This window comes from Seriola aureovittata, chromosome 6 (genome assembly GCF_021018895.1).
Source record: "Seriola aureovittata isolate HTS-2021-v1 ecotype China chromosome 6, ASM2101889v1, whole genome shotgun sequence".
In the NCBI taxonomy this organism is placed as follows: Eukaryota; Metazoa; Chordata; class Actinopteri; order Carangiformes; family Carangidae; genus Seriola; species Seriola aureovittata.
In genome coordinates this window covers 8,913,674-8,975,865 of record NC_079369.1, presented here as the reverse complement: position 1 = coordinate 8,975,865, position 62,192 = coordinate 8,913,674, and the positions used below count along the sequence as shown (strand labels likewise).

The 62,192-nt window shown below is 42.0% G+C and overlaps 3 protein-coding genes across 3 annotated transcripts; 2 read left to right on the top strand and 1 right to left on the bottom strand.

Moving 5' to 3' along the window:
• The first annotated feature begins 4,498 nt into the window (after positions 1-4,498).
• LOC130170896 (phospholipid-transporting ATPase IK-like) lies at positions 4,499-5,393 on the top strand. Its single transcript, XM_056378592.1, has 3 exons — positions 4,499-4,560; positions 4,996-5,087; positions 5,271-5,393. The coding sequence occupies exons 1-3, from the start codon at positions 4,536-4,538 to the stop codon at positions 5,391-5,393; spliced, it is 240 nt and encodes a 79-aa protein (XP_056234567.1). The 5' UTR covers positions 4,499-4,535.
• A 2,481-nt stretch (positions 5,394-7,874) lies between these two features.
• Positions 7,875-24,908, top strand: LOC130170894 (phospholipid-transporting ATPase IC-like). The gene is made up of 23 exons (XM_056378591.1): positions 7,875-7,879; positions 8,134-8,206; positions 8,462-8,532; positions 8,737-8,828; positions 8,915-9,073; positions 10,138-10,226; positions 10,301-10,509; positions 10,622-10,830; positions 12,034-12,065; positions 12,195-12,351; positions 12,765-12,953; positions 13,093-13,205; positions 14,400-14,567; positions 14,915-15,026; positions 15,165-15,240; positions 15,340-15,463; positions 16,219-16,405; positions 16,544-16,767; positions 16,883-16,966; positions 17,048-17,272; positions 18,237-18,375; positions 18,616-18,746; positions 19,296-24,908. Exons 1-23 carry the CDS (start codon positions 7,875-7,877, stop codon positions 19,536-19,538), a joined length of 3,111 nt encoding a protein of 1,036 aa, XP_056234566.1. The 3' UTR covers positions 19,539-24,908.
• On the bottom strand, positions 23,470-43,898 carry onecut3a (one cut homeobox 3a). The gene is made up of 2 exons (XM_056379629.1): positions 42,570-43,898; positions 23,470-27,208 (listed from the first exon to the last, which is right to left on the bottom strand). Exons 1-2 carry the CDS (start codon positions 43,606-43,608, stop codon positions 26,916-26,918), a joined length of 1,332 nt encoding a protein of 443 aa, XP_056235604.1. The 5' UTR covers positions 43,609-43,898; the 3' UTR covers positions 23,470-26,915.
• Positions 43,899-62,192: the final 18,294 nt, after the last annotated feature.

The window sequence follows — 62,192 nt, the reverse complement described above, 5'->3', positions numbered from 1 at the left end:
TTCATACTGTATCTAGTGTTGTATGACTGTTATGTTTTGACTTGAATAAGATCACGATCCCACACCCACTTGGGAGACAGGAAGTATACCGTTTCTTACCATTGGCATTGCTTGTAATGCGTCATCTTTTGTTATAGAGTATCTTTGGTTAAGCCGATGGGATGGTCAGGGTTTGGTAAGGTTTAGGCACAAAGGCACAGGCTTGGGTTAAAATAAGAACTTCACAGAGTGGGGCAGGGGTGATGTATGTATGTATTTTTGGAGGCCAACCCAGAAGTTGGCATCACCTAGGTTCCCTCCATAAAAAGCCAATGGTATTTTTCCATTGCTCACTGTTCAGTTTTTCTCCAGAAATTGGGATCATATTCTTCACATTAAGTACAATCACATTGTATTAATGATGCGTTTGAGGTAAAGATATTGATAGGCTTTGCCACTAAGAGCACCAGTTAGGAAAAGAAAGTGTTTTCCAGAGATGTTCTCCACAGGGTGACACAGTCTTGCTTATACATTGTAAACCATAGGTCTAACATTTCTGACAGGTTTGAGTGTGCACCTACTCATTTCACTAAACAAAGTGATACAACCAGGTGACTCATCATCGGGGGTTAGTCTAATCACTTAGTCTGGGAACTTTGATGTTGTTATGTCACCCCCCACTCATCACACACAAACACACACTCCCACCTGAACCTCACCACCATGTTCTACTTTTACAAGCTATACTCCTCTCTGTGCACTCAATGCCCATTTAATTGGAAATACCACTGCTTTGCTTTGGCTTAACCTATTTAACATCTGTTTGTATGTCATGTCAAACCTTATTTCTTTCACTGCCCTTTCCACAAGGCCTTTTGTGTGATTGTTGGTGTTGACGTCTGCTGGCCTGATTCCTGCTCCTTAACTCGGCTGAGCTGTTAACCACTATTTACAGGAAGTTGAGCCTCAGCAAGCATGGGGGGTATCACCTCCTCATTGCTGCACTTTTGTACAGTCGCACATGAAAACCTTACAGTAGTAATGAAGGCCCCTGAGAGAGCACAAGCAGAGACCACTGAGAAGCTTCCCACAGCCCTTGGCTTTCTCACACTAGACTGAAAACAGGGTTGGTCTGAGGGTCATGCACTGCAGAGATCCTGTGAGATACAGAATAGGATGAGAACAAACGTGCTCACATTAAATATGAAGTGGAAACTTGGCCTATATTTTTGACAGTGTGATAATGAGCATGTTTCTTCTGGGGTGGTTCTTGACAATTGCGGTTTTCATCATCAGTGTAAGGCTATTATAAAGTGATAACTGCGATACAGTTAAAATAGATGTTGCCTTAAAATTACATCTTGCTGCGCTCATTAATGCTTTGTCCTGTAGCACTAAATGATCATTTAAGTGAAAGAAAGTTTATCTAGAAATTATTTACATCACAGTCACTTCCTTAAAATAACAACCAAACAAATTACTGTTATTGTACGTATCTGACATGTAGCATCTGGGTTACTGCAGAAGGCATTGTGCCTTTTTTAAGCTGCCTCAGGGTAACAGTTTTTTTCATATTTCCAGTTTGTATTAAACAAAACATGAGGAAGTTAAACTTGTCATCTTCACTTCTTGTGTTCTTGTCACTAGCTACTGACACTGCGGTAAGAATGAGAATCGTAGCTAGATAAGACCTGGACAGCTTCTTTAAATTTCTTTTACATATAATAAATGACGTCTTTGTCAATTGGTCAGTTCTGAGAACTTGTAGGTGTAGCAATAAATAAGAAGTGTTACTCATATTTGTAGGGTTTGGTTTCTTCTGGTAGCTTGCCCATAAACTTGCATGAGTAATGTAAGATTGTGTGAAGCCACTCACTTGCCATTTGTTTATTTTACTACCTCTGGCAAGAGACAAATAAGTTGTTTCTTTCTTTGTTTCTTTGCATAAGCCCATCAAAGTTGTTCCTTTGATCTAATTTATATGTAACTAATTGCATTTTTAATTCTGAGAATCTCAGATATGATAACATACACACTTAAGTGTGTAAGTTTTACCCTTCCAGCTGGCATGTGTGTGCCTACAAATTCCAGATGTAATTGAACTTTTCTCTGTTTTGAGAAGAATTTGATATTTTGCTTGAATTGGTCATCACTTAAATTTAGATTTTTGATATTTTATTTTGAAATAGCTTTATCCCGTATGTGCAGAGTGAAAATTTTACAAGAACTCTGTATTTTTGAGAGACAACTGGTTGTGAGGTTTGGCAGCCATGATGGGTAACGGTTAAACTGTGGTGGAAAAGCCTGGCCTATTGACTATCATTGTTGGTGGAGGCCTGAGAGCACCTATGCCACACCACCAGCACATCACCTTAACCACTCACATGCAGAGCCCAGCTGTAAAAATAGATAGGAAAGATTGCCCTAGATATGCTCACACATCCACATACACACATGTAAGACGTAAGATTCACACACGTTCAGGTGTTGATGCGTGGCCTTTGTGGGGACAACCTCACTTACACAGGGAAGAGATATGAGCCGAAGAGATATGAAACCACAAATAGTACATTTAACTGACATTGAGCGAACATCCAGTGAAATGCCTTTTGTTCAGAGGTGCCATTGTTTACAATTTCACCTTTCTTTTACCTTCATCTGGTGGTTAAACTGCAGTGGGTGCTTGTCTCCACCAGGTGGCATTAGATTCATGAAGAAGGGAGAATGGTGGAAGTCTTTTAAATAAATAATGCATAACACTAATCCTACTCCCAACCCCAATGTTAAAGCTTATTTGGAATAAAATCCGGCATATGAAAAATACTTATACATACATTAGTGTTTACTTCACTAATTTACTGCACATACTGTAAGTTCCTCGGAATATAAGCATTTGTCTTTTTGTTCTTTTTGAGACCATATGAATAAAAAACTGCTGTCATTTTTTAAATTTTGGTTCAGTATATGATTTTAAAATGAAAGTACATAAATGATTAATTTTGTACTACATGCTATTGTTATATTCAAATAAAATTGCAGAAATGACTTATAGTCACGTATGTATAAGATATTTCATGTCTGTGGACGCATACTGTTAATGTTAGTGCATGGGCAGGGTTTATTTAAGGTCTATTTAATTTATATTGCGTACATTTTTACATATTTTAATCGGATTTAATTTCCATATAGGATAATAATAATCATTTAGATAATTTAGATTACTGTAAACATACAGAGATTGTATGAGAAACAAAATGGTGTTGGCCATGCACGCCCAGTCTGATCGTGTTACTGCTTTCACATTCCTGTAAACTAATACTCCCACAGTTGCTATGGTGCAAAAACACCATTATTATACTGCCACAGAGACTTTCTAGGACACTAAAGTTATTTAGGTTAGATAAAAAATTCATCCAGTTTGTAAGTGTAGAGTCTTTCTGGATGTGGTTTTTGGTAGTTTACTCCCAAATACTAAAAACGTTTCTGTTTTTACAGTTTAATAACTGCAAAGAATTAGATAAACTAAGCAGTGATTTGATATGCTTATACTCTACTGGCTTAGGTGCTCTTCCTCCACTCCTCTTTCTCTCCTCAGGTAAGGTGCATGGGGAGTACAGTCTCTGACACCAGAACCTTCACCTGGGAGAAAGAGAAAGGCGGGGCCGAGAACATGTTAAGGAAAAAGAGAAACAAGGGGGATGGTCGAAACAGGTGTGCATTATGAAAAGCAGCCGAGAATGGTTATGAAAACAACCGTGTTAATCTCTAGCTGTGGTCGGTGAAGCTTCGTGATTGATGGCTCAGCTATGTCACCTGGTTGCAAGATCTATACAGTGCTCCAGAACAGTACTGGCAAGCAGTGCAGGTAAATGCATGACTCTTTCTGAATTGTGTCGGTTATTTCTACGCTGCTACTTATGATTAGTTTCAGCAACAAAGTTATTATTAACAGCTTTACAAACATAAATCATCAATAATCAAAACAGACTAGTGTCCTCTCTGACTTTCCTCTGTGTTTATTCATTTGTTGACAGATGTGGTCTGGACACTAATTAAGTAACAGGTAAAATATATTGTGACTGTCACTAATAACTTTTCTCATGCAGATTTATTTGCTATGACTTTGTTTTTGAATTCTCACAGCTTTGATGCAGATGGTTGGAGCCGAGCAGTCTCAGTTCTCTCTCATCAGGATTGCTCGCACAGCTTCCAGCAGAGATTCATCCAGAGGAGTTGGTCCATTTCTCAGTATTTCATCATATAGAAAACAAGCCCAGAGTTGCCTTAAATTCACCTTTGTATTTTGTTTGTGTTATGAAGTGGTTAATAGACGCTGGGTAAGGTTTGTGCAGCTACGACTGGCAGCTGAGTCTGTGTAGATCAGCAATGATTTATAGCCTTTTGCCTGCTATGATATACGTTATCATGGTAACACGGCTTAATGAGTTACAAGACAGATAAATGTATATTAGAAGTAGAAAAGCAGTTCTTTCACTGAGTCTTCTCTCTCATGTAGCATAACAGAAGTCTACAAACGTCCTAACCCACCCAACATCATGGCCAAGGAAAATGTGGAAACTGGTATGTCACCTTTGATCTCCATCCTGTATTTTCCTTTTACTTCACCTGCTGACCATTCTATCTTTATTTCACTGTACTCACTGAGATTTATCCAGACGGGAGTGAATAGTGTTTTTGATTTGAAATGAAATATAATTTACATCCATTAACACAAAATTTCAGTGTTGTATCTTGCAGACTGAAATTTTCTCCTGTCGGAGATCATGTGTCTTGATGCTATTAGAAAGGGGCAGATATAAGAATCCCTCTGAGATATGGTTAACAGCAGTACACTACATACACTTGCATATTAATAATACACTCACAGAAACACACACACACACACGCACGCGCACACACACACACATCCATCTGTTGCCTGCAGATGAAAATGATACGTTAAATCACTGTGCAAATGCAGCTGGACTAACAGCCTGACTAACGTGTGTCTGACAGGCCTTTCATGGGAGGTGAGGGCAAACAGCCGCCACTACCACAAACACAAACAGAAGAAATCCTTTTTGTGCTTCCGCTGGGGCCGATACGCTGTGAGTCCGTCCTACATCAGCTTCCTTCCTTCAACATGGTACCTTAACACCTGTTGGCATGCTGATGCCTTGAGAAACAGGTTGATGTGTTGATACGTATGCTTACTTTATGCCTCTCTCTCTCTCTCTCTCTCTCTCTCTCTCTCTCTCTCACTCTGTGTTGCTCTTCTTGTTGGTTGTCAGGACAATAAGGTGCGCAGCTTCAAGTACTCCCCCCTGACTTTTCTGCCCCTGACGCTGTTTGAACAGTTCCAGCGAGTGGCCAATCTCTACTTCCTTCTCATGATGGTGTTGCAGGTCAGATGAAGGCTCTGTTGTTCTTCCTCACTCTGTCTATTCATGTTTTGTTATCTCAAGTTAGCTATTTTCAAATAAGCGGTAGAATAATCAAATAACTCAAATTACCGGAAGAGCAAAACAAAGTAGTGCGCAATCGGGATTGTAAGAGAAAATATGATTTTCTCTGACTTTACAGACAGTCTGAAATCGTAGGAATAATGCCTTCCATGTTCCTTTCACATATCTTGTTCTTTTAGATTGACCTTATATCATGATGTGATACAGGTTATAATAATGATTCTGCTCTCCAGTGCAAGGAGACATCATAAAAAATACAATGAGACCAGATCAGCACAACCAGAACATAAAAAGCACACTTACATAGGTAACAACAACCAACAAGAAAAAATAGAATAAAATATGCTGGTAACACGACAGAGCAGTATAATGTGAACAAATAAGTGTAGTGGTCAGTCAAGAACAGTCTATAAAAATGTTTTTTAGGGCCTGATTTAAAAGACACTGAGACAGTGTCAGCAGACCAAAAACTAACTGGCAGGCTGTTCCTGAGCAGAGGTGCCAGTACAGCAAGAGCTCGATCACGTTGACGACATTAACCTAGAGTCTAACTCAGCAATGAGTGGAAAAAAATGGATTATAAAATAAACTAATATCATGCAAGCTACTTGTGCTGTAATCTGCTAGGATAACAATAATGCAGTAAATATTTTTGTCTGCATGCAAAGACAAGTAAAGGTTGCTTATCCACCTCTTGAACTTTTTTATGGTACCAGAGTTGCCACCCCAGGGCGTCTTCTTAAAGTAAAAATGTTCTTAACCAATGAAATTTGTTCCACTGGATGGATTTGACACTTTGCTGTTTAACCCTGACATCATGAATCCCTCTGCTAAGAGATCATATTAGCATACATTACATTTGTTTTGTGAAGTCTGTAAAAATAATCTTACATCTTTCATAAATTGAATTAATTTTATAATCTTTTTCTATAGCTTTAAGCTGTTTAGTTTGTTTATTATAGTTATTATTACTTGTAGAGACACTGTGTGGGTATGGTGTACACAATGTGTGTGATTACATTTCCCTTTCCTTCTGTGTGTATCCATGCTTACATGTTGTTTCCAGTGTGTCCCTGCCATCTCAGCCATACCCTGGTACATCACTATAATCCCGCTGCTCATGGTGCTCTCTGTGAGAGGGGTGAAAGACCTCGTCAACGACATGGTGAGACCGCCACTAACTCCCTCGTGCCCCCTTTGTCAGGCAGGGGGAGTCTGGGAGGGGGAATATCCCTCAGCGATGAATGCACATGCTTCCACATAAATGCATGATCTAAAACACAAATATACGACCGGCCTCACGCATGCATTTATGCACCTGGCACTTAAGCATGTATGCACTCTTTCTCTCCTTCGTTGTCCTCATTGACTCCTTGTCCTCTCTTCATTGACAGAACCAGTCATCCCAGTAGCATTAATTTTCTCTCCTATCATTAAAGCTTTTCCTTTTAAATGCAGGCGTGATGTTTTGCATGGAGAATTCTCTGGTTAAGTGCATCACTGAGTTACGGTCGTTAACAGCTCTGGGTGAAACGCTTGCTTGACCCCTCTCTATTGACTAATCATTTAGTGGAGGGTGTAAATCTCCCAGCTGGTGTCACTGTAGAGCCCCGGTAATGGCGTTTCTCCTTTCTCCTCTCTCCTGTTCAACCTTTCATGGCCACCCTCACTCCCTCTCACACGCTCCCTGTCCATCACTCTTTTCCTCCATCCTTGTCACGCTTCTCAATCTGTCTCTTTCTCTCTCTTCTCTCATTCTCTTTTACGGTGTGTCTTTCTCACTCTCTCTCTCTCTCTCTCAATCTCGGGTTCAGGCAAGGAGACGCAGTGACTCTGAGATTAACTCCCGACCCTGTGACGTACTCATCTCCCAGAGGTGAGGACAAAGACAGTGGGTTATTCTCTCAGGACTCAGTGCAGGTCCTGTTTGAAACAGCCCTCTAATGAAGCTCTAATGAAGTGTGAATGAGTGAATCCTGAGATGGTCCCTTCGTGCATTAGAGCAGGGCAAAGGCAGAGTATTCTTCGCACCTTTTGGAGGAACTACCACTCTTGATGACATCGTCTCATATCTTCAGATGTAGTCCTACTTCAGCTTGTTTCTGAGAATCTTCATTTCCGATGTCATGTTTTCTCCTGTGGACTAATAGACAACCACAAAGAAGAATTTGTACACTTACAGGCAATATGTTGTAATTGCATGAGAAATGGAGTCAAGAAAAATTAATAGTGCATTGTTTTTTTTGTTTTTTTAGCATTAACAGATATAATTTTAATTGAGGGCCCCACCAGACATGTCTTTAAAATATACACTACAGGTATATTCACATAGATAATCAAAGAGTTTACTCCTGTATTTACAGACATTCCTGATGAAATCAACCTTTTCACTGCCTCACATTTAGAACTTTCTTGAGATGTAGTATAGGCATGAAGTGTGTGTAGTGTTTGTTCATTACTGATTAAATAATAATTTGGGGAAATTTTAGTCCCACGTTTTGAATTTTGGTTGTGCGGCTATTTTTTTCAATCTCTGTGTCATGTTTATATATGAAATTTAGTAAGTTGTTACATTTGATCAACTACAAATCATATGAGGTGCTTGTAGGCTAGTAATCCATATTTGCGAGAAGAAAATTTAACTTTTACTTATTAAATGTGTTTACTGCTCATGTGCTCTGTGTCTCAGTTTCAACGGGGCACAGTGGAAGGACCTGTGTGTGGGAGACGTACTACGGATCCACAAAGACCAAGTCATCCCTGTGAGATACACCATTTATACACATAAAAAAACAACACAGCAAAGTTGTTTTGAAGAAAACAAAGTGTCTGATTAATCATTGATGTGCAAGTAGAATACGATTGCATTAACTACTTGCTAGACTACACTATAAGGTAGAATGTGTATAAAGAAGAACATTTCAACATGCAGGAGTTGAAAGATAAATGCTCTGTAGCTCTATTTGTATTCCCAGTAACTTTCCACTCAACCTTCTCTCTCTGTTATTTTCTCACAGGCTGATCTTCTCCTCCTGTGCAGTTCAGAGCCTCACAGTTTGTGTTATGTGGAGACAGCGGACATCGATGGGTGAGAATCACAGTTAACGTAATCACTATGTTTTTATATATAATTACATAATTATAATCACTCATTCTGATACCTTATTCTTCATTCATCATCTGATTCATTGTATAATCATAAACAGCATATATGATTGGATGTATTAGCTTCGTGAGGATTATACGTATAGTAGTAGTAGTAGTGGATTTTTCCTGTCGTTTCTGCACACAGAGAGACCAACCTCAAGTATCGGCAGGCTCTCAGTGTTACACATGCTGAGCTGACCTCTCACCCCTCAGAGGAGACCCTCGCTGCCTTTGATGGTTGTGATTTCTATTCAGAAAACAGATTCCAAAATGTGTTCATTTTCAAATAGAGTAAAAAGTAAATGTAACCTCTCATTTTACAGGTGTTGTGCTCTGTGAGGAACCCAACAATCGCCTGTACACCTTCAGAGGCCAGCTGCACTGGAGAGGAGAGAGTCATCTGCTGGACAACGAGCACATCCTCCTGAGGGGAACAGTCCTACGCAACACAGAGTTTGCTTATGGCTTGACCTTATACACTGGTACATGTAGAACAATGTATTGAGTTTCAAAGAGGGGATATCATCACAGATTTCTCTGGAATTCCTGTGCTTGAGAAATTATGCTAGGATGCTACAGTTGTTGTTCATAAAATGGTTATGAGCCACCCTCAATCTGCCCTGTTGAGTTTAATACTTAGACACTGATGCAAAGAGGATGAAGAGAAGCAGGGATATATGGCACAACGTGTACGATAAAAGTGATAAGATTATTGCAAAATGTTTTGTTTCCAGGCCACCTATCCTCTTTCACCCTCTACTGTGGCCTCCACTAGCTTCAATGACAAATTTTATTATGTGGAATACATTATACTGCTAATTATGGACAGTACTTAACTCCTGCAGGAGTGGGTCTGTTAACGTCTGGCAGATTACAGGCTCCTCCTGTCTTTTAAGTGATCATTGATCGGATATTACTGAACCTGGCAGAGGTGTCATGGATCTCACTGTTATGACCCTTTCAGTTCTGGTGAAGCAGATCAATAGATCAAATTCTTCCAGAGATGGGTTTTATACCATCCATCAGAGAATGTCTATTGGTATGATCCCAGTTGAGCTTGATTATAACTCTTAACCCTCCTTACACACACTTGACATAGCCTGCTTTAAATTAAGTACTACCAAGGTTGACATATTATTGTCGTTGTAGGACTAAGTTGGAATCACTTTTCTGTGCTTGGACAGTTTGGAGATATGACACACATTCTCAGTTTTGTCATTTTTACACATTCAACTCAATGTCTTTCAGAAGTCGATCTGAGAGTGAGACAACACCACTGGAAAACATAGTGTGATACTTTATTGATCCCTGCAAGGGAAATTCTCTCCTCCCCCCCCCCCCCCCCCCCCCCCCCCCGACCTCTCAGCATCGGGGTCAGACACCCCCGGAGCTGGTAGGGCTTCAGCATCTTGCTCAAGGGCACATCAGCAGATGCTCGCTGACACGAGGGCTCGAACTCTCACCCTCTGGCTGCACGATGGCCTCCCGACTTGCTCGGCCAGGCCACTGCAGCAACAGCATCTAATAGCAGTCTGTTCTGTACCAGGCGTGGACACTAAGATCCTGAGGAACTGCGGGAAACTGAGAGTGAAGACGACGCGAACGGAAAAAGTTTTCAACAGAGTGGTGATCGGGGTGAGTGGATAAAGGCCAGGGGGATGACAACCATGAGGCATTGAGTGGAGTTACTATAAACTGTGTTTGTCTATATTTTGGATCTCCAGATAGTCCTGTCCGTGCTGCTGACAGCTCTGCTTCTTGCCATCGGCAGCGGCGTGTTTTCGAGTCAGGTCATGAGCCAGACAGGGGTTCTGTCAGCTCTTGTGGTTAACGGCAATCCAGTCTACACCGGGTTCCTCATCTTCTGGAGCTACATCATCTTGCTCAGCCCGGCCATGCCAATAGCCCTCTACATCTCGTTAGTCGCATCTGCAATACTGCATTCTCCGATATACATGTGTTCAGCACACTTGTGTTCGTGTGTATACTGTTTTACTCTGTATGTGCCGTCCATGGCTGTGTGTCCACAGGTTTGAGGTGATCCACACGATCCATAGCCTGTTTATTGGCTGGGATATAGAGATGTATTGGCAGCAGGCAGACAGACCGGCCCAGGCCAGGAATACCTCATTGACTGAGGAGCTTGGCCAAGTGGGATACCTGCTGAGTGACAAAACTGGGACACTAACTCAGAACCGTTTGCTCTTCAGACAGTGCTGCATCGCTGGGGAGATCTATGGTAACATCTCACATTAATAAAATGAATTGGTCTCATGATTTTCCACTCAGTAAATTACTACTCTATTATACAAAGTAGTTTTCTATCTGATATTTTAATTTTCCTGCTTAGAAAAAAACACCAAACCATAGCGGGCACAAAAACAAAATATCTATCTGGCTTCATGTGGAACATGTAGCTGGAAATTAAACCACTCAGACTTTTAAACAACCTCACCATCTAATAAGAAATAAAATCACCTTCCTCTCCTGTTTCTCCTGCTCTTTTACTTTACCTAAGCATCCAGCTTCAACAAGATGTACATCAAGTTGTGAATGCAACATGCTCTCAAAATGCCTATTTACAGGACGTCAAGCAACTTTGATTATAGTTATGTAGCTATGTCAGGAAAAAGCTATGGTTCACTATAAAGTTAAGACAGATAACAGAAACCTTACCTTTCCTGTTCTGTAAAAATCTTCAAATTAGAAAATCATGAACAGGCCATCATTAGTCAGATGAGCTTGCTCAATTCAATAGAAAAAATTACTGTTTTTGTTTTTAAATACTGTAGATTGAACTCCTGACTGGTGGAAGAATTAGCAAAACAAAGGGATGGAAGTTGAACACTTTTCTCCTTTGGTAAATAAAATAGACCATTCATTGTGATTATAAGAAAAGTTTTGCAAGCAATACACAAGTGGTGGCAATGAGACACGTTTTCATATTCTTGTTCACCCAAGAGTGTCCAGTTTGTTCGTCCAGTTTGTCTCCAAGAATGTGTGAGGTTAAAAGATTGTATCCTGTCTAATCACCACGGTATTTTGTGAAATTTATTAAACAGGGTTTGATAATGAGCAGTGAGCAAAGTTTCCTCACCGGCTTACAGTGGAACAAAGATCACTCTGGGGAAGCGACATGACATAAACTCATTCCTCAAGAGAGCGACAACAAGAGACGCTTAACATGCTCATATTCAACAGCCATGAGTCCGTCTACTAAATATTTAACACCAGCTCTGCCCACAGAAGACAAACTGTAATTGAAACCTTGTCAGAGTCACATCAACCATATGTTGTATGTCTGAGCCATTTCCTGCTTCAGACCCCCATGTCTTTCTTTCTTTCTTTCTTTCTTTCTTTCTTTCTTTCTTTCTTTCTTTCTTTCTTTCTTTTTCAATGCTTTTTGCAACTCATTAAGTATAACATGTTTCTACTTTCACAGGTGATGCATCAGTCAGGGCAGAGGACGTGGAGGTAGCATATTATTAATCTTTGTATCATCTCTACATGACTGTTTTTACATCAGAATTTCTGCTGTAACATTGTATAATGTCAATGCACAGTAACATGTAGTGTGCCATCTTTTTCCCTCTGTGCGTGCAGCCCATGGACTTAAGCTGGAATATGTTCTCCTGCGGTGGTCTGTTCATGTCGGCTCCCAGCCTGGTGGAGAAACTCAGAGGACAGCAGTGTCCGTTCAGCAGACATTTCCTCAGAGCACTCTCTTTGTGTCACACTGTCATGGCAGAGTGGAAGGAAGGTGAGCTTGTGTATCTGTGTGTGTTTGTGATTTAGATCAAGATACGTGAGCTGTCGTCCCCCACCTGATAAAATAGTTAAACCTCAGTCAAGAGCTGACCGCACTGGTCTGATATTTGATGAAATCATGATGTGTGATTCTTATTTCTGTTGTGTTTTTGTATTACACTGACTGACCTGATGGGTGTGCTACAATTAATAGATAATTCACTTTAATCTCAGACACCACTTGTCCAGTGTTAAAAAAATTTGAAAGGAAGATGTATTTTGTCACAGTTATCTTTCTACCACTAAGCTTCTGGTCTGATTCTGCTGTAATAAAACACACGGATAAGGCTAGTGACTGGCATAATGGACCATTTGTGAATGACAACATGTTTATTTCCAACTTGTGTGCTGATCCCATTCCTCCAGAGGCTCCAGTTTACCAGGCTGCATCCCCAGATGAGGAGGCTCTTGTTGGTGCAGCCAGGGAGCTGGGCTGGGTCTTCCTGACAAGGACAAGAGACTTCATCATCGTCTCTGAGCTGGGTGTTACGCGACAATATCAGCTACTGGCACTGCTTGACTTTACCAGCAAGAGGAGACGCATGTCTGTATTGGGTGAGAGTGGCCCTCTAAGTACACACTAACAAAATGTCTTCCACCTTTCAACCTCTGTTATAATTACACATATAAGTTATCCCCTGTCACCATCTTTTCTGGATAAATTTATGTGTATCGGTTTTGTGTTGTTTTCCAGTTCGGGAGCCAGAGGGTGGGTTAAAGCTGTACTGTAAAGGGGCGGACATAGTGATCCTGGAGAGACTGCAGAGGGACTGTGCATATCAGGAAAGGACAGAAAGATCCCTTGAGGTGAAGCAAAGTTTCTATTGAACCAGTAGCGTGTGCTGCACAGTACACCTACTGAGCCTACAATTTATATGTCATATATTATGCATTACTATATTATATGTCAGGATATTTTGGTCTCCAATTCAGTATTAAAGAGTTCAAAATGACACATTATGTGAAACTCCAGTTTTACTAATTGCAGTGCCCGGCCAAGAAATGATCCTGCACATAACAGTGCAGTGATGCAGTGCAGTGAGCTTTAGAGATGCTGGTAGGAGCAGGATTTTGTTACCTTTGGACATGTTAGCTGGTTCCCCCTGTTTCCAGTCATTATGCTGAGCTAAGCTGAGGGGCTGCTGGCTGTAGCTTCACATATAGTCATGTTTCCAAAATGTTGACTATTCCTTTAAGAGCAGTAAAACAGAGGTGCACAGTTATGGGTTAAACACCATAAAATAATTTGTAGTTTCTTCTTCTTGATCATGTGTGTGAGTCAAATTGGACCTACAATATCTTCTGTCATTTGTTATCAACCGTCTTATCATATTTTTGGCTGGACTGCAACAAAACTGTTTGATCCCTCATGTGTGTGTAATGTGTGAGAGACAAAACAGGAAAGATATGTCCTTGCTTCTAACTTTCCCTCTGAGTGATAATTATATGGGTAAATATAGCCAAAATCACAGCACAGTTTGTGTCTTGAACTTATGTGTTTGGTGATTTTGTCAGACGACATCGCTGTTATAAAATCAGGAAATGGGTTGGAAGTTAACATGTAGTCTTAATGGGCTGCGTTACAGTCACCATTTCAAACCTGCTCTGTTGTCTGACAACAGAAACAGAAAAACATGTAACTGACAACAGCTTTGTAGGAAATTTGGCTGTATCAAAATACTGTATATGTGAGCCTGGAGAGAAGCAAACAGATAAAGAGCTGAAACCTGCTGACACTAGGCAAAATGCAAATAGGCCACAACTATGTCAGTTGTTTACAGTGGTTCCACAACTGTTTTTACTACATCCTCAATTTGAGGGTTTGAGAGTCATTAAAGATCCAGTAAAAGAAAGGATCAGGCCAGTCATCTCAGGTTTAGTCCTACTGAGACTAGTAGTTTGTCTCATGTTTTCTCTGTCGATCCTTCAATTCTTCCTGAAAGATCACTCAGTAAATAATGTGCAACCTATCAAATAACGTGTTAACTTATCTTCTGTCAGCTGTTTGCTCAGGCTTGTCTGAGGACTTTGTGTGTTGCGGTTCGATCTGTCCCTGAGGCATCATGGGAGCAGTGGAGTAAAACTCTGGCCCAGTCTGCTGCCATGGCGACCTGTGACCGTGATGCACTGCTGGAAAAGTTATATGACCAGATGGAGAGAGAGCTGCAGGTGGGCTTTTCTTTTATGTTTATTGTCAATCCTTCATTTAGAATGGTATAGCAGATCACTGAAAACACACACATGACCAGCACAGAAAACCCTTTTAAATCAAGCTTGTGCTTAAGGATTTCTGCACTGTGTTTCCCTGAATTAAGTTTTATACGTGTTGAGCCAGAATAGTTCTTTGAAGAAAATTGAATCCCTGTTTGCCTGAGACTTAAGGTAATACGATATGTTTTTTTCATGCTATGAGGTTGAATATCACCCATATCGTCTCTTTGTTGTATTCGTGCTTCTATGTAATAAAGCTGATATCCTGTAGGAAAGGTAAAAATGCTTACTTTCATGTTTTGTAGCTTCTGGGGGTGACGGCTATAGAGGACAGGCTTCAGGAGGGCGTTCCTGAGACTATTTCTCTGCTTCAACAGGCTGGGCTTAAAGTATGGGTACTGACTGGGGACAAAAAAGGTATTGTGACATACTGTAGCAGGAAGGGGGAATGGCACCATTTTAAATGCTGAGCTGTAGCTACATGAAAACAAAGTCTCACTATGGTTTAAGTCTTTGCTTCTCTCTTCTCTGCTCCACTTTCCTTCACCCTTATAGAGACTGCAGTGAATATTGGATATTCTTGCAAACTACTGGATCCTGATACCAGATTACTGGAATGGCAGGAGCTGAGGTTGGCAATGATAAAAAAAAAAAATTAAAAAAAATACACAAGCACACACATGCACACACTCACACCATCTCATTGATCTTTGTGTGTTTGCCCCTGCAGACAGATACTCCAGGCCCCAGACCCAGGGGTCAGTTTCTTCAAGGCCAGACAGACAGAGCTGTGGGCGGTAGACATGGAGACGGCTAGAGCAAAGACTGCTGTGGTCCTCACTGGACCTGAGCTGGTAAACTCCGGACTCTACAGTAAATAGGTTGCTTATTAAGTTTTTAAATGGTCAAATAGCTGTCATCATGTACTTTGCAAATGACTCATGAAAAGTTGTGTTGTTTATATCAGAGGTCATTTGAAAGCAGAAATACAAGCCTCTACTACTGTTTACATTGTAATAGGGTACTGACATAAAAAATAAGATTTTAGGCATCAGTTTTTCTCTAAAAATATACTCTGGCATAAGATGCCTCAAAGACCCTGATGGCCTCCTCCTGTATATGAACATAAGAGTTTCTGCCCAAGTTACAACAGTTTTGGTGTTTTCACATATGTCTGTCTGTGCCTCTTTCTCTGTGCTCACTGATTTGATTTGCTGTGATGTAACATACCACCATGCACCAATTGGTATTTAGCAACTTTTAATCGAAATCTGATGACATTTGTGTCATCACAGTCAGTCACTGTCAGACAGATCTGATACAGCCACACACAGAACAAATAAAGACAAGTTTTTGAGTGTTAAACTTTTTCCAACCTGTGGCTTTTTGCATATCTAGTCATGAATGTTTGAGGTTATGGTGACATTTTTTTAGGGGCTTTAGAAAATGATTACTACTGTGAGATGTCAAAGCCACCTCAAAACAGAGACCATCTTGAACCCAAAAGCAAAGTTGGCAACTCCTCTAAATGTCCATTAAAGTTTTAAAAGGTCATTTCATACAAATATATCCTAAACTGAGCTGCTCGATGATGATGTTTGTACCCCAGGAAGAGTTTGATCAGAGACCAGAATGGGGCGCCACGTTCATGAGCCTGGCAGAGCAGTGTCAGTCGGTGCTGTGCTGCCGTGTAACACCCGGACAGAAGGCTGACATCGTCACGTTGGTCAGAAAGCACACCAGCTCAGTCACCATGTCCATCGGGGACGGTGCCAATGATGTAAACATGATCAAGAGTAAGTCAGGCGACAAGGAAAGATGACAGAGAAAATGTGTGTTTGTAGCTCTAAACTGTAGACTGTGTCTGTGTTCATGTTTTTTACATTTCTCTTCCTCTTTTTCGATCCCTGTCTTTTCTTGCTGTCATCCACCAGCGGCTCATGTTGGTGTTGGAGTGGCAGGAGTGGAAGGAGGTCAGGCAGTGCAGAATGCAGACTTTGCATTGTCCCAGTTCAGGTTTCTGCAGAGGCTGCTACTGATCCACGGGCGCTGGTCATACAGGCGCATTTCCCTCTTTCTGCGCTACTTCCTGTTTAAGACCTGTGGCTTTGCTCTGGTGCACATATGGTTTAGTTTCTTCAATGGCTTCAGTGCTCAGGTTAGCCACATGTGAATTAAATTCAATGACATGAAGCCTTAAAGTCACATAATGAATTGAAGTTGAACATGGAGAAAACATCTTGCATTTATTCCAGTCTGTTTCTCTCTTTCAGTCTATGTATGAGACATGGTTCATCGCTTTCTACACAGTCTTCTACACAGCGTCCCCTGTTATTTGTTTTGCCTTCTTTGAACAGGTGATACAGAGGTTTTTATTAACTGATTAATCAGATAAATATTTCTGTCATAACACTTCAGGCTGCCTCTTTGTGTGGTAGGATGTGTGTGCAGAAAGCAGCCTGAAGGGGCCGGAGCTGTACAAGTCTGGACAGAGACAGGAGCTCTCCAGCCCTCTGATGCTTTCCTTGTCGCTCCTGTATGCTGTCTACACTTCGCTCGTTCTCTTCTTCATCCCGTTAGGAGTTTTCTACAACACAGCTTTTGACCTCCAGACAATGGCAGTCACTGTCTCCATGGCCGCCACATTTATTGCCACAATTGAGGTCAGGATCACATTTCCTATTTAAAAAATCACAGATGATATCACGTCATTTTGGTTACAAGGAATATTTTAACATTTTAACTCTTTAAATGTAATAATGATACTGCCTTACTGATAATTAAATCTAATGTCATAATGTGATGTGATTTTGTTACATCATCTGTGGGCACATCTGTGCATTTGACAAAATGAAAAACAAAATAAGAGAAATCAAAATGATCATGTGCATATAAACACAAAAGTATTATCTGTGGAAAAAGTAAACATTGTTATTGTGACTCTACACTTTATCATTTAGAAATGATGAACTCTACTCTTTCAACCTGCAGCTGGAGTAACCAAAAATGAGACACATTATAATGACAATTTAAATTACTGAACAGTGTTCTGTCATACACTATCACAGCATGGTATAGTAATCAGAACAGTAAATAAAGGAGCGAACTGGCAGAGGTTGCTAATGTGGCCATTAAACTGTTCAGAAGACCAGTTTTGGAACAGAGGGTGAGGATGAAGGCTCCTTCTATAACAGAGGGAACGTCAAATCCCCTGTTCTTTTAATTTGGAGAGGCTAAATTCTGGTAGGTGCTACAAAATGCCTCTGGTAACAATATAGGTATAACATAACAAGTCATCTATCACACAGGCAGTTGGTTTGCTCAGTTCTTAGAGACTCAATCTTAATCTAATATTTACCTGAGTTGTGTTGGTCTGTTGGTTATTGCAATTGGCTGGAAACTGTTAAAAGGCTGCAGAGAGATTTGCCAATACAGAAAAGTCAACATGAATTGCGTTGTTACATTTTCTTTAATTTTACAATAAGAAGTTTGCATCTCCTTTAATATGAACAACATTTAACATTATTCATATAATCATATCTGAAACAAATGTGTTTTTAACCACTCCTGTACCCAAAGATACGTCCACATGTACCATGCTTTACAGTGTCGCTGTTTGTCTGTCAGATTATGCTGCTGACCAGATACTGGACGAAGTTCAATATCGCAGCTGTGTGTGTCTCTCTGCTGCTGTTCTTCATCTTTACAAGGATCACCCACAACAACCGCCTGTTTCAGAGATCACCCAGCGACTACAACTTTATTGGTACACTTCTCTACTTATTGCAGGCCTCCTGGCTGTGGCCATTTTAACATCCCATTACTGCAGGGACTGCTGGATTTGATTCAGATGGAGACAAACAATATCAAAAGAACAGATAACAACATACACCACAGCATGAAATGTCCATTTCAATGATTATTTAATGTGGTTTCTTTGAATTGAAGGATCCGCCACTGTGCCTGTGAGCAGGTTTGATTGCTCTGTGTGTGTGCTTTTCGTCAGGCGTGTCTGATAAGGCCTTCATCGATCCAGTTGTGTGGCTCACAGCTCTGCTCACAGCCTGGACAGCCGTTTTGCCCTCAGTGACCACTCATGCCCTCAATGTCATCCTCACCGTCCATGACAAACACAAGGTGAGACAACTGCATGAAAAAAAACAGAAGAAAAATTCAATTGAGACAATAAGGGAAAGAGGTGCAGTACCAGTGGATGTTAGATATCCGTTGAAATGAAGATATTCTTACAGCCTTTCTCAGCCTTTTTCCAAACTACTGGAAACTTAGCTGTCTCCGAAACGAGCTGCAGCTGCCTTACTCAGGTGTTACCAATGGTTACATAATATTGTCAGTATTTTTCTCACTGATAATTCTTGGGTTGTGTACGTCTCACTGCTTTTCTGACTTCTTTGTTTGCTGCTTTAAGATGCTGTTGACATGTTTGGAAATGTAAATGTTTGACTTGAGGACCAGCTCAATATGACACTGAATTTAGATGCCATTTCATGTTATTTTGGATCTGTAAAAAGACTGAGATTGTGAACCAGGGCTTGTGAGGTTTTTTTTTCTGAGATGTTTTGAGTTTTTTTGCCTTACACCAAGTTACTGAGACATCATTTCCTTATGTATAAACATTTGTAATGTGTAAGTGCTCACTGATGTCACTCTCACCTGGCTGTGATGTAGGTCCACTGCGTGTCCCAGCAAACCGTGGAGCTGAGGTCAAAGTTCAGAAGAGGGACGTGTGTCCGCCGTTCCTCTTATGCCCTCTCTCAGGGAGCCGGGGCCGGACGTCTGATCACCTCTGGGACCTGCATCCGCAGCACAGCACCGCCGGTGGATGAGAAGGTGACTGCGAGTAATAACCCCCTTGACTTACAGGGCCAAATTCACATGAAGTACAATAATAAAAACCTGAATGGCACATGACGGAGTTTTTAATGGGAAAATGTGTGAATATATAGATCATTTCTGCAACACAGAATCAAAAAGGCAACTTGTTATATTTTCTGTATTTTTTCTGTTTTTGCATTTCTTAGTGGAGCCAGTACATTGTATGGCTACTATTTTCCAATTAAAGAAAATAATGTAATATACAAAATATATTATGTACCATAAATCTAGTTTATTACTTTTACATAGACAGTTTACCTCCGTATAAACATCTCTCCTCTTTGTTGTATAAGACTGTTGTGGTAAAAAATCAAATTTCTATCTGCTGGGGTCACAGGGGGATTCCCTTTAAAGATCAAACCAAACACAATAAACTGACAGCACCGCTTTGTTTTACAATTGTTTTATTTGTTAATTTATTTCAAAACACGCAATTTTACCCATATTATCCTTTTAAGTTTTTATTTTTCTGTAACAGTTATTACTCAGATTTTTTTCCTTCTCAAAAGTCTCAACTAGAGTGAAACTAAAAGTCCTCCACAGGCTCTCCGGCTTCTGCAGTGGGAGGAGGGAAAAGAGGTTTTCTGACCAGACGCCGTGAGTGGGTTTATCTCTCGTGTGGGTGTGGGTGGCGGTGTGTGAGCGTGTGTGTCAGATTATGTGTATGTTATATGTGTGTTTAAGTGCAATAGGTGGAATGTCCACATGGCCGGTGAATCACAGGACCCGTAGAGCAGCCCGGAGAGCTAAACATTGTCTTCTAGGTTTGGTAGCCAGATTGTCATACCTCTGATTTCATCTTTGGTTTCAGCGAACACTCTCAAAAGGCAGACTCACCCTCTCCAGCATGTGCCTGTGTCTGTTTGTGTGTCTGTCTGTCTGTCCGAGTGCAATATAAGCCACCATCTCCAGACGACTTTGTAAACTTAAGTACAATGTAAGAGTCTTTGCATTGATTGTGGCCCTTCCTTGGCTCTGGGGACAAAGACAGTCAAACATTGTAGAACAATGGAGCCATGAACGGGGAGGATCAGCTTGCAAACGTCAACATGGACTCCATTTTGATGTCAGTGGCAGTTTGGGGCGTTCATGTAAAGCAGTACGACATCAGTCTAGTGAAACATGGGCTGCTGTAGTGCTCCCCATTCCCCAGCCACTCTCGACTGTACCCTGAGTGACTGGGGTTTCTGTGCCTGCGCTGGGCTTATGGGGGGGGGGGGGGGCAGGGGAAGGGGTCATGGAGGTTAAAATATGAGTGTCTAAAGGTCGAGGGGAAGTGTGGGGGTTGAGGGTTGTACACTCTGACCCAGCAGCAACGATTAAGATTGGGGGGGTCAGGTGTTTGCATAGTTCTCTGTGCAAAAGCCACCAACCGGAGCCATTTTTATTCCTCGCGGCTGGTTACATCATCATTAGATTAGCAGGAAATCATGGCAGGTGATGGGAAATATGGTCTTTGCACCACAGCTCTTTTTCTTTTTGGTACTCCTGCATTGCACTACGAGTGGCAGGAGGGTGAAAAGTGACAGGGGATGAGGAGGGAGTGAATTTAAAAGGTCTAATGAGTTTTATTTTCGGAGTGTCATGTATCACATCGAGCTTGAACTTTGCAGTCAGATCTGGCTGTGATGGAGTGGAAGATGGATGTGTCGGAGTGACGGGTGGCGGGGCGGGGCAGTCATTTGGCAGTCGGGCACTACAGCGCGTCACAATTCAGACAACCTCTTTTCCCTTGATTTTGTTCTAACATCCTGCTCTTCCTCCTTCCCACTGGCCTGCACCTCTCTCTACCTTTTTTCTTGTTTTGAAACTGATTGTCTTCTACCATCACAAAGACACTTGGTTCTGATTGATTAACAGGTAACAGAAGAGGGAGAGCACAGTGTGACTGGGGGTGTCTACATCAGCCCCACTGGCAACCTATTTGATCCCACAGTGAAACGACACACACACATGCTGTTTGACAGCAAACGCTGACGACATTTCTGGTGGGATGATCAGTTGCCAAGTGTTACTGTGGTTGGTTGGTCGGTCAGTCAGTAAGAAATGGTTTCAAATCTTCGCATGACAAATATTGCAACCCATAGTAAAGGAACATAAAAAAGAAAACACTTTGTCTTCCACGTAGGTACAAATGAACACACATACACAGATTGAAGAAAAGCATGTAGACAAACATACAGGTATATTCAAGGCCGCTCGGGCCTGTGTGTGTCCCTCTGATTAACTCCAAGTAAACAGCCTGTCTTTGGAAAAGCAAGACACACATTTCAGGACCCGAGTGAGGACCACAAGCTGAGGAATGAAGATTGAATGCTATTGATTGGGAGGAGAGGAGTTTGACCTCCCCCAGCACACACTGCCCCCTACTGTCTGGATTTATATACATCAAAGAAACATGGGGAAAGGGGAAGGGTTGCAACAACACATGCACACAACCAGTGAATCCAACAGTGACGGAAAATCTAAAAACAAGGACCCTTCCAACGCCTAAACCCAAATCCTCCCGCCTTTTTTTGTTTTGTTTTGATAACCAAAATATCCCCCACCCTTTCTCCACCCACTCCCAAGTCTTTCCATCCTCCTCCTCCTCTCCCCACAAAATCACAGGTCATTCCTGTTGGTTTCTATACAGTTATACAATATCCATGCACAAAAGAAAAAAGCGCACCTTCTTTTCAATAGGAGGTGCTGGTCTTTAATATTCTAAGAACATCAGGAGCACTTGAACACACCCAGGAACCTTCGAAAGTAACTGTGAAATTGTTTTTTTTTTTTTCAGAGAAAAGACAACTTAAAGGCAGAAGAAAGCTAACAATGAGTAAAAGGTTATTCCTCCTTTGGTTTAACATCAAATTTTTTGGTTTAAAATTCAGCCCAAATCATATTTTTGTCATTTCTTTTTCTTTTCTTTTTTTTTTTTTTTTTTTCCTTTAAATGTACCTGCCTATGAAAGAGCTTTGAACTAAACATCTAAAGTGAGTAGCTCTTGCCCCTCTCTCTCTATTCTAGCCTTCTCTTCTGTCTCTTCTTTTCTCATGTTACCCTCCACAGAAACATTCACAATGTCTTTTCCTTTATGAAAACAGTAAGTACATGCCGTAGCAAAAACAAACAAAGAGAACGTACGAGAAAAATGAGCAAACAAATAAAAGGAATTTAACAGTATAAAGCTTCAAGTCACAAGTTCCAAAACTAACTATCATAGTATCATAGTTTCATAATCATTGTTATCATTATCAGTATTATTTTCAGTTTAAATTACATAAAGTTTACATGAAAGGTTTTTGAGGTATTTCAGAATTAATTGTCAACACACGCCTACCGAGTCTTAGCACTAGCCAGGGGGAGAGGTCGACTGGACAGACAAGGTGGAGGGAGGAGAGATTTTTGTGTCTATAAACTGTCAGTGAGTCTTCCACACTTCTCTAGTGCAGCCTCTGTGCTTGCACGCAGTGGAGAGAGAGAGAGAGAGAGAGATAGAGAGACATTTAGTGGTAAGATTTCATAACTACAGCCCTCCGAGCGCTTAGAGCCTCTGCCTTTTTACTTCCCTCTTTCTCTGTTACACAAAAATATCTCTGATGTGAGAGAGGTAAAGTGGCTGAGAGTAGAAGCGCACGGGGCAGAGGAAAAAAAAAAAAAGAAGAAACACAAAAATGCTGTGAGCTACTAGAAGAAGATCAACGATACAGAAACAAAGACTGACAGATTAAAGAGTAACATATAATTTTGTTTCAAATAAATAGTGTATAGAAAATGTTTTATAGACTTTCTACATGATAAAGTGCTTGTATTCTAGTGTATCAAGATGGAAAGTCAATATGGGAGAAAATGCTGACACAGCCCCCACTCTGCGTCCCTCTCTTTGGCCCCCCTTTCTGTCCATCCAATTATGGGTGCATTGTCTGTGTGAGTGCATGTTTGTAAATGGGTGTGCAGCTTTATGCATTCACCCTCCTGGCTGTGTGTGTTTGTGTGTGTGTGTGTGTGTGTGTGTGTGTGTGTGTGTGTGTGTGTGTGTGTGTGTGTGTGTGTGTGTGTGTGTGTGTGTGTGTGTGTGTGTGTGTGTGTGTGTGTGTATGTGTGTGTATGTGTGTGTATGTGTGTGTGTGTCCAGTGCAGTCCCACCCGTGGTTGAAGGGAAAAGGCACTCAACTCTGTCTGCAAGGCAGCCACCTCCTCCTATGTGGCACGATGCAGTCTGACTGCGCTGTTAGTACGAACATGTTTGTATGTATGTATGTGTTTGTGTGTTTGTATGTATGTGTGTGTCTGTCTGTCTGTAACAGTTCTGGGCAAAGAGGGGGGTTCTTTTTTTTTTTTCTATTTTCTTTTTGTCCCCCTAGGCAGTTTGGGACCGGTAGGCTGCAGTATCTTTGGTATTAGTGGCGGTTTCACAAACCACTCAGCTTAGTGAGGTAGCCACATTGGTTCTCACTACAAACAAATGCCATTTTGTCAGCCTAATACCTAGAGCTGAATCTAGCTATTTACCTATGCTCACTGAACTGTATACCACAAATCAATTTTAGCTCTTCTTCCTTTGGCGACCTTAACTCACTGCTTACAGCAACGTGAAGTTAGTCGGTACCTCCCGATCAACTCCTCGACAATGACCATCTCTTATCTAATCTGCACCGCTAATCTAACTACATTGTTGGAAATGCTACAGTTGCATCTTAAGACCATACAGATAACTATTGAGTCCCGAGCTTTAACCCCCACCCACCCTCCAATGAAACACACTGAATCAGCCAGGACGTTTGGAGGTCATTGTTTTGTCCCCCTCCGTTTTACCCCATTCTTGGGGCTCAGCTTAAAGGGGGCTGAGAGTACCACAGTTCTGACATGAAATGCCAAAAGAGAGAAAGCGTCCATCATTTATTCTTCTCTTCAGCAGCTCCCTGTTTTTCTTTTTTTTTCCTCTTTCTCATGGTAAATGTCTCCTCCGAGTCTATATTCACATAGAATGCAAAAAAAAATACGTCCTTCATTGGCATCGGTCCTTGCATCCCTCTTTTTTTTCCTTTTAAAAAGTCCTTCCTTTTTTGTTTTTGATTTATCAACAAGGTGCCTTACTTACGCACAACAGAGCACAATAGTAACAAGAAATAGAAACTTTGTGTCTATGGTACTAATTGAATACCCGCATCAATATAGAGAGGAAGAGAGAAAGAGAGGGGGGCAATGGGGTTAGAGGGAAGAGGAGGTAGAGAACCAAAGATAGAATGAGAGATTTTTTTCTTCTGCTTCAAAATGTGTCCAGTTATGTGTTGGAGACATTTTCTTTTTGTTTGTAACACATACTGTGTGTGTGTGTGTGTGTGTGTGTGTGTGTGTGTGTGTGTGTGTGTGTGTGTGTGTGTGTGTGTGTGTGTGTGTGTGTGTGTGTGTGTGTGTGTGTGTGGTATCTTTGTCATTTGAGGTTTGGTTATTGTATGCCTTAAAATCTGATTCTTTTTTTCTTTTTTTACTAAAAAAGTATATTTTACTTCAGTTAAAAGCTGATTGTTGGTTGGCTATGGCACACACCGCCCGTCATCAGTGGGGCGCACTGTAGCTGTGTGTGAACCCTAGTACCATATTCTCTGATTCGCATTAAGGCAGTAAGCATTGGCACTAATTATTGTAGCATTTTGTCAGCGGAGTGTGGTGGTTAGCTACTGACAACCCTTGTGTGGGAGTAACCAGGAGATTTGCTTTGAATCACATCTGTTAAGAGCTTTTTTTTTGTAAACAGATGGGATGGAAAAATGGAATAATGATCTGATAAAATATGAAGCCTCCCAGAATAATGTAAATTAAACCTCCACTGCACCTCAAAAGTGCCTGTCTTAGTAAGCCTTTCTGTCACGTTTTACTGTTACTGTTGTACTCTTCTGTCCCCTCTTTGTGTAATTTCTGTAATTGTATTCTGTAGATTCTACAAGATTTTGGATTGGTTAAATAAATCCCTGCCTTTGCTAAATCCCTGTGTTTTCAGCATTCAGTTTAACCATCCCCCTCCTCCGGCTTCACCAGTGCTGGTTGGATGAGGAACAACAATAGGATAATGGTTAGCTATTGATCTGCCTTCAAAGAGCTGTGAGGGCCTGAATGTGTTGTGCCATGACTTCTCCTCAGCATCTAGTGGCTCTTCCCTCCCTCTCCTCCACTCTGAACCCCCTCGCTCTGCTGGACACAGGTCTCTGCTATCGACAGCAGGGGGCACTGTTGCTCTGTCAGCACAGACAGGACAAGGGAGGGAGAGGTGTGCTGCTGCTGCTGCTGCTGTTGCTGCTGCTGCTGCTGTGGTAGTAGTGAGGCCTTTGTGTCCCCATCTCCACTGGGTTCCATGTGCTCCTCTTGCTCTCTGCTTTTTCGTATGCAGCTGTAATGTAGTTGGCTGGATGCCCGAGCGTGTTGTTGTCGCTTGGTTCTCAGTTATTGATCAGAGGAAAAGCTCCCAGCAGAACAAAGAGCATGTCCAGACATCTCACCCGCCTCTCCTGTTGGTCAGAGAAACACAGACTCTAGGCTCAGGCTAAGAGTAACAATGACATGTCTCCCTACAGGCCTCCAACATCTGTGCAAAAAATATAGACCTGGGCCAGGAAGACCTGAGTATCTACTGCTGAGCGTCTTGCGTTTCACCTTCAGGAGGGGTCAAGGCCCCGCTCTCTCTGTCTGCATTGATTAATTTTTCAATTCATTAGTTTGCCGTATGATCAGGCTGAGCTGCTCTCTGAAATGGCTGGCCATCAGGGAATACCTTTGGCCGAGGAATGAAGGAGACTACAGGAGGAGGGGGGGAGGTAGAGGCGGAGAATTGGAAAGCCTTGTTGTTTTTTTCATAGGCTGCGTTGTTTTCTTTATGACGGCCTTGTGTGTGCAGGATGGGGCTTGGATAATAAGGCTATGTGCTGTTCTGTTGTCAGATTTATTGCCGTTCTTTCGCCCTTGTTGCTTCCGTGTGCCGGCGTAGAGGGGATGTGAGAGAGAGTAGAGGCAGACACAAAGGAGGTGAGTTGGGAGAAAAAAATCGGAATCAGTGGTTACTTGGGTGGTAAAGCATAATTCAGATACCGTCCAACAAAAACGTCAAATCTTTGGTGTCTCTTTACTTTGTCAGATGCCGTAAAAATGATTTTCTCTCAAAAAAGACAGAATTAATGATTGTCCTTATGTGAGTAATGCAGAGTGAGCCTGACTTCACTGTTCACCTTTTAGATTATGTTTGTTTCAGGTGAGAGCTTGAAATTCTGACTGACAAAAAAGATGATTGCATGGCACAAAGGATTTTCAGGCAGAGGACACATTCAGACGGCCCAGGCCAGGTAGGGTTGTTATAGACAGGTTTCACAGCCAATCTCCCATGCTGCCTGTTGTTCCAACCTGGTTCCCCGGCCCTCTGAAGGTCCTCTCCTCCTCTCAGGCCTTGGAGAAGGTAGTGGCGGATGTGCCTGGCTGCCCGGGGCTGGTACCGTGGTCATCGTGCCAGCGGTCCACGCAGCGGCGGCGCGCATTCATGAAGAAGTTGCTGACGGTGCTGAGCTCCAGGCCGAGCTGCTGGGAGATGGTGATCTGCATTTCCTTGGATGGACGCTTGTTCTCCTTGAAGATGGCGATGAGTGTGCGGCGCTGCAGGTCAGTGAAGACCAGACGCTGTTTCTTGGGCGCCGTGTTGCGGTCCTTGTGTTGCTCCTGCTCTTTGCGCTTGCAGGCTTGGTGTGGATGGCAGCGGTGGGAGGGATGGGGATAAGAGTGGGAGGCAAAGAGGGGAAAGAAAACACAAAGCAAGGTAAATATACAAAAGTGATTATTTTCATGACTAAATAACAAAGATGAGCGGTGGAGGGAGGTAAAGTAACTAAGTGTATCATTATCCAATACTTAAACACAAAACTTAGTTTATACATCAGAGATACAGCAGTGATTCTACAGCTCCATCTCTATTGCCATATTAAAGTTGATTTAAAGCTAATCCATGCCTCCTGCCCAGTGGGAATATTCCTTCCATCCTGCAGAGTGCAGACAGGGAGCCAGCCTGCGGTGAGAGAAAGATGGGGTGAGGAGGGAAGGGGGGGGGGGGGGGCTGGCTGTTGCCTGCTAGCTGGAGACACTGCTGTTTGATTCAATATTAATGCAGTTTGAGTCGCAATGGGGGACTGAGTGACTGTTGCACAAAAGTAAGCATTTTGTGTGTGTGTTTGGAAATGAGAGAGAGAGAGAGAGAGAGAGAGAGGAAGGACAGACGCAGGGAAAGAAAAGCTTTGAGAGAAAAGAACAGGAAAGGTGGAGGAGTAAGATCAAGTGTGTGTGCGTGTGTGCGTGTGTGTGTGCGTGTGCACGCGCATGTGTGTGTGTGTGTGTGTGTGTAAGAACCAAAGAGAAGAGCTGAGAAGAGGAGGGAGGGGCGGCAAGTGAAGGAGAAAGAGAGATATTGACCGACTTTGCTGTAGGAATTGGGGGTTCTCTGTAGGGACTGAGGTCAGAATCCCCCCCAGCAGGTCTACAGTCTGCTACTTCAAACAGAGCCCACTGGAGCCCACTCTATTGAGCTCTGAGAGGGTATTTATAACCCACTCAGCCCCCCCTTCCAAAACCCAAACACTCAAGAGGTGCATGCACTGGCTGCTATGAGCCCCTTCCCATACACTGAGCAATTTTCAAAAGAAAACACACCGAGTGTACTCTTTTACGTTGGGGAGGGGGTCCGAGGGAGTGGTGGGGTTGTAACCAGCGAACACAGAAATTAATAGTTAATAGAGTGTTGTGTTGTGGGTAAGTGTGTTGTAACTCAAAGTATTTGTAGGAGACGAGTGGAAAGCAGCAGACAGGCGCAGGGTAAAAGGCAGGAACGGCACCCAGAGATGGTGAAGGAGGAGTGGTGTGTGGAAGGTTAAGGCACCACCTCTGCAGCCACATGTTCCCCTGCTGGCTGAGGATCGAATCCTGCCAGAACGGGTCTGTGTGTCCCTCTCAGCTTCCCTACTGTCTCAATAAAATGAGAGCAAATTGGAGAGAGAAAGAGAGAGAAAGATGCCATCCCTGTGGGGTCTCCACCTGCTGCCGTTGGTATTGTCTGATACTTTCATAGTTGCCTTCAATAATGTCTCACTCCCACGCTGTGTGTGTGTGTGTGTGTGTGTGTGTGTGTGTGTGTGTGTGTTGATTCATGTAAGGACAGAATTTTCTTCTCTTATGTTCCTCTTGTGTGTGTGTGTGTGTGTGTGTCAGTGCATGAGAGTGTGTGTTTGGGGGGAGGCTGTGATTATGCTGAAGTGGCTGGAGCCAAGCAGTGGCGCTGTGTCTAATTACAGTGGAACAGAGCCCATTGATCAGCCATTGCAGTCCAATCTGTTTACTACAGATGTCTAACCTGCACACAGGCCTATCCATCATATTCATATTCCACATCAACACTGCAGCTATATATATATATATACATCACACAAACGCACGCGCTAATATGCCACATACAAAATTGTACAAACGCATGCTTGTATGTATATCATCATATACTGTAGAATACTTTGATTTATTATAATATTACAGGTAGTCATGGCGATGAGTAGGCGGAGGTGGATGATGATGTCATTTTATGGTTTGGTGAAATTATTCAGTGTCACAGTGAGTTAAGTCTCAGCAGGTCAGATGCTACAGTACGAGCAGGACAGACCATTAAAGCTGCACGAAGTCATATAAAGCTTTTGTGAGGAAATCGTTGGCACTGATGAGGCCCACGTTCAGCAGAATCCTAACATGCTGCATCTATTGTTGTCTTTTTCTTTAACGAAGTTGCTCCAAGTATAATGACATAAGAGGCACTTTTAAACCCTCAACATCCGCGTTTCCCGGTGAACCTATAACTACAGACCAAACTAAATGTCACCCAGTAATTCAACGGATAAATACTGGCAGGTCGACTCATATGATAGATTTAGTGGCAAATTGATTTATCTGTCATTCATCAATATGACAACAGCCTCTTTGAAAACACACTCTGGTCTGAGTCCATGATAGAGAACTGTTTATAACTCGTTTTGTGAAATGCGGTTAATTTACTCACCTCATGCTTCTTATTGAAACAGACATAATTTGTGATTCATAGACATTCAACAACTTTTCTGACAATGAGATATCTGACTTGATAAAGATTCAACTATGTATGCTGCTTAAATATATAGTGTGATTAGTTCTGATCAAGACTAAGTTATATAGTCACATGTAATATAATGCAGTTATTGATATTATTATGTTTCATCATTGATAAAAGTGTAATTGTATTTTCCAGTTTTCCATGTCAGTGTCAGAGGAGATTAAATTTGATCAGTTAAACTGAAAGTTAAACCACTGTTCTTCTTAGTGGTTAAAAGAAGAAAAAAAAACTCACGCACACTAGTTTAAGGTTACACCTAAAGTGACAATAACTGGCAACCAGGAAAAAGAAAAAAATAGAACATCTGCATCCAAGACACAAAACCAGCTGAGCAGATAAAATTGTAATTTCCAAACGATTTCTTCAACAACAAAGCAGCAAGTGAAACATTTATCATTTACCAAACAATACCAAAATTTCTGCAGAAAATTCTTGTTTACAGATCACAGTTTGAACATTGCAGTCACAATCAGACAGCTTACGTTCGCAGGCGGGAGGATGCTATACTTATTAAAACATGTAAAGACTTGCAGTGGATCAGAGGTCTGCCGTGACCACAGAGAAGTTGCTGCTCCACTCAGCAAAGACATGCCGTCCCCTCTGGGTTTACCTTGAGTAAAACAGGATTCGTTTCCCAGCAGGACAATGAGCCTAAACATGCATCAAGGCTCTACCAGGCCTGTTTGAAGTCCAACAAGGAGCGGCAAGTAGTTCTGACGTGCATGTCTTTTCCCTCCACACCTCAACCCTACTGAACATCTTTAGCAACATTATTTAAAAAAGAAAAAAGAAATAAAAAAGATTCATGTGATGTCAATTCCCAAAATCCAGACAGAGTGTGAAATGTGAATATTGTAAAAGGTAAAAATACTTTTTTTTTTTCCCTCCATTTTGTTACTTACTCTACAGCAGTATTTTTTATACTGGCCATGCTTTTAGAACAGTTCCACTGTTTTTCCTGCTAGATTAATACAGTCAATATTATTATAAATATAGAGGAATTTCAATATTTAAGTCCAGTCTATGTTTCTGTTTATTCTCTGCAGCTTCTGGTTGACCTGAACACCTCACTTCCGTCCAGTGTGTGACTTTTTTTTCATCCAGATGTGTGACCTTGCACAGGTATGCATAAACACACACACACACACACACACACACACACACACACACACACACACACACACACACACACACACACACTATACCTTAAAATATCAAGTGTTTGATTTGGGGTATTTTGCATAAATATTTTAATATGTATTATATATAATTATTATATATATATAATTTATGCGATGTAAATGTATTTTTTCTTATTTTATCTACTTTCTTTAAATTAGAAAACATGCTATTTTTCATGAACAGCCTCACTGTCATTATGTGAATTTACAGACAGTAAAATTCACATGGATCTATCTAGTTACAGGAAGGGGGATCTTCCAAAATCTATTAATGGATTTGATTTTAAGAAGCAGCGAAATCTGTGGGGGACATGCTCGGTAAACTAACTGCTGGTCCGCAGTTTAAATGACATTTTTTAAGACTTTAATCTCTTTAAATCTCCGAAAATTAAGAGAGACAAAAAAAAATCAGGATGTATGCATGTTTTGTGTATGCTATAAGCACATGAAAACTGGCTCAGGGGAGGAGTGTTTCTCTCTTAATGTTCCTCCACAACAAGTTCAGAGGATCCCAGTTTCTCTTGTCCACATCTTTGTGCCGGCGAGTCACGTCCTGCCACCTCATCGACCGCTTGCTTTGTGCCGTTTCGATCGGCAGGTGTCGCTCTCGCCGTGGCCCGGCTGCACGGGGCGCCGTAGTGCGCTGCCTTTGCTACAGGCGCTGGATTTAGTAATCAATATCGATCGATCGGTGAGGAAGGGGGCCCTGATTACTGAACCAAGCTCGGCGTAGAAAAGAAAAAAAAATCGATCATTGCAGCTTTTAGAGCTACAGTAGGCACCGAGCAGAGAGACGGACATAAACTCATGCACAAAGAGCAGCCGGACCAGAGCAGAAATCCTAGTTTGGAGCTGAGTGTTATGTGAGGTTTACACCCCGCTGGTCCACGGCCAGACAGAGATGTGATTTCTATAACTCGCTATATGGAGCCGTGAACGGCAGCTGACCTACTTTGAATGGATCCCTCAGGCTCTTCTCACACATACAAAGACTGGTCAACAAAGACATGTTCATCCTTGGCTTTACTGTTTTACTTAACATACATACATTTTTAATTTGCTATATTCTTAGTCTAATATTGTGATAATATTTCCCATGAATATATAGGCTAGTAGACGCCCCGTTGATCCTCATGAATGACATATCCCGGACTGGACTCTTTGGCCTTTTTCTCTTCAACGATCAAATTCCTTAATGAGTGATTTTTTTTCCCCCCAACCTATCCTTTTCTGCTCGGGTGAAAACAGTAGAACTTGGGCCTATTTCATTTCCACTGATGACATTAATATTCTTCGCTTCACGACAAACCAAGCGAGGTTAAGAGAAAGGCCCTGGGTGTTCAATATCGATCGATAGATTCGTGAATAATTCGTGTGTGAAATTCAGTTCGTCCAATTAATTATGCCTCGGAGAGAGAGAGAGAGAGGTGGTGGTGGAGGGGGGGGGGGGGTCTGTAGAGGAGATTCATGGAGGGGTGGAGACGCGAGAACACCACCAGGAAGGAAGGAGGGAAGGAAGCGATGTGATGATCCAGCTTTCTCTGCGGACTTAAAATCAGAGAAGGGGTTGGAGAGGAAATGATCATCACCTGTTTCACCTGTGCTGACTGTACATGATCCAGGCTGTCTGAGGGGCTCCGCTGTCCCCACAGATGCGAGTCCATCTTGAGCATTAATCATTTATTGATCACCACTGCCCTTCCTGCTCATAATGAGAAAGTCAAACCGCCTAATATTGTGCCTATGAAACCATGATTACACATCTGCATTTGAATTTTTTTTTTCGCACCCTGCTCTTCGTTTTCCAAAGAGCCTCCCCCGCGGTGTGAAATCCAATCATGAAGCACTGTTTGTGATCCCTGTAAAGCAGACGGGGTGAAAGTCTGTTGATTTAATTAATTTACCAATAAACATGTTTACCGGTTATGGTTCGGCGCGTTACACACACACACACACAGACACACACACACACCACACACACACACACTGCAGGCCGTTTATTGTTGGCCAATCCTGTCGTCTGCTTGTAGTTGCTCTCTTCTCCATATTGCGAGAAGCATGATTGGCCAATTTGATGTTTAAGTCCATTTATTAAGTAACGTCTCTGCTGTTTCGCATGGGCTGTTGCCCTAAAGATTGATAGCAGCGTATGTGTCGGCACGGCCCCTCTCTGTACACTGTGGCATTTATTCCATTCAGGCTGCAGGGCAGTGCCAACTCTCTCCCTCTCTCTCTCTTTCTCTCTCTCTCTCTCTCTCTCTCTCTCTCTCTCTCTCTCGCCAGGCCAAAACACTTCCAGCTCGATACTCCTTAATGTAATGAGTGAGAATTGGTGTTAATATACTGATAAAGCGACACAATTTGTTTGTTTGCCTTCTCCGGCGACTCAGCTGCGAGGCATTTCTTCTTCAGCACTTCAATAACACTCAACCTGAACTCAGTTACTCCTTCGCCCACAAGGCACCTCAGTCCTCCATATGCGTTTACCTTTAGATTTGCTGTATCATCTATCACAGTCATGCGTGCACCGGAATTTATATTTCATTAAAAAAAAAGAAGTGTGTTTGTTGTGTGTGTGTATATAGGCTATAGCTTATGTATATGTGATCAAAAAACATCCTATTTTATGTGATGCGTCAGCTTAAGATCCACAAAATGCACCTGAGAAACGTGATTTTATTCAGCTCTGTTTTCACCCCCACATGTTATTAGCAACCCAGTGTTAAAGAAAAAAAATTTCAATAATCAGTAAAGGCTTCTGTCTGTGATGATCACGTTCCTTATGAGGTTTTAGATAATTAAATGCACTCAGCCATTTAAGCGCATGATTGAGAGAAACGTATGACTGAATTTTAACCTGCATTATTATTATCATCTTTTTTTGCCAGTTTAATAGCAGCCTTGTTCTGCATGTGCCATTTATTTGTATGAGTGGCTCCATTGTTAGTGTGATACTCTTACCCGCAATTATCATTGATTTCATTTATAATTGCTTTGACCAGTTATGCGTGATAGCGGTAAGGATTATGATGCTTTATTTTGTAGCCACAGACAGGCAGGCCCACGCTTTCATTTCGCCACTAACAACAGGTGTGGGACTGCCGTGTGTGTGTGTGTTTCTCTGTCTGTACTTTATGAATTTATTAGGAGATTCATTACCTGGATAAATCAAGATGAATTGTTCTTGAATTGAATCCTGATTGTATTGGTAAAAAGAATTTGGTGAATGTGCCCATAATCTCAAATCAGTGCTTAAAAAATAAAACCACGAATATATACATTTAAAAAAGAAATCAAGGAATAAACTTTTTAACTGCTTTAAACTGCACATCATAAACAATTTGAATAATTAAATATAATTAAAATAACTAAAATAAATGAACATTTAAACAAATAGCATCTGTCTCTCCTGGATTTGGTGGGTGGAGAGGCTCTGTGACCTGTCAATAGACTCGCATGTCTGGGCTTCATGCGGATCTGAGAGCCAGAACAAAAACTCCCTTTTTAATTTACTGAATAGAGTTTACACACGTTGAAAAGCTGCGAGAAAATTAACAGAAAGTAAACCTATAATTTATGTTTTTTGTTTTTTTTCTTGTGGGGAAACTTCACAATAATCATTAACTTTTAAATCTCGCGGGACTATCCGGGTACACAGTTAGGTCAAAGTTCGCCCTCCTCTGTATTTACGATGCTAAAGATGAGGTGCACAGATTTTGAAAAGTTACAGCGCAGGAAATATGTTCATTTTCCTCAAATGTTCAGCTGTCACTTCTCTGTTATTTCTTATTTGTCGCAGGAGAATCAGCAAACTGATCTGCAGTCAGGTGATACTGTTGACTCTCTGCAGGGAGACAGACAGCTTTTCAATATGCAGGAATTTTCGAGATTCAATTCAATACAGTTCTCACTCAATCATGTGGAGAGAATCAACAGAAATATTTCCAACCCGGTGCTTATTGCACTGAGCTAACTGCATTTATATGGTCGATTTTCTCCAATGCAAAACACAGCATATTCGATTGAAATAAATAAAGGGTCGTGTCTTTATTATTCTGTGGCAAATTGCGTGCGTTCTTTAATTTAAAGGTTTTATACCAACTATATATTAGCATTTATTCCAAACTCCATTCGTGCCTTTTGTACGTTTAGATTGGTTTAAAAAAATGAATGACGCTGCATTTATTTATTTATTTATTCATTTCAGGTGTGCCCTGTTTTATCTTATTGATTAATTGAATTAATTAAATTATTAGGCAATGTGTGTAAGAATTAAGAAAATAGCTAATAGCAGTAACAATAATAATAATAATAATATAATTAATCATTTATATCTGACGGTGTAAAATACATTATTAAAACTGTAGTGTCTTAATCTGAAATGTTAAAAAGAAAAATATCAACACACACGCGCACACACACACACAAACACACACACACACACACACACACACACACACACACACACACCTTGCCGTGTTCTTTAAAAATACTGACTATATGACTGTAGAAACATTAAGTCAGCATTTTCATACCGGCTCAAAATGAACAGGTTAATAATTTTAGAATAACCAGCAGCCAGTTCGTTATATTTAATAACATGTAATACAAAGGCTATATGGGCTGACATCGATTCATTCATCAATTGATTTCACAGTCGTTTTGTTCCTTTGTTGATCTGTGTGGGGTTGGCCAACCGGAGTTTCGTGTTGCATCTGTGGGTACGATAATCTGTGTGTCTGTCTGGCTGTCTGTCTGTGTGTCTTTGTGTGTGTGTGCGTGTGTGTGTGCGTGCGTGCGCGTGTGGTTTTGTTGTGATCGACCCTGTAAAAAGACTTACAGAGGTTCCGTACAAACCATCTGCAGGCTCTCATTTCAGAAAGGCCCGGCGTGAAGTCGAGACACGATCTGTCAACAGCTGAATCTCAACATTCAACAAACAGTCTTTTTACCTACAGTGTCATTTCTTACACGTCTCGTGCGGAGATTAGTCATTACAATCCAAAAAGAAATACACTTTACACAATGCGTTGCAAAAATGTCAGTTTTAACACCTTGTTTAATCTTTTACTGGATTTCAAATTCTCATTTTCCTTCAAGTAGTGAAGCAAATTTAGAAAACTATTTTATTTATTATAAGAAAAATATGTTTATATTTCTATTTCCTCTGCAATAGCGTATTTCTTCTTGTCGTCTCCAAATATGGCCGCTTCTTTAAAAACATCTAAAACATGCATCAGCTTAAGAAAGAAAAAGAAATAAACTGAATTATTTTCTCTCCATCTGAGAAATGTTAGATTTTAACATCTATTAGAAGATGAAATAAGTTATTTATTTTATAGAAACCTTCCAGTGTGCTCCGGCCTCTCTTCTCTTTAATCGTGTGGACAGTGTCCTTGCCTTGTGTTTTTAGCCTGCGCATTAAACAAGCCATTATCGGGTCTTTAATAAACGATGGCCTGTCAGGACGTCAGATAAGCGGCCAGTGTGTGGACACATCGCTGCATCACTGCTGCTTCAGCTCCGCTGGACACAGATTTATAACCACTCTCCCTCCAAAACGTAATCCGTTACTTATTTCCCCAAAGTATGCGTGGGAGCAGGAAAACCTGCAGACAATCACACACACCTGCGTGTTGACATCTCAGGTGTTTGCTCAATGAAAAATTGAACCAGAGGTGAAGCAGATTGGATCAAATCAGGTTGGAGGAGAAAGTGATGGCAGAATTTGAATTTGTTATTTTGCCTCTTTTGCATCAGTCAAATTATCTGTGGAAAGACAGTGACTCCATGCAGGAACCGCAGGGAAAGCAGTGGAGTCAGTACAGGCGCGCAGGACGCACGGAGCAGACCCATTTTTTGGGGCATCCCGGCGTTACATAACAGCGGGCTGAGCTCCACTGACACAGCGCTGATGTGCTCTGGCCAACATTTTAATTGCACAACAGCCTTCTCTTTGGAACCGCCACTTTGGCTCTTATGTAAACTACCACACTTTGTGGCGGGTCAAAAGCCACAGTTTGATTTGTTTTCTCATCAGCCATCTTCACACAAAGCCCCACACCGCGTTCACCTAAATCTTCAAATCCTGTTTATGCAGCCATTTGACTCCAGAGATCCACGACGAATAATCAGATTTAATTATGATTATCTGAGGTTTGGGCCCTTTGTATTTTTGCCTAGAAGGAGGGGGGCGGTGGGTGCACACAGTGCCATTAACCCTTTGATGCTAGCCGCGTGCATTCAGTCGACTCTGCCAGCAATTTGATTTAAAGGTCATTCTCTCCTATCGATCCGGTTTGGCGAGGGGGCGACGGAGTAGCGTAGGAATTGATCATCTAAAATAGAAGAGACGGTATTCGAGACTGTACAGAGTCCAGACCTCTACTGCATTTCTAATTGCTATAAGCGCCCCCCCCCCCCAAAAAAAAACCCTCCACCCCCACCCCGTGTGAATTGGAACCGTGTGTGTGTGTGTGTGTGTGTGTGTGTGTGTGTGAGTGTGTGTGTGTGAGAGAGAGAGAGAGAAAAAAAGAGAGAGAGAAGATGTGGAGGACAGTGCAGGCTCCTGCCTCAGTCTGACTAATCTGATTTCTATTAAAATTATATTATTTTGAATAATAAGGTCGACATGGTCAGAGCAGTGTGTGCAGGACTGGGCCGTGTGGGTGGGACGTATAATGAGCGAGAGGAGGTTAAACGACTGTGAACTTTAAGTCGTCTCATGCTGCTAATCCTGCTCCATCACAGAAATAGAGGGGCGCTGCTAAACCTCTGCGATTTTAAAAGTCAGCATTTGACTGTGTTTGACCGGGGCATGCGGCGAGGTGTGCAACAAGCCAGCGTGAGAGCAGAGCGCGCGCTCATTAGTCATTCTGTTGTGTGTTATGAAGGGTGAGCTGTTAATGGGAGAAATGGTGTTGCATGGTGGAGATGGAGGGGGTTGCATGGCTGCATGGCGCAGCTCCAGAGATGGAAAGGAGAGGCCGGGGAATGGAAATCGATACAGATTCAGGGCTCGCCAGATCGGCCTTAACAATGTGGCGCAGACGCACTCTACATCCCGATCACATACACACAGGAGAGAAGAAACGAGGAGGCGACACGTATGCAGGCTGTAGCTGATGCTATGATATTGTCCTATGCAGTCATGCAGGATGGGAAGCTTTAGTTACGTCTAAATACAACAGAATGAATCTTGTTTCAGCGTGTATGCGCATTGTGAATATTAATTTCAGTCCACAACGTGAAGATTTATGCTAATCTAAAGTTGCATTAATTGAGTTTATAGCCTCCACCACATACAGCCAGCCTCTTCACGCAGGGCTACAGATAACGATGCAAGGCGTGAGATGTCATTTCATCTGGTATGAGCTTCGCTGAACCCGGGATTTAAGCAAAATAGCCTCGAGGTATAACCTCAAGAAAATGACTGTTGCTCTCCCACTAGAGGATTTCAAAGGCGATGCTTGTACATGCGTGTGTCAGTACTTACAGCACACGTTGCTGTGCTTAACGAACAACGAGGCTCTGAAACCGCAGCTGCACTGTTTACTCCCCCTATCTTCCCCTCACACATCAATTATTAAAGTACCAATCGATCATTTCGCAGGCTAACATCAAGCCATCTCTTCATGAAAAAAAAAAATCCTGTTTTAGATTATCCGGCTTCAATCACATCTTAATGCCCTATCCAATTAAACCCATTATCCTGGCTCAAATGACCAAAAGAGCATCACTCCTGACTATTGTTGCTTTAGGATATTTTTTGGTGAGCATCTCAAAATAAAGACGACCCCCAGTTTGTATTCAGTGGCTCCCAAAACAAACAAACAACAAAACAAAAAAAGCCAGAGAGCTGGAGATGTGATTTAAATAGAAAACCCCGGTTGGCTTCGCACTGGACTGGAAAGCAGGATGCAGGAGGGTGTGATTGACGCGATTGTGGATTGTAATATTGATCGATGGGTAGAAGCTGTTGGATGAAATAATGGTGTTTAGGGCCTACAAGAATGCTATTAACTATGTATTGGTAAAACTCCAGTTCACCACCTTGAACTGTCCTCAAAACAGAGACGAAATCCTGCCGTTCAGAGTGGATGGACGAGTGTTTCAGCACTCTGGACAGTGCCCTCAAACCGCAGAACTGACCTGCTGAATAACAACCATACGCTTCCTCATACTAACGCTTTGCAGAGGGAAATAAAAAGCTGTTATCTTCTTCTGGTAAAATACAAAGCAAAATAAATCCATTTCATTTGCAGAAAAGCAATCACTTACATTCTTTCTTCTAAAATATCTTACTTTTATCAGTTTGAGGCAACCACGTAAGAGAAAAGCATTTATCTCAAAATCATTAACCCCAGCCTAAGATGAAGTGTTGCCTAAGATAGACAACTGGTCAGCTCAGTGAAAATATATTTAGGCCACCACAGAAAATGATGGAGGGCTTTGCGGAGGGGAAGGGGGCGCAGTGTGACGGGGGTGGGGCTTGGTGGATTGGGGTGTGTGTGTGGGGGGTGGTGGTGGTGAGGGGGGGGGGGGGTGTATTGCTCCAGGATTAGGCCTGTGTAAACTGCTTGTAGTCCATTGAAACATGAATAGAGGCCTCCCACCCTCATTCTCAACAATGTTTTTCCTCTGTGTCCTGTGGGTCTTGACCTGCGCACCCTGGCACGTGCTCCGGCCATTCAAATGGTAATGCACCAACTGCGCTTTTTTTTTGGGGGGGGGGGGCATGCCATGGCACCTCATCACTGTCACAAGGAGGAAAAAATTTATAAAAAAGGTATATAGGAAAGGCTGTCTGGTACCACCTTGAGACTGCAAGCTTCATGCTACTGAGAGACACAGTTTTTTTGGTGATATAATACAATATTTTCTGCAGCATCTGTCTGGAAAGAGGCGTGAATAAGGCGTGTATAACCCAAACCCCAAAGGGCGAATGAGTGAGTGCACGGAACATGATTACAGCAAAAGAAAAAGGTGTGCAGTAGCTTTCTTTCTTTCTTTCTTTCTTTCTTTCTTTCTCTTTCTTACTTTCACAACAGCTGTCCTCTTTCCCCTCTTTTCCGGCTCCCTTCTCCCCCTCTCTGCTCCGGGGGAGAGACCAATGGGAGAGAGTGCTGAGGCGGGATAATTGATAGATGCACTGGCTATCCTTATCGATCAGGGCTTTATTGACCAGACCAAATACATTGAGATGGAGTGTGGAATTCAACACAGATGCAAAGACGAATTGTTTTCATCGTTAATGCGATCTTTAAATGCCCCCCCAAACCTCACTTTGCCCGCGTCTTTCTTACTTGTGCAGCTTTACAATGAAGCTGCCTATTTATTCAATACTGTAGTCGACTGATGCAAGTGCTTTAAGATGCTCACGATATGTATAAAAAGCCGCCCTGTTCGCTTGGCCTTGGTGTTATGGTCCTGCATATGAACAAAACAATAGGTGGGGAAGGATGTGGGTCTTTGCCCTTCGTTGCATTGGGAGATGTTAAGCGTGAAGGACACACATTCCCCGCCAAACAGGCCTGTCTCTGTTCTGTTTTTCGTTTCAGGAGTGGATTGTCGTGTGTGTGTGTGTGTGTGTGTGTGTGTGTGTGTGTGTGTGTGTGTGTGTGTGTGTGTGTGTGTGTGTGTGTGTGTGTGCAGACACTGGCATTTTCACATTAGCTAAGCAGGGCAGCTGCATTGATTTGTGTGACTGTGATGAATTTGGAATAGTAATTTGAATTTATTGATTGATGTGGCCGAGCGAGTATGGCCCAGCCTCACTTTCAGCCCCCCCACCCCCAAACTCCTACTCTCAGCCCACATGCGCACCGAGGATAATGGTGATTTTAAATGCAATAAGTAAAATGTTGCTCCGTGCATTTACATACAAGTCATTTGTCATTTGGCCCGACTGGATTTTTCCCTGAAACCTACTGAGACAGCAGGTTAATACAGGTTTGAAATCTGCTGTTTCAACAAGAAAAAAATAAACATATTTGGTAGAAATGTATGATAAAAATGTATTTTAAAATAGAATCATTTATAACATCTGTCGCCACTGGATCAAATGTAGATATCTCCGCTGCCCTAATTTCCATTTACACCCCTATGGAGAAGAAATGACACACCTAACACCTATAGGCTCCTGGGCCTGACCACATTAAAATATACAGTGTCCACTGCACAGGACTGTGCCACTCCACCATGTCAGTTGAATTGGGGGGTTTTATCCTGATGCCGAGTGTGGAAGATATAAAACCCCACAGCCCAATTAGCTTTAACAGCAGTGGCACTTAAAGAGACAATTGTGGAGTGTTTAAATCTTTATTTACCAGAACCCCACTAAATGCGCAAAGGAACAATTTACATGCCATTAAGTGCTTTTCAATAGGGCATTGACTGGAACTAAAATATGCCACTATATCTGCTTAATTGAACTGTTCGCTGAAATACGACGCAGAAGAGCTGATTGACGTTTGGAAGCGCAGCACGTCTAAACAAGGCCTTTACACAAACATCAATGAGAGGGGACCTCTCGCTCACATCTGTTTTAACCCCACTGCGACGTCTCTCGTTTTCATTTACGTTCTGTTAAGCAGGTTGCAAGTGTTAAAAGGTTTAAAGGGGGCGGGGGTGTGGGTTCACATCACAGCGTTTAGTGGTTTAATCTTTGAGCAATAAAAATCAGAACGATGGATCAAAGAGATGAACCATTCAGAAAGCCAAAACCGATAGAATGCTGGTCTGTGTCTCACTCTGTCTCTCACTGAACAGAAGGGATGCCCAGTCCTCTCTAGTATCATGTCCGAATGAGCCCACACATAATGGTGTCCAAAAGTCTGAGACCTCACCTCACCTTTCAGACTTTTCGACTGTATAACCTCTCAAACCACAATAAATACCGTTTCGCAGCCACAGAATATCTAAACAGGCTTTGGAGACAACATATCCCAGAGTGCACAGGAGACAACAGAGGCCACAGAAAGACGCATCTGTTTGTGTCTCTGTCTTTCAGATCCAAATCGATCATTTATTAGTACGCTACTCTGAAAGGGGACCCCTGGACCTGAAATATTGATCCATAGGAGGTCATGCTCTCCCGTCCCTTGCCAGGCCTCAGACGATCCTCGTTTGCGACGACGCGTTTATTTGACAGGGGAAGTGCCAAAGCATTATATCAAGTTTGCCTGATACAGAATAAAGGGGGATATTTGAGCGGCCCTTATGAGTGTAGATTGGTTTTACTTTTAAAGTAATAGCTGCAGGATATAATGGATTTTGGTCACATCCTGCTTTAATTTCCTTTGTTTGGTCTCTGTCTCTGTGTGTTTTTGTTTGTGTGAGTGATAGAGAGAGAGAGAAAGAGGGTTAGCCAGAGGGAGAGGGATGTGTGTATCCATGCTGTATCCGTGCGTAAAAGTGCTCTACTATGTGCGTAAAAACTAACGTGTCTGTGCAGACTGCGTTTGCACCAGTTCTGCTTTTGAGAGATGCCACTGGTCTTTTGTTTATAACACCTCCAGTGTTGCACAGCGTCTGTTTATACTATCATGGATCGTAGCATCAATCAAAATATAGATTTCCCCCAACATTTAACACCCCAACTGTCATGATGAAGTTTTACTCGATACAATCGACTAATAACTTCTAGTAATGTCTGTTTGAGCAGGTATTGACAGTCTCGCCACATTGACTTCTAATTGATCCCTCCACATCACTCAGGTTGGGAGCTGTCTCCTCACTCACCTGCAAGCCTGAGCGCTGACATCCGCTGGAACTCGGGCTCCTGGAGCCACTTCCACATCCTCCTGAACGTCTCCCGGCCAGACTTGAGTTTACTCCACGGTTTAGGATTCCGCAGCAGGTCAGACAGAGTTCCCTGGGATCGGCACAAGATCCTCTGAGCAAAGATGGCCTGGGGGATGCTGTAGCGCTTGAGCTCTGCCGTTATTCGCTGTGCCACCTCCTTGGTATTTATCTCCTCCACCTGCCCTGACCCAGCTCCCTGCCCGCCTCCCACCACCGTCTGCCTGTCCCGGTCTGACAGCATGGACCCGTTTGCCTGAGAGTGCGGATGACTGTGATGGTGTATGCCGTTCAAGGATGTCATGAGCCCGGCCCCATGGCCCCCGAGTCCCCGGGCCAGGTGCTCCTCGCCCCGGGACAGCATGGCTGCATGGGACTCGAAGCCCCCCGAGGAGAGCATCTTGTCGTTGGAGAGGTGAGCTCCAGGACCGTAGGCGCTGAGAGTCTGCTGGGAGCTGTGCAAAGACCCGAGACCGTTAGACAGAGGGGACAGAGGCTGCCCCATGCCGGACATGTCTTTCGGGTAGTGGCCGTAGAGGTTACTCATGGAGGCGAGGCTTCGGTCGTCCCTCATCAGGGTGAAGCTGCCGCTGACGTTCCCGGCTGCGAGTCGCTGGTGCGCCGGATGATGGTGAGCATGAGGGTGTGGATGGTGAAATTTCTCCGAGACGGTGGATATGGGGGGCAGGTGTTGCAGCGGCGTCAGCGTGGTGTAGGTGCTGCTCAGGCTCATCCCGGAGTCGCACGACATGGTCATTGCCGGATGCAGGGGGCCAGACAAAGCGTGGTCTGTGCGGTAGTCCCCTGCTCCCTCCAGTATGGAGGCCATGCTGGACACCATGGCTGACCGTCCGTGCGACACCAAGTTCCGATGCGACGCCGACGACTGGCGCGCGTGTGGGGAGTTCATTAAGTCGCTCGTTTGATGGGAGTGAGATACACCGTGCAGATTTCCAATGTTTTCCATTGTAAGCTCCATTGTTGGAAGGATCTTTATTTCCACCCCTCTCGCCACTCTCGCTCTCTCCCTCGCTTCTCTCCCCCTCTCTCTCGCTGTCGCTCTATCTCACACTCCTTTCCAATAAATTTTGAACGATTTCAAAGCCGAGCCATTGATTGTAGTTGCCTCTCTGCAGTCAATCCAGCATGGTTTTAAAAGATCGGGTCCCGGCCGCCACACAAACTGCGAACCGCAAACCTCTGCTCAGTGCGTGAAGGTGTCTGCGCCTGCCTGCGTTTCTTTCGCTGTAGAGCACCTTCTACTATACCCAAAGCTCTGCTCTGCTCTCTGTGTGTATATTGATGTGCCCGCGCTCATGTCAGGATGAGACCGAGCCTGTGCGCATGTGCGCGCCCCCGCGGTGTATCCTCGCACTCGCGCATTCTGTCTGGGGCCAATCTGACGTCACTGGCCCCTATGTCATGGGTTGTTCATGTTGCAAACTGAACCTCGGATTCCTGAAAAAGATTGCATTAGACACTTGTTAAGATAAAGCACAGAAATGCAATCCTTTGCAGCGTGTGCAACATTTACATTCAGATGGATAAGAGAGACTCGCTCCTTGTTTTCTCTGATAAAACCGTTTGACACGGCGCCAGCAACGCATGTGATGTCTCTGTTGAAAGTTAAATATTAATTGACATGTATCACATCAGGCCACGAGTGTAATGAGAAAACCACAACTTATCTAGAAGAGGTCATAGCTTACAGCCTCCGCTTTGTATTGTTTTCGATATTTATTCACATGCTAAATTAAAGATGCACAATCTCCTGATAACTACAGAAAGAACTGCAGAATTTGTACAAGAAAAGATCCAGTTTAAAAACATGACGATCGACTGCGCGAATGACCTTTTACACGTTTCAATTCTGACATGTTTACCCATGAAATCAAATCTGCGTCTCTCTTTCCAAAATCTGAAAAGTAAACGCTGAAATGTTTCCGTCCAGTGTCTTGCTTTAAGTTTTCAATCAGCTCTTTCTAGTGCTTTTTTTTATCTTGAAAAAATATCACTGAATAAATCTGCTGAGTTTCCTCTCGTCGTCGCATCTAAGGCTTCATTCAGACTCTCATTCGCAACTTAGATTCACACAAAGAAAATCAAACTCTCAAATACATCAACTCTCACACAGCTCATACTTCATGCCTTAGAAACTTCTGCATAAAACTTGCTGCTCGCTGACGTCAATCCTGGTCAGCAATCCATCACTGTCAGAGTATGTATGGATCAGATGCATCGATAGGTTGGTTCCTATAGCGGCACGATGAGATCGAGGGACTGGATTTTGAACAGTAATAATAACAACGACAACAAAAATAATAAGAATTAGAATAATGATAATATTTGGTGGAAACTGAAGAGTGTGTCAAGCTGATATTTAAATATAAAGCAAATAAGAGGCAAGATTCCAACATTCAATTAAAACTGAAAGGCTGTGGTTTAGTGGATTGGTTTGTGTTAGTACTGAGTTTAATTTAATAGTTTAATATTATTGTACCCATAAGAGACCCTAAAAATGAACCACTGATTTGAATCAACACCAATGTGACACAATCGAAACAAAATCTGATTCGAAGTTTCACCAAAAAAAAAAAAAATAAAAAAATAAATAAATACAACAGCCTTTGTATGACAGGACTGTGTTGTAGGTGTTGCATGTTGTGGTGTCCAGTCCGAGTGTGTGCAGTCGTCTATGGGGTGACACGTGCTGAGACAAAGTGACACATGAGAAAACTGTAAAAATCACATCAACACATCAACACCCATGTGACGTGTTTTCGACATGTTTGAACACACTGGAGTGTGTGACTCTAAATGTGTGTGTGTGTGTGTGCGTGTGTGTGCGTGTGTGTGTGCGTGTGTGTGCGCGTGTGTGTGTGTGTGTGTGTGTGTCCTCTGCAGGCCTTTAGTAGCTCTATATGCACTATATGAACACGGTGAGGAGCCTTGGCATTTACACCGAAGTTATGTAAAATGAGGCCATTAGGATTTCGACCAGGAGCTGGAAAAAAAATAGTCTAACAATCCAGGAAGTGGCATCACTAATCATTTGCAAATTGCATAAAATAATTTCCCTGACCAGTGTTTACCAACAGTGAGGTCACGGCCATCCATAACTTCGCTGATAAATTGTGATATCAGTGGCCTTGGCACACAGCTCCTCTCCCCCAAAATAATGACCCTAAAAACTGTGTCTTTGCTGATTGCCAACGAGGGATGGTGGCTTTTGGCTTGTGCCATCAGGAGAACAGCAGTGTCCGCTTGGGTTAATGTCCCTGTATTGATCCCAGCAACCACTGCTATCGAAAATGAATTACCGAAGCCCGCACAGCAGCGAATCCGTCATCTGTGCTCAGCCAGCCGGCCAGAGCAGCTTATTGGTCGCGGTGGTGATGGATGTTAACTTTCATTGCTGGCTCCTTGCTCCTAATTCACCAGGGTTTACAACCCAAAACAACGCGCTGAAAAGTTTTATTCTTTTACCAAGAACTTGTAAACTTCATATCAGAAGCCCCCTCTGTCCCTTTTTTTTTTTTTTTTTTTTTTTTTTTTTAAACTGGGCTCCACTGCGCCACGCGAGGTCAGGTTAACTCTACGCAGATTACAAACAGCAGGGTCAACATGGCGCGTGGAGCTGATCACTATACTTTTCCTATTTCCAATCAATGTTGTTTTCTTGTGTTTCATGCAGCTCAGTCAAATCGTTCAAAAGCAAACCAAAATAAAATTTGAATGCAAAGTAAACCCAGCTATTTTCCCCCCCAAAAAAATCCATGTATCCGCCTAGAGCTCGGTTTTAATTTGGATTTTAATGTACTGTTTTCGAATACTTAAATAAGCATATCCTATGGCAAATACAATATGAAATATTAACTGTGTCGATATCTGCGGTGTGACTGGGGCGATGCCGCAGAGACCCGGTGATTTATTTCATATTAATAACAGCGGGCGAGGCGGTGGCCTCAGCACCACGTTGGCATCGACTTTACACACACACACACACACACACACACACACACACACACACACACACACACACACACACACACACACACACACACACACACACACACACACACACTGCAGCGGTCCTACAGCAGTGTTTTTGTGTGTCCTTATTTGTTGATAATATAAAATCCAGTTTTTTCTAAAAGTTTTAATATTCTGTTTTTTATAGGACTTTGGTAGCAGCCTCCAGTTTGTTTTAAAGCCACCACAGCTCAGCATTAAAGTCTTTCATGAGGCCCATAGCATTTTGTTTTTATCTTTAAGCACTGCTGTCGTTTACTGATCAACTAATCAATGCTCTAACCTGGAGCTGCGCTCAATGCATTTCTGAAGGATCAATAGCGCCAAAAAAATGCATTCTGCTCAAATGGTCTACGTTGGGTCCATCCTGTTATGTGTTTGACCTGTCTCAGCAAACGCTTTCATTAGGCCTACAGGAAATGACCATATGGCACTCAGCGGAAAAGTTTAAACTGCAGCTTTTCATTTGGCTTAATGCTGTGCACTCTCTGTGTTAAAGACACATTACATTTCATTTTTTATTTTCTTTATCCTGCTAAATTTTCATTTTTATTATTATTAGCCTGTTATTGTTGAACATAATACTAACAAATTTCGTTTTTAAAAAGTAATAATTCAAAAACATTTTTTATCCTTCATGATGTTACTCAGCATATTTCCATGCAGCAAGAGCCCCCCTTTTTTTTCTTTTTTTTTTTACTAACCTCAAAACTTTCTGTTTATTTAACCTCATTTATATTAAACACAGTGCGGTAATGAGAGGTATTTCTATTGGGCCAACTCTCCCGCAAGCTTGTCTGTTTCCCAGGAATCACTCGATAGAGACAGACTAATCTTTTCATGACTTCTTGAATGACTCCGTGGCTGATGCATCACGCTTAATGTATTCTAAAGTATATTTACTTGAATCTGGCTATTGGCAAAAGTTAAGTAGCAGTGTTTAGTAATGTCGCATTGATCAGGCCTCTGAGCAAGTCAGCGGGACGGGGCGCTGCTGTTCTCATCCCAGTCCCCACACAGACACACACACACACACACACACACACACACACACACACACCACACACACACACACACACACACACACAAACACACTGATGTGGCCTTGTTGGAACAAATATACTCCACAACATCTGCTTTGTTTGACTATGGCTCGACTCTAAGTAAGTGTGTGTATGTGTGTATGTGTGTGTTTGTGTGTGTGTGTGTGTGTGTGTGTGTGTATGATTCATAGGCTATGAGAGATGCCCAACAGAAATATTTTTATACTTCTCATATTAATTGCAACTATAGTTGACGACACTAAACGTTAAAACTTCAGTTATTTTGCTGAACAGGAATATTTGTCTGTATTAAACATATTTTTTTTCCCAGTTTTTTGGCTGCTAAATACAGTCAAGTGTATAGTATACTATACTATACTATACCTTTAACTTATCGTTTTGCCTTTCAACATTTTCTTGTAAGTTTCAGTAGGCTACAGGCCAAATCAATCTCCCTGCATTTTGAATGTTACATGTTTGTCCTGTTAAATCTTTAAACGGCAGCCTACTGTTCCAACAGTTTGTTTCACAGTCAGAGCTGCAGCCACATTTAAAAGGCCGGGAAAAAACGCACATTGAATCGCTGTGTTTGGAAAGCGTTTGCCTGCAGTTTGTTAAGGAATTAGTGTGTTGCCATAGATTATTATTTTGGTACATTTGCATTTGAAAGCGCCTCAGCAATAGAGGACCGTAGTGATCAATAGCCCTAGTGCCTTATCGATCTATCCGCAGTCTGATCGATTGGCAGAAAGAATTGGACGCATATCTCCTCTCTGCTCTAGGTTTCACTCGAAATGAAAGTCAACTTATACTATAGAAATGGACACTTTAATACAGCAGGCCACGTGTGAGGATCGGCTCCAAAAATATTTAGGACAACAGGTGCCAAAGCAGGCCTGGCATACCCACCGAAAGACTGATCAATAATCAATACGGTAAGATATTTCTTAGTAGATTTTTTTTCAATCATAAATAAAAATGAGCTATATATTATACAGAACATTCTGTGCGGAAAGGCTTGTAAAAAAAAAAAAAAAAATAATAATGTGTTTGTTTATAAAAGAAAAAAGTATGACTGCAAAATAGAATAAAATAGAGATAATAGGTGTTGCAACTTTTATTCTGCTAGTTTACTGTAGCTCACATTTATTTCCTGTGGATCTGTGTCATTCATAAAGATGTTTGACACAGTACAGATGTCTTCAAACAAAGCTCCTCGACGTCCGCGTGCTGTCATTTATCGAAACGAAACGCAATTTGAAACGATAACAATTTGAAAAAAAATATATTTTTGTCATAAAAGTCATTGAAGCCCCACAGATTTATTTGGACTCTGGCAAGCTGTTAGCAAAATAACCATCACTCCGGTGCATTCACATGATGTCACAGTAATCAATAAGGCTACTAATCACAAACACATTCAATAGACTATCGATCCGATTGGGCTGGATTACTAAATTTTATAGGGATTAATTTTGGTTTTTCGGTCTCTCTTGGACACCTCCGGTTTTAGCTGGCAAGGCCTTAAAGTGCTAATGAGACGGCTGGATGTTTGTTGCGTTGTCAACAAAAATGATAAATATGAGAAATAAGACTTGGGATTCAGGCCTGTGACGCCTGGTGCTGTGTTGTCCATCCTTATGTGTTTTAATTTTACTGCTGGCAACTGACATAAAATACTGCTGCTAAAATAAGATAACCACTTTATGACCAAATACTCATTTTATTTTATTTTGTTCATGACTGCATAGAGGTGTGTGTGTGTGTGTGTATGTGTATATATATATATATATACATATATATGTGTGTGTGTGTATATATATATGTATATATATATATATATATGTGTGTGTGTGTGTGTGTGTGTGTGTGTGTGTGTGTGTGTATATATATATATATATATATATATATATATATATATATGCAGACACACACAAAAAAAAGTTTTAAAGCAACATCAATTATATATTGAATGTGTGTGTGTGTTTAGGTGTGTATTCTGATGTGTTTCTGACTGATTACTACACTGCATGTGTTTGTGTTGTACTGTAGACTAGCAGTCACAGAATTATATTTTGCTGCTCTTACTTTTGTGTGCTTTTTATTGTTAGTTATACGGCAACATAGATTTACATATGTTCAGAATTGTATGTATGTCAATACAAAGAGGGACAGATATGCAGATACACAGATAGATAAATAATGCACATATTTGACAGAAGCTCTCTTTTTAAATTGAATGGAAAATGAATTGACTCGAGCAGTAAACAGATGCAAATGAGCTGAAACTGCTGTGGATTCATTTTTACAATCCATTGACTGTCTGTGTTTGACTGACGATATAAGTGCAGTGTAATTGTTGTGAGCTATAGATGTTGAGGTAAATGCTGGTGTGCGTGTGTGTGTATGTGTGTGTGTGTGTGTGTGTGTGTGTGAGAGAGAGAGAGAGAGAGAGAGAGTGTTGGTCTGCACAACTGTGTGTAGGAATTCATTTATAACTGAATGCTATCACACATCGAAATAATTTAGTACATGTGGTCCAAATGTGTGTGTACAATTGTACTGTATATTGTCAATTTTAGATTCTACACAAACACACACACACACACACACACACACACACACACACACACACACCCTTTTTATTTGTATGCTAGATTAAAGTGATCATTAGATTCTAATGTGGATGCATATTACTCTACATAGCCTATAGGCTGTAATATGTTTACATTTATTCCACTTCATAGATTGCAGATTAGAATGATTATAGATTGTAATGTGTATGTGTTATCTCACAAGCTGGTTAAGAGCATTACTCATTGTTCTTCTCCCCCTGCCCTCCTGGTTTTAAACCACACAGCTTTTTCCCCTCTTAAGTACTGCTAACGCTGGATTTATTAGGCTTAAAGAATAGCCTACACATCTTCCTCAAAGGGGATCAGACATTAAGTGTAGATCAAAAGGATACGGTTTTAAAAACAGAACAATGCTTCTTGCACAACACTTATTCTTATTCCCTCATGCATGTTAATTCAGGGATTGTATGTAGACCAGTTTAAATAGCTTTTTCTTTCAAGTTATACCCGTGCGTTCCTGCACAACAATAATTCTCATGGCCAGAGGGGTTTATTCTGCTCCCCAGCTTTTATTGTATTAATTTTGCATCAAAATAACAGAGTTGCTTAGGTGTAATATAACATGAAAAAAGTTGTTATTATAATTTTGCATCTTTTCAAGGTGTAGAGTTGTAATCAGCAGATGTGCATTGTCCAAAAATGTATTTTCAGTATGAGCCAAAATACCCTGGAAGTTTTTTTTTTTTTTTTCCTGTCTCTTGTTTTTTGTCCATGTTGTAGAGGCAGAAAAGAGGAGGCGTAGATACATTTATAGTGCAGGCTCACACCAGTATGCTTTTGTATTTTCACAGAGACGGCTCACTGTATGAAACAGTGACACAGCTTCAGGGAAAGTGATGGACTGCTCGGTCGGATTTGTAACATTCAGATGCACAAAGCAGAGCCAGTGACCTACTACTAGTCATCCTGGCTCTGATATCAAACATCTTTTTGGTGTGCTACAACTGCAGCAGATGTTTGGGTTTTTTTTCAGACAGAATAAATGGTGAAAAATCTCTCCGCCAGTATCGTTTTGTTATCTTGTAAATCTTTTTTTATATTCATCAGCAGAGGAGTAAAACCTCACACACACAATATGAAAGCGAAACATGCATCAGTCAGAATAAATGTGGAATCAAGTACAATTGGCTTTTGCTTAACACCCCCCCCCTCCCCAACCAACAGCAACCACCCACCCACCAATACATGGCCCCCCCCCCACCATTGCTACCCCTCTTCCACCCCCAACCCCCCCTCCCCAAGTGAAACTCCCACCCTCCACACCCGATAGAGCACCCGTTGCTAAGCGACAGAGGGAGAGATGGATTGAGGAGACATAGTCGATCAATTCTACAGAGAGAGAGGGAGAAAGGAAGGGAGGCAGGGAGGAGAGAGAGAGAGAGAGAGAGAGAAGGGTGGGAGGGAGAAGGTAAAAGAAAGAGGGAGAGAGGAAGAAGAAGAGAAAGAGAGGAGAGGAGGGGAGGACAGAATGCAGAGTGATTGCGGTCGTATTTAGGCTCCAGTTTGGGCTGAAGACGCTCTTTTGAAACATCTATCTTTGTTAACTGTATCGTGCCTCCGAAAATAAATCCATCTCTGCAGCTGTCCACCCTTCCATCTTTGTCCAAGTGCTTTACTTTAATACTTTTATCACTACAAATTACAGTCCACACAAGCAGCCTGTGTTTAATATTCCCTCACTCAAAAGAGAGTTAAGTGTATATTGCATGCACTCTTTCTCTCCGGCTCTTTGCCTTTCTCCATTAGTCATTGCTCCACACACACACATACACACAAACATGCAGATGCCCGGCAATACCACATGCCCCTGTGTGTGTGTGTGTGTGTGTGTGTGTGTGTGTGTGTGTGTGTGTGTGTGTGTGTGTGTGTGTGTGTGTGTGTGTGAGTGTGTGTCTGTGTGTGTGTGTGTGTGTGTGTGTGTGTGTGTGTGTGCGCAGAGCTGGGTGTTGAGCGCATCGACTGAGTATCGATCCCACCACTCACCTCCCTGCAGTCAGCTCTTGTCCTACATAGCATGCCCTGTCTGATTTCTCCCTAAATGGCTTTTATCCAGCTCCAATCTTTATTTAAACTGAAAAGTAGGAATTAGCACCCACTTCTATCCTAGTCTCTCTTACCTTTTCTTTTCACTGTCATCTCAGAGTGAGTATCGGCAAGTATCGGTCCATTGACCCTTCTTCCTTCTTCCCCTGGCTATGATTGCTTTCCCACTCAGAAATGTGCAGTACAGTATGTTACTTGCATTCCTCCCTGTTCCTTACTGTTTGGTGCACTATATATGCGTCATGTACAGAACAGATGCTGCATGTCGGGCTCCAACTAACAGGTATTTCCATTACAGATTAATCTGATTAATACTTTGACGACTGATCGATTAAGAGTTTGGTCTATAAAATATCAGGTCACGAGCTCAAGGTGATGCTCTCAAATATCCTGTTTTATCCGACCAACAGTCCAAAACCAAAGTAAAATATATGATTTACAATCATATAAAACAGATAAAAGCAGGTCGTCTTCATTTTTGAGAGGCTGGGAGCAGCCGTCTTTGGGCATTTTTTCTTGAAAAATGACAAAATCTTTACTTTTTTCTGCCACTCATTAATCGATTAAAGAATAGGTTCAGCATTTTTCAAGTCTATCTTAAAACCACAGCAACATGCTCATATGTTTGTTGAAAGAGGTGTTGGTGGCTGTAATCATCCCCTTCGGTCTGCACTGGATGTGAAGAAATCCTTCCCTAAAGGGATTTCAGTGTGATGAGGGACTGAATCTACAGTCCTCGTTCTGTGCAAAAATGCACCTTAAAATTTAGTCAAAACTATTATGAGGCCTAAGCAGTCTGAGTTTTTAGTACCAAATTTACAGAAAATGATTCCAATGCACATGTGGGCACAGGAATATTGTTTAAGGTACACTTGAAAAAATTTAAATCTATCCTTTAATCAGCTAGTTGCAGCTCCAACTGTATCTACACTCCATCTGAATGAAATGTCATTTATCAGTCATAAATGGGGTCATGAGACAACCCAAGTTATTTTGGATGTTTATATCCCCACCTTGCATTGTCATGGCAACAGGGCAGACATCTCAGCCCTCAAATGAGCACCATTTATTCTGCACAGGCTACTCTTCATATTGATGGCCTTTCCTTATTGTGATCAGCCAGCCACAGCCTGGGGAGGAACCCTCTGCGTGCCGTCATCCCTTTCGATTTGATTTGATTTGTTGTTCATAGAGGGAAGTGATGGGAGAGACTCTTATCTTGGCCGAGCAGAAACAAGCCATACCAAATAAGACACATCGGACTATCTGTGCTGGCACACACAATGGGGATTAATTGATCCCCTAATACCACAGATAAATCAATTCCTTCCTTCCCCCCTGAGCTCTCTGGCCAATTGGACGGCCTCGCCATTGGATCAACAGAGCATTTATAGCCAATGGGAGGAGGGCTGGAGTTTGACTGACATCAGCACAGAGGTGAGCTCGAAAAGAGGTTAGGGAGAGGGAGTCCATCAGAAAGCCATTGGTAGCAGGAGTGAAAGTGAAGGCTGTGGTGTAGTCAGAGTATACAGCAATCCACAGAGAGAACAAACATGCACAGAGGTGGAGCTAAGCTGCATAAGAAGGTACTAATGGCATCGCTGTGCTGCTGTACAATAAATGTGATTCAGGTTTTACTTCTACATGATAACACTGATAGAGCAAGCGTTCATTTTCATATGTGACGAGCCGACAAAGACCAATAAAACACCACGTTACTGCAAATGAAATTTGAGACTACAAAATATCAAAATGAGAGTTTAGATAATATTAATGTGGTCTTGATTTTACAGATCAAACATCATCAATAACCTCAGCAGCACATCTTTTTATAGCCCATCTCCTGCCGGCTACAGAGCTTCATCCCTGGTCAAGACACCAGCCATTTTCTCACAGTTACCCCATCTTATTTCCAGCTTTTTTTGATCCATCTCCATTAGAACTCTCCATTATACGGCCCACCATCATTCTCACTCTTTCACTTATTTTGTATCTCTTCCACCCAATCTTTCTCTTATCAGCACCTTGGCGTTTCTGTCTTTCCCACAAACACTGTTTTCCTCATACAGCTCATATAATAACAGGCTAAAAATATGCCTTCTTTTTTTTTCTTTCCAGTATTGATTTTGCCTGTAGCATTGTCTATGGAGAGAGAGAGAATGGAGAAAGACAGAGGGCGGGGGAGAGAAGTAGAAGTAGAAACAACTGGAAAAAGAATTACTTTCTACGTATGTGGTAATGCTCTCACCTTTCCTATTTTACTTAAGTAAAGAACCATTCCCTACCTCAGTGCAATACCTTTCAATTAAATGGTAACTACATTTACTGTGGTCCTTTCTCAGCCGGTCTCACCACTCAACATCACAGACCGCCAAAAGCACTCACACACTGTACGCATTTAATAATAACCCACTGAAATTAGAGAAACCTTACCATTGCAAATATGTTCCGATCAGCTTTTCAGGGAAAATGGTTGGCTCTTTTGGCACTGGTGTGTAATGGGAATGGAGAGAGTTGATCAATAGGCTATTGATCGTAGCTGGCCAGAGTCTGGGGAATTGAGAGTGAGAATAGAGGGGAGTTAGGGTGGGGGTTGGCTCCAGGTTGAATTTTTAAAATGCTCTATTTCAGAGATGACAAATAGTCTATTTGAAAAGAGGGAAACAAAGAGAGAGCGAGAGAGCGTCATAAAGAGATGGAGCGAGAGTTTCTGCTTGTTGTGTTCTCTTAGCGGAGAACTGAGACCTCCCTGTTTCCCACAAGTTACAGTTTTTGGGCAGGAGCTGCTCAACTACAAAGACAAAGGAAGCAGGGACCTCTCAGGCTACAGTAGCTTGTGTGTATTCTGGCTGCAAGAGGGGGGGGGGGGGGGGGGGGCTTATTATAAAAAAATCCTTTAGATCTAGAAGACAGTGCTGTAAAAGGAGCACACAGACAAATAATTTACACCAGAATCCTGCATCTGACATTACATTTAACCTCACTAAATATAAGCTCAAGCTACACTTATACACATCATATGTTCTGATTTTTACAACCCAGATCTTGAATTCTGAATGTTTGCCAATGCCAATTTTTTTTTACAGCGAGCCATACCCGTTTCCAAAGAGTTTACATTCGAAGACACACGCATAAACCTCAGATGTAAAACTAACCTGTAAGTGCAGCCAAACTGCCATCTGCAATGGGCACCATAATAAACCTGAAATATGAATTAACCCCCCTGCTGGAGGGTAAGCGGGGGTGATGGGGGGGCCTGTAATACATGATAGCGCGCTGTACTAACAGTTTATGCCTCTTTCAAGACACTAAAGCAAATAGGGGGGGGGGGGGGGTGTTGGAATGGCATGAGTTTGATTCCTCACTCCTCCTTGATATATGTCAATATCACTGTGAAAACAGTTGCTTATCTTGTATCAGAAGTTCAAACAGTTCAAGCAGAAAAAATAAATAAATAGAACAAACTTACATTTTTACGTTGCTTCTGCCTCTTTAAAATTGTTTCACTATAACTTAGACTAAGTCTTACTTTTTCCTAGTAAACTCCAGAGTTACCTTTCATGAGAGAACATGATCATACTGTAATCATGAAAGGTTAAGAACTGGAACAAGGTTATTTCTGGTGTCATTCGTTGGCTTGTGCAGAAAAATAAAGTTATATGTCAGGCAAATAAGCGCGCAAAGTGCACATTATATTTGTATTTTCCAGATACTCTTCACTCACAAGAACGTCCAATAGCGCTGCTTATACATGTTACACATACGGGCTTGTAAACATGGGGAAATAAGGTGGAATCATTACTTCTGAAGGTTGCCCAACTCAACTGCAGGCAATGGAAAGCAGTTAGAGCACTAGTCTGTAAACACCCCTGAGAGGAACCTATACCTCAGTAAAAATTCAGCTGTAAATAATGTATTGAATGCAAACTTAAGGTCCACAGGGAGATATGGATAGGCTCATTACTCTTTTAGTTTGCTGGTCTTTTACGTAGTCCACACAGCTCTCAAAAATCGACTCCAGATGCTCCCTCTCTCTGTTTTGATTTAAAGATGCTTTTACCTGCGGATATTGTTATGGATATAGGTATTGTTTTTTTATTTTCTGCACATTGCCCTGAGGTTTGAAGGCTGTTAACTCATGCACCCACGCACATGCTCTGTGCCCTCTTAAGGTTGGTGTGTGCATATGAGTGTGTGCGTTATCTGTGCCGGTAGTCGAGGTGAATATGCGGCCTACGTCTGTGTGCCCTGTCCGGGATGCATTGATCTCGAAGCAGGATGTCAAACATTTTAACGCCGATCTTGTCCTTGTTATTGCCTCGCACAGCCGGGTTGTTAATGCATTAAAAATCGTTTGTCCCTATCTTTCCAAACTTATCTCACCCTACTGCCCCGAGCAACACAAGAATACCCCTCCGCTGTAACATACACACCACTCCCCCCCTCCTCCCTCCACCCTCTGTTTCTAACCATGTCCTTCCATCCTCTGTCTCAATCAATCTTTACGACACCCGGTTGCATCTCTCTAATGTTTCCGGACTTGACCGTATCCCCGTTCAAAAATTCTTAATTAAGCCCGTTCTGTATGTTTACCATTGGGCAAATTACAATCTGACAGGGCTAATAAAACAACAGTGGCGAGACAAGGCCAAGAGGAGCATGTGCTGTGACCCTTACCTCTTTCACCTGTCTCTATCTCCACCTCAGCTTATCTCCCTCCATCCCCACCTATTCATATCTCCCTATTTTCTACCTCACAGGTTTTGAGGAGGAAAGGGAGGGGATGGGAGAGAGAAGCAGTGGTTTTGCATCAGTTGGTCAGGATCTTATATCCATCGCTGTCAATGTGACTATTTGTTTTAAATACTCACATGTCATTACACTGACATATCTTGGTAATACCACTCAACCTACTTGCTTCTCATCTCTGATTATTAAGATTCATGAACCTGCCTGCCTGCATGTCAACTCTTACAGATATGAGTCATATATCTGTGTTCACATCAGCATTTTTCTTCATTTGGGTATTGACTCATGCAGTGTTCTCACATTCTGCAATCTATAGCCTATACGGTGTGTGTATTATATCTCTATTTCTGTTCAGTTTTGTCTGGTCACTTGAGAACTGCTGTTTGCTTGATGCTAAAGCATGATGGAGAGGGAGGTCATGTCATCAGAGTCTCTTCAGCTGCTTGGCTTAATGATGAACACTAAGTAGGACAAAATAGAAGGTCTGAACCCAGCAGTGCCAAATAAAACAACATTAGTCTTCTTAACACGTACAGTCTGAAGAACCGTATGAATGAAACTCAAATGCCAAGGGTGGTTTTAAAGCCTCTTCCCAAATCCACACTACATACTAATTCTATGCAGGTTATGAATATGTAGTGGGTTAATACTTGAAAAGTGACAACATAAAGTACTGTGTGCTCATACCAGGTAATATGCATACCAAAGTGTTGTCAATGGATACTGTTCTCCAACAGTGTAACTCAGAGAAAAGCAATCCAAAGTTGCAGTTTGACTGACGTCTCACATATTGCATAATTTCCAATTAGTAAAAAATGGTTAAACTGTGGTGATGCGTTTTGTATTCTAAATGCTGAACTATGCACTGCGTAGTTGCTGTGCACTATACTGCACTATGATGATATGTAATACATACTGTACAGACTTAGCATGTATTATGGACTCCTTCCCTATACACAACTAAACTCACTTCACTAAACCAAACCAAGTCAAGCCAGAGCCAGAGCCAGCAGAACTCAATATATGAAAAGGCCACTAATAGCCAGACTTTCACAGATTATATATTTTCCCCCTTACCTCTAGTTTTACATTATTATTATATTTGGTCTTATTTGCTCAGGTTTTGAGACACCCATCTACTTTCAGACCTTTCTCTGTGGAAAACAGAGGGTCTTTCATGTAAAACTATAACCGTTTCACAAATTAAATGTAGGTTTAGTGATACAAACACCTGCTCCTCTTATCCACATGCCAAAGTGTTGAGCAAGGCACTGTACCCAAAACTGAACCCCAAAGAGTCGCTTTTCATCTGCAAATGAATGTCATAAATTTATAGACATATTGTTCGGGGGTACATGGTAGAGGTTGTTAAGCAGGTACCACCATACAGATGGAGGTTGTGGGTGGAGGTTGGGTATGTATGTAAAACATTTTGTTCTGCAAAAAAGGAATTGTTTGCAAAGAAATGCAGCTGATGAACTTTCTAAATGCAATTTTCTTTTAATGCTGTGAGCACCATAAATGAAAACCCCCATTATATTAGGCTGACAGCAGGATAGTATCTCAGACCCTTAGAACATAAAATCACACAATCTCACGCAGCTAGAATAGGAGTAAGAAAGAAAATTGCATTTTTGAATTTTAGTGAGCAGACCATGTAGTCCTCTCACAAACCAAACAGACTGTCCTTATAAAATAAAATCAAGTCAACAGAACTCAACAATACTCCACCTTTCCAGATCAAAATCAAACATAATTACAGAAAATAAACCGTAGCAGACCCAAAGTTGATGGCTCAATCTTATGTTTATATACAGTTTGCAGGAGGTAAATTGTTTTACAAGATATTAACTGTGACACAGTGAAATGACAAAGAATGACTGTGGAGCACATCTTTGACAAAATGAGGATTATCTATTGTGTGGTTAGACTCCTATCAAGCCCAGAGCCAATCAGATAGATGAGTGCAGCTCAAATCTAGAAATTGCAAAACTGTTCACAGTATATACACGAACATTGTTTTCATGTTGATGGTCACACAGAAAGTAAGTCTGATTGAAGCAGTGATTTAGTATGAGTGTGCATGTGAGTGACAATGTATGTCAGTGTGTGTTCTTCCGTTTGTATGTTGCACTACATCACCTGACAGGTGCAAAGCCCTGTGGGATGGCACTGCTGTATCTTACACTTGGCTGAACATATACAGCAGATCAGAGGTGTAACAAATCCATTCCTGACTGCCAGAACCTTTCAGAGAGTTTCTGTGCCTGTGAACAACACGTCTCCAGGTTTCCACACCTCAGAGCTGATGTGTGTCTGACACACAGACACACACACACATGAAATGTAGCCTCACACAGAAGTGTGTGACTTTGAGAGAAGACATTGGGATTCGTAGAGAGTGTGTCCAAGAATCAGCATGATGTGTGTGTGTCTGCATGTGCATGTATGTTTCTGTGTCAAGCGTCTGTGTCTCAATGGCGTCTTTAGAGTGGTTAATCAGAGGAGAGGTTGAGGAGTGTCAGAGTGTCAGGCTGGCTCCGGTGAAGAGTCCTTGAGTCCTTTCTCTGTTTCTGTGTTGACACCTCTTAACCTCAGTCTATCATCTCTCACACTCACACACTCCACTTCTATTGACACTCGCTACCCCGCAGCTCTCCAAAGACCCGAGGAGAATCCACTACAGTGATTGTCCATGTGAGGGGAGCCTCAGAGCCTGCAGAGAAGAAAGGATTATATAATGCGCTGACATACGGAACAAGAAACAAGCGGATTTCATGGTTGTTTGATTTCTTATCCTGACATTTCTGGATGGACAAAGGGGAAAAATTACAGAGAGAATGATAGATCAACAAACTGAATCCATCTGTCATCCCTTGATACAAAATGCAGAATCCTCACGTGTCAATTTGTAAATTAATCTCTTTGTCTTTGTCTCCTCACACCAGGAACTGTACAAGACTCCATGTCCACTACTGTCAGTGGCTAGTGTAAGTGGGGTCAGGTGCTCGGGGTCAACTGAGAAGAGGTCAAAGGTCATAGAGCAGCGGGTCTTGTTAAAATACCTTTTAGCCTCCTTCAGGGATATTATGTAATGGCTCTGGGAATAGGTTGGGTTCTAGCTTGACTGTTTTGTGGTGGAGACTGGGTGATATATGTGTTCTGCTTTATGCCAGATGTATATTCATTACCCTTTTTAAAAAATCAGGACGTAGAGGAAGTGCTGGGAGGTCAAGAGGGGTCACACATAAGAGGTCACATTTATGTGTTTTTCTGATGTACCTTTGTTTTGGAGGTTGCACCCTCCAGGAAATGATCATCTTATAAAACAGCTCTGAGGGTTCTCAAGTTGTGCACTTACACAAAAGGATTTTCTTTGCATTACAAATTAAAATCTTTAAAAGCTCTTCTTAAAATATGTGGTTTTTCCTCTTAGACTGTAGCACAGGCTCACCTGAAGAGGTTAGGGAAAAACTGGGTTGTGTTGATCAATATATTGGAGACATTTGAATATCAATACAATGAGTGCCCTGTCTTCAATCTTAATTTTTAATATGGTGATAATAAGTGTATTAATTTTCATAACTTTCATTCAATAACCTTGGAATATGAGCGATGGTGGCCCATTTTTGCACAGCGAATATGCATCTCCCTGCTCTGTGTTGCCATTGATCACTCCTGAGCTGTTTCTCTCCCTCTCGCTTTGTCCTCCGGTCTCTCCCTCTTCCCTTCCTCTCACACCATTGCACTGTAAAATTCATCCTTATTCCCCGCTTCAGCAAGCTAACTGTGCGCACTACCTTTTATCAGTCCAGAACTGTTAAATTAATAAATTGATATTGACGAGCTATCAGCCGGGGGGATAAATTATTTGGGAGCAGAAGGCTCAGGTCACATGACTTTTAGTACCCACGACTCTGTAATTATTCCCCACGAGAAGAACCACCGTGCGGTGCATTGCCCTTCCCCCCCCGTAGAAATGAACAAACACGCACACACACGCTATCACATGAAGAACTATAAATATCCTCACATACAGTGGATTGCAGGGGCCATGGGAATACTGATGATCATTACTGCTATCATAACCTTCATGATACAGGATGTGAGCCTGCTGCAGATTGCATTTTATCATCACAATTTACACAAAACTCAAGTGGAGAAACCTAGAATGTGTAGCAGCATTAAATGTATGGGCTACCTGCTACAATGCAGCAGGATCAACGTCCTGCAGCTGACGGTCTTCGCTCTGTAAGAAATGCAAATGAGAGGTGCAAACTGGGAGGGAGGTGAACGCTGCAGATGAAGGGGGACAGCGAGCATGTCAGAGTGCCAATCATGGAAGTGCTCTTGTTGCCCTCCGGCCATCGCTGACCTTTTGACCCTGGCCATGGCCTAAATGTCAGAGGTCATCAACCAGGGTCAGTGGGGATCACTGCAAGACCCTGGTCAGGGATGCATCACCATGGCAACACTGCTCACTATAGGAGGAGAGATGGGGGTGTTTTGCATTCTGTATGCAGAAATCATGCACACAGAAACACACACCTACACACACACGCACACACACACACACACACACACACACTAGGTTGAGCATCACATCTGTGTGTTTTTTCACTGGGAGTCAAGCTGCCCCCAATTGTTTTCCAGTGCACAGCTGGGTAAAATCCAAAGAAGCCTGGCATAAACACCAAGCAAACACACTGCTTTGCCACATCCATATTAATTATTTGTCCTGCTACAGAGGCCATATTTTATCTGCTAAGATGGGTGCACAATTCTGCCATTATGCTCCATTATGGAGATCAAAATGTCGCTGGGAACGGAAGGATGTAGTGAGCAGAAATATATTCTTGGAAATTCTATATATTCATGAGTAATAACAGTGCGGGAAATGCAAATTACCATTAAAAATTTAAATATGTAAAGTATAAAATGTGTGTAAAATAGTAAATTAGTCCGCCACTATATGCAAATAATCTTTGATGTTAATTGTAAATGACCAGGGGGCTAAATAAAAAATAAAAATAAAAAAAACTTTGCCACATCAACTTACA

Bases quoted from the DNA above. Each gene is read 5' to 3' on its own strand.
- LOC130170896 (XM_056378592.1), top strand. From the start codon at position 4,536: ATGGCCAAGGAAAATGTGGAAACTG. The intron at 4,561-4,995 runs GTATGTCACCTT...TGTGTCTGACAG, and splicing joins CAAGGAAAATGTGGAAACTG to GCCTTTCATGGGAGGTGAGG. The intron at 5,088-5,270 runs GTGAGTCCGTCC...GTTGGTTGTCAG, and splicing joins TCCGCTGGGGCCGATACGCT to GACAATAAGGTGCGCAGCTT.
- onecut3a (XM_056379629.1), bottom strand. From the start codon at position 43,608: ATGGAGCTTACAATGGAAAACATTGGAAATCTGCACGGTGTATCTCAC. The intron at 27,209-42,569 runs GTGAGTGAGGAG...ATCCACACCAAG, and splicing joins GTCAGCGCTCAGGCTTGCAG to CCTGCAAGCGCAAAGAGCAG.
- LOC130170894 (XM_056378591.1), top strand. The intron at 15,027-15,164 runs GTATTGTGACAT...TCACCCTTATAG, and splicing joins ACTGACTGGGGACAAAAAAG to AGACTGCAGTGAATATTGGA. The intron at 18,376-18,615 runs GTACACTTCTCT...GCTTTTCGTCAG, and splicing joins CAGCGACTACAACTTTATTG to GCGTGTCTGATAAGGCCTTC.